The sequence below is a fragment of the Ahaetulla prasina genome, chromosome 4, assembly GCF_028640845.1.
Source record: "Ahaetulla prasina isolate Xishuangbanna chromosome 4, ASM2864084v1, whole genome shotgun sequence".
Lineage (NCBI taxonomy): Eukaryota > Metazoa > Chordata > Lepidosauria > Squamata > Colubridae > Ahaetulla > Ahaetulla prasina.
The window spans coordinates 143,800,021-143,872,109 of NC_080542.1; the positions used below are offsets into that span (position 1 = coordinate 143,800,021).

The 72,089-nt window shown below is 42.7% G+C and overlaps 2 protein-coding genes across 2 annotated transcripts in view; both read right to left on the reverse strand.

Moving 5' to 3' along the window:
* Window positions 1-2,420: 2,420 nt before the first annotated feature.
* MYD88 (MYD88 innate immune signal transduction adaptor) lies at window positions 2,421-18,201 on the reverse strand. The gene is made up of 6 exons (XM_058182315.1): window positions 17,704-18,201; window positions 13,906-14,040; window positions 9,948-10,128; window positions 7,423-7,514; window positions 5,816-5,984; window positions 2,421-5,545 (listed from the first exon to the last, which is right to left on the reverse strand). The coding sequence occupies exons 1-5, from the start codon at window positions 18,038-18,040 to the stop codon at window positions 5,830-5,832; spliced, it is 900 nt and encodes a 299-aa protein (XP_058038298.1). The 5' UTR covers window positions 18,041-18,201; the 3' UTR covers window positions 2,421-5,545; window positions 5,816-5,829.
* A 50,756-nt stretch (window positions 18,202-68,957) lies between these two features.
* LOC131198283 (uncharacterized protein K02A2.6-like) overlaps window positions 68,958-72,089 on the reverse strand; it is a 3,329-nt gene continuing 197 nt past the window's right edge. Inside the window, exons 1-2 of the mRNA XM_058182770.1 lie at window positions 70,171-72,089; window positions 68,958-69,552 (exon numbers count right to left, since the gene is read on the reverse strand). The exon at window positions 70,171-72,089 is cut by the window's right edge and continues 197 nt beyond it. Coding sequence (XP_058038753.1) covers window positions 69,074-69,552; window positions 70,171-72,089 — 2,398 coding nt within the window. The 3' untranslated portion in view covers window positions 68,958-69,073. The remainder of the gene's footprint in view (window positions 69,553-70,170) is intronic.

Sequence of the window (72,089 nt, forward strand, 5' to 3'; positions counted from 1 at the left end):
CCCTCACTCCCAGCCAAGCTGCCATTTCTAAATGGCTGCAAATTGTTGCTGTTTAACTTAATACTTCTGAAGATCTGGCCAAGTGTGTCAGAATGGGTCAAGGAGTTTACAAATGACACTGGATGTTTTTTATTCCCTCTGGATGGTTTTTGTTCTTTATTAAGGTGCTGGGGAGTGCCCCCTGGTGCCATTCAGCTAGGAATTCATATACAAAAAAAAAATTACATATTAAAAAAAAGTTGCTATGAACGGTGCAACTACTATTGTTAAAAATATGAGTATTTTTATATATTGGAGAAAAGTGGGGCAGGAGGACAGTAGATTTGAGACAGAGGGACACTTTACTGAGGAGAAGGCCCGGAAATTGATGATATGTGGGAAATATAGGTAGTTCTCAACTTACGACCACAACTGAGCCTAAAATTTCCACTGCTAAACAACACTGCTAAGCAACGAGTTTTGCCTCATTTCTTGCCAGAGTTGTTAAATGAATCACTGCAGTTATTAAATTAGTAACATGGTTGTTAAATGAATCTGGCTTCTCCCACTAACTTCGCTTGTCAGAAGGGCGCAAAAGCGGAATCACATGAACCCTGGACACTGCAACCGTCTTAAGTATATGCCAGTTTCCAAGTGTCTAAATTCTGGTCACATGACTGTGGGGAATGGAGCAATGGTCAGTAAGTGTGAAAAATGATCATAAGACAGTTTTTCAGTGCCGTTGTAACTGAACGGTCATTAAATGGTCACTAAGTCAAGCACTAGCCGCAATGTGGACAGAAAACCCAAGAGTATTGCCGATAAAAGAGAAAACAGGAGAAATCAGATGCAGAAAAGGAGCAGGATAAGTTGAGAAACATCCTAGAAGAAACGAAAGAAAAACAGTTCCATATTTTTGCAAGAAAATGGGAGCTCCATAAAATTAACAGTTTTAAACTTGGCTGAAAAGAAAAGCAGACCCAGGTCAATCGCATAAAATATATGACTAATCAATGTGTGGAAGAAATTGAGGAAGTAAATGTTTTTATATGATGGGTTGTTAGCTATCAGGGCAGGGCAAGAGACAAGCAGTTCTTTTCGTCGTTCCTGGAAAAAACAGATGGGAATTTTTATATCTGCCTGTGGGTAACAGAGCAAAATTGGCTCAATAATTAGACTCAACAACATGTCAGGGTAGTCAGTGCTTGAATATAATTATTAAAAATATTTTTCTATCCCAAATGTGCTCAGAATCTTGTTCAACAGCCTAAAAACACCATTTTAAAAAGAACCCCAGAAAATCAAAACACTAAACGTGGAAAATACACAGAACAAACAGTTGACAAATGCAATTTTGATCTTGGTCCAGATCTATAAGGAAGTCAAACAAACAGGATCTTCCCATCTGCAAGTAGGGTTGGTTGGTGTTTTTTTTTTGGTTTTTTTTTAGAACAGATAAGCATTATCAAGAAGTAAGTTGGTTGAAGTTCTATGAAGTTAACAGAAAAACAGAGTTGGAAGGGACCTTGGAGGTCTTCTAGTCCAGCCCCCTGCTGAAGCAGGAAACCCCGTACCATTTCAAATGGTTGATCCAATCTCTTCTTAAAAACTTTCAGTGCTGGAACATCTACAACTTCTGGAGGCAAGATATGAAACATCTTTGGAGAAATGCAAGTGGCGAATTTAGATGTCAAATTTCCAACTTATTTCATTACAAATGTTTGTTTGTTTTTTTTTAAAAAAACACCACTCCCTGTTCTTTTGCAAATGGCTTCTTTTTCTCATTTTCAGGCAACCTGTTCTGAATTTTAATATCTTCTACATTTACATAACCAAATGTGCCTTACAGGTAGTCCTCAGCTGACAACCATTTGTTTAGTGTCCATTTAAAGCCACAAAGGCACTGAAAAGAGTGACTTATGACCAGTCCTTGCACTTACAACTCTCGGAGTATCCGCACAATCACTTGATCCAATTGAGATGCTGGCAACCGGTATGTATTTACGATGGTTGCAACATCCAAAGCTCATGTAATCGCCAACTGTGACCTTCCCAGCCAGATTCCAATAATAACAGAATAACAGAGTTGGAAGGGCCCTTGGAGGTCTTCTAGTCTAACCCCCTGCTCAGGCAGGAATCCCTATGCCATTTCAGGCAAACAGTTGTCCAATCTCTTCTTAAAAACTTCCAATGTCGGAGTATCAACTACTGCTGGAGGGAAGCCGTTCCACCAACAAGCAAAATTGATGTGGAAAACTGTATTTGCTTAATGACCAGTAAGTGCTGTGATTTGCTTTATAAACGTGGCAAAAAAAAAGTCCTACAATCAGGTACAACTCACTTAAAAACTGCCTTGGCTAGCAGTGGAAATTCTGATCCCAGTTGTGGTTGTAAGTTAAGGACTACCTGTATAGCAATATTAGTTTCAACAACACACAGAATAGAATAGAATAGAATTTTATTGGCCAAGTGTGATTGGACACACAAGGAATTTGTCTTGGTGCATATGCTCTCAGTGTACATAAAAGAAAAGATACGTTCATCAAGGTACAGTAAAATACAAAAAAATGTTTCCAACACATGCTAATCCAAACATAAATAAATCCAGATTCTCAGTAATTTATTGGGTTAATAATTACCCTGCATTGACACATTGATAATGACCATCCTTGAATTTATCTGTAAAGGGAAGAATACCACCACCCCCAATAATCATTTTCTCATTTACCCAGTTTTATATTCATTTTAAATTCCCATTTGCAGCATCCCTGTTTAAAATCAACATTAAAAATTGTATACACTTTAAGTGACTGTAAGATAAATAATCTTTTGTTAATGTCTTTTTTTTTGTTATTTCCAGCAATATAGACGTTTTTTGCTCAGTTTCTTTCAGAAAGTGCTAATTTCAAAGTACAGTTTTCTCTGTTTTGAATCTTACTGCGATTCAGGAAGTGCGGACAGCATGATTACATCTGCCTTAATTCGAATCAGATTAAATCTCCACTTCCCCTTTCTCTCTGGCAAAAACGAAAAAAAAAACAAAAACCCACCCCAATACAAAACAATTGAGAAGTCGATTTCTTTAAACAACTACAAATCAAACTGAAGTGAGGGCGAATAACCCTTCAATATTTTGTAGACACTATATAAAAAAAGGGGCTTTGATTCTCTAGAACAGGGGTGGGGAATGATGGCCCTTTTATGACTTGTGGACTCCAAGTCCCAGAATTCCTAAACCAACCATGCTGGCTCAGGAATTCTGGGAGCTGAAGCCCACAAGGGGGACCATGGTGCCCCACTTCTACTATAGAATTAAGTGCAGCCCAGAATTAAAAGACATCAGCCAGTGCTATGAAAAAAATAATCTAAAAGGGAGAGGAGGAGGGCAAACAGTTAAAATATCTGAGCCGGAAACCAGCCTACGAAAGCGAACAGGAGAAATGGATCACGCCAGCTCAGAAATGAATAATCTGAATTGACTATAATCATACAAAAGCGCCGTTAATCCATGAAGTAAAACTATTAAATACCGCCCCGAAATACACACAAAATAGTTATTTCTAAATGTCATATATCCTAAGGCTGAAGCTTGGCGTGACACCTAAGGGTCCTGAGATAGATAGAGAGTTGTTTGCAAGAGTTGGTCGAAAAAAAAGTCAAAATGGCTGACATGCTAAGTGCGCGTAAAAAATGGGTGGAGCTTCGACTACATCGTCACACATCTTGACTATTTTGACCATCCTGCACACACACCCCTGGAGAGACAGATAAAAATTGAAAATTTAAATGTACATAATAGGCAAGCCTCTTATTATTGATTAATGTCCCGTTAAATGGCTGCGTCATAAAGACACTTGGGAAATAGCACACGCACACCTCCAGACATATGGCGAGAGTGGCCAAACACACTAAAATTAATGTTTTACGTTCAACTTTCTAATGCAATTGCCACCTCCACCCAAAGATTGCAGGGCTTCTGTATTATTTACAGCCTAGTATGTGTAGATGGGTTCAGGTAGTCCTCGACTTATAACCGTTCGTTTAGCGACCGTTCAAAGTTATAACAGCACTGAAAAAAGTGACCCGATCATTTTTCACATTTATGACTCATTGCAACATCCCCTTGGTTGCATGATCAAAATTCAGATGCTTGGCAACTGGTTCATATTTATGATGGCTGCAGTGTCCTGGGGTCATGTAATCCCCATTGGTGGCCTTCCGACAAGCAAAGTCAATAGGGAAGCCAGATTCACTTAACCGCTGTGTTACTAACTTAACAACTCCAGTGATTCACTTAACAACTGTTGCAAAAAAGGTTGTAAAATGGGGCATAACTCACTTAACAACTCTTTTGCTTAGCAACAGAAATTTTGGGATCAATTGTGGTCATAAGTTGAAGACTACCTGTAGTCCACACGTATCTGTAGCAATCCTAGACAGATTCATGAGTTTTTAATGTGTTTGAGGATGGAGATGAATGGGGAAAAAAATATTTTTTTTTCTCCTGCTCCAAATATGGGCTGGATCCAAATTTGACGAAGCTCAATTACCCTTGAAATTAAAGGGATCCAACAATTAAGCATGATTTCAGCAGGAGCACAACTATTGCCACTGGTGTTTGTAGAAGCCACAGCGACACTATACCTGTCATGTCATCATTATAGGAATAGCACGTAAGACTTATATACCGCTTCACAGTGTTCTCTCTAAGTGGTTTGCAGAGTCAGCATCTTGCCCCCAAACAATGTGGGTCCTCATTTGGAAGAGTGGAAGGTTGAGTCAACCTTGAGCTGCTGAGAATCGAACTGCTGGCAGCTGGCATCCAGCAGAATTAGCCTGCAGTACTGAATTCTAACCACTGTGCCACCACAGCTCTTCATCATTATCCAAACTCATTGTTTGCATCATTTGTGATATGATGTCATATTCGCAACCCTTGTTTTGTGGAAACCCATTGGTTCCAGGCACAGCCGAGAGTCAACGTATATGGGATTCAACACGCCTATTTAAATTATGGCCATTTTGTCCCCCTGTTTTGAAAATGGGACAGGGAGAACTGGCTGCTTGTAACATTTATACAGGCTACGTTTGCACATACAATAACTCTAAGCCATAAACCTTGATTTACCTACACAAGACCAAAGTATACAGAGTTGGAAGCATCAACAGGGCTTCATGGCTTGGTATTATGTGTGAACGATCCCACTTGGTCGAGAAATCAAGGTTAAAGTAAACCATGATTTATGGCATTAGGTGAAATGTGAGGTCACACGTGCAAGGCACCTGGTAGAGGCTGGCAAATATGTACAGAAATTCTGGTAGATGAGGAGCCTTTAAGGCACGTGTGTGTGTGTGTGTGTGTGTGTGTGTGTGTTTTGATTACCCTTTTCGGAAACAAGAAACTAGAACAGGTCCTGTGCCGGTTCTGTAACACAGGACGATGGTTTTTGTGGTCCTTCCTTCACAAGAACCCATAGGCAACGTGCTCGTAGGAGAAAGTATTTGGTGCTTCTCATCCCGCTGGGTTTAAAAGTGTTCGTGCGAAGTTTTTCTTGGTCCTTTGGTTCTGCCAAAAATTAAAAAGAAAGCAGTGAAAAAATAAATATATGGGATATGGATTAATATCCCAGGAACAGTGGCGCCTACTGGTAGGTCCTTTGTAAGAGCCCAACATGGGGCAGGGGGCTATTCCAGAGACGTCTCAGGAATGTGTGGTTAAAACCCTGGATTTTCTGGTTACAGTGTGAAAAGTCAAGGAAAAGCTACTGAGACCCCTACCCTTCCTGCAGCCTCCCCCCTCTCCCAGCCCCGCATTCTGGGATTATGAAGCTTCAACCTTTCACAGTAGCATCATGGGAGCAACAGAGATCTGGCCAGCCGGGTCCAGAACCATTTCTTGGTGGCTGGGTTCGTGTAGTCACAGACGGTAATGAACCTTAAGATGCTCGGGAAATCCTTATTCATGCTTTTGCATTTAACTGGAATCAGGCGCTTGAGACGGGCCCCTGCAGAAGGAAGCCGAGACAAGAGATTGAATTAACCAGACATAAGCTGTGGTCCCAAGCAAGAGGCACCAGGGCCAGCACTCTTCCCTGACTGATGCTCTGAGCCAGGGGTCTCCAACCTTGGCAACTTCCAAGACTTGTGGACTTCAACTCCCAGAATTGAACTCTGGGAGTTGAAATCCATAAGTCTTAAAAGTTGCCAAGGTTGGAGACCCCTGTTCTTCAGCCATACAGCCCATCCCACGGCAGTCCAATACAAGTCGTCCTCGACTTACAGCCATTCGTTTATATCAGGGGTGTCCAAACTTGGCTCCTCGAGAAGAGTGGTGGACTTCAGCTCCCATAATTCCCCAGCCGGCATGAGTATAAATATGAGCAAGTTGCTGGCTGGGGAATTCTGGGAGTTGAAGTCCACCACTCTTCAAGGAGCCAAGTTTGGAAAATCCCTGGTTTACAGTGACTGTTCAAAGTTACCACAGCACTGAAAAAACGGGACATGTCTGTTTTCACAATTACAACCGTTGCGACATCCCCATGGTCACGTGTTCAAAATTCAGAAGCTTGGCAACTGGCAGGTATTTAAGACGGTTGCAGTTTCCCATCGGGGTCACGTGATCCCCTTCTGCGATTTTCTGCCAAGCGAAAGTCAACAGGGCAGTCAGATTCACTGAACAACCGGTTCGGTTCTGCAACCCAACAAGAAAGACACAAACTTCAGAGGATAATTAGAACTACAGAAAAAATAATTGCTACCAACCTGCCTTCCATTGAGGACCTGTATACTGCACGAATCAAGAAGAGGGCCGTGAAAATATTTACAGACCCCTCATATCCAGGACATAAACTGTTTCAACTCCTACCCTCAAAACGACGCTATAGAGCACTACACACCAGAACAACTAGACACAAGAACACTTTTTTCCCGAAAGCCATCACTCTGCTAAACAAATAATTCCCTCAACACTGTCAGACTATTTACTGAATCTGCACTACTATTAATCGTTTCATAGTTCCCATCACCAATCTCTTTCCACTTATGATTGTATGACTATAACTTGTTGCTGGCAATCCTTATGATTTATATTGATATATTGACCATCAATGGTGTTGTAAATGTTGTACCTTGATGAAGGTATCTTTTCTTTTATGTACACTGAGAGCATATGCACCAAGACAAATTCCTTGTGTGTCCAATCACACTTGGCCAATAAAATTCTATTCTATTCTTTACTAATTTAACAACGGCAGCGACTCACGTAACCACTGTGGCAGGAACGGTTGTAAAGTGGGAAAACTCACTTAACAACTGTCTTGCTTGGGAATGGAAATGTTGGGGTGAACTGTAGCCGTAAGTTGAGGACTACTTGAAAGTCTGCAAGGCAGCGTGGCCTGGCTGAAGTTGCCGCGGATGTTGTTCCCACAGTGATCAGTCTCTTACCTGGGGAAAGACTCAGAGCAAACTTGGTCTGGAAGTCACACTCCTCACTGTCAAGATAGTCATCCGAGATGACCACCACCATTTTCCGACACCTGTAGTTGTACACAGAACGGGAAACACATTGTGGATGAGTTTCTTTCCCTGCCTGGCACAGCAACCAAACAGGACAAGTACAGCCTTCAAAGGATAATTAGAACTGCAGAAAAGATAATTACAACCAACCTGCCTTCCATTGAGGACCTGTGTACTGCAAGGGTCAGGAAGAGGGTATATCTACAAACCTCTCACATCCTGGATATAAACCTGGGGTGAAATCCACTTACCTTCGCTACCGGTTCGCAAATGCCAGAGTGCGCACATGCCTCTTCCACGCATGCGCAGAGCTTCTGCGCATGTGCAGAGTGTCAAAAAGGGGACGTGATGACATCTGGGCTGGTGGGCAGAGCCTCCCGCCGCTGGCACTACCGGTTCGCCTGAGCCGGATAGAACCAGCTGAATTTCACCACTGACATAAACTGTTTCAACTTCTTGCCTGCCAAAACAACTAGACGCAAACACAGTTCCCACTCATGCCATCAGTCTGCTAAACAACTAATTCCCACACCGCTATCTTATGTCCAAGGATATCAAACCACGTAGTAGGCTGTATTACTATTATTCTCTCCTTGTTTCCTATTACCTATTCCTTTAGCATCTTATGAATAGAATAGAATAGAATTTTTATTGGCCAAGTGTGATCGGACACACAAGGAATTTGTCTTGGTGCATATGCTCTCAGTGTACATAAAAGAAAAGATACGTTCATCAAGGTACAACATTTACAACACAAATGATAGTCAATATATCAATATAAATCAGGGGCCGGTTTAGCTCAGGCTGGTAAGGCCTGTTATTAAGAACACAAAGCCTGCAATTACTGCAGGTTCGAGCCCGGCCCAAGGTTGACTCAGCCTTCCATCCTTTATAAGGTAGGTAAAATGAGGACCCAGATTGTTGGGGGGGGCAATAAGTTGACTTTGTAAAAATATACAAATAGAATGAGACTATTGCCTTATACACTGTAAGCCGCCCTGAGTCTTCGGAGAAGGGCGGGGTATAAATGTAAACAAAAAAATAATAATAATAAATCATAAAGATTGCCAGCAACAAGTTATAGTCATACAGTCATAAATGGAAAGAGATTGATGATGGGAACTATGAGAAGATTAATAGTAGTGCAGATTCAGTAAATAGTTTGACAGTGTTGATGGAATTATTTGTTTAGCAGAGTGATGGCCTTCGGGAAAAAACTGTTCTTGTGTCTAGTTGTTCTGATGTGCAGTGCTCTATAGCGTCGTTTTGAGGGTAGGAGTTGAAACAGTTTATGTCCAGGATGCGAGGGGTCTGTAAATATTTTCACGGCCCTCTTCTTGATTCGTGCAGTATACAGGTCCTCAATTGAAGGCAGGTTGGTAGCAATTATTTTTTCTGCAGTTCTAATTATCCTCTGAAATCTGTGTTTTTCTTGTTGGGTTGCAGAACCGAACCAGATAGTTATAGAGGTGCAAATGACAGACTCAATAATTCCTTTGTAGAACTGAATCAGCAGCTCCTTGGGCAGTTTGAGCTTACTGAGTTGGCGCAGAAAGAACATTCTTTGCTCTCCTTTTTTAATGATGTTTTTGATGTTAGCTGTCCATTTTAGATCTTGCGATATGATAGAACCTAGAAATTTGAAGGTTTCTACTGTTGATACTGTGTTATCTAGTATTGTGAGAGGTGGAAGTATGGAAGGGTTTCTCCTAAAGTCTACCACCATTTCTACGGTTTTGAGTGTGTTCGGTTCCAGATTGTTTTGGTTGCACCATAAGGCTAGTCGTTCGACCTCTCGTCTATATGCGGATTCATCATTGTCTTGAATGAGACCAATCATTATGACTATCACTTTGCTGTTTGGATCTTATGATTTATGTTGATTGTTTTTGTTTAGTATTTTAGGACTATCACTTGAATGCTGTATCTTATGATTTATGATGATTGTATTTTATGATTATGATCACGATTTATCATTTGTTGCTTGTATGTACACTGAGAGCTTATGTACCGGAGACAAATTCCTTGTGTGTCCAATCACACTTGGCCAATAAAGAATTCTCTTCTGTTGCTTCTGTATTCCTATTGCTACTATTATTCTTAATTTTACTCTACTCTACTCAACTTTATTCTATTTCCACCCTTCCTTGCCCTACTCTACTCTACTCTACCCTACATTCTATTCTGTTCTGTTCTGTTCTGCTCTGTTCTACAAACCTAGAAATTTGAAGGTTTCTACTGTTGATACTGTGTTGTCTAGTATTGTGAGAGGTGGAAGTATGGAAGGGTTTCTCCTAAAGTCTACCACCATTTCTACGGTTTTGAGTGTGTTCAGTCCTTGTTCAAAGTTACAATGGTACTGAAAAAGTGACCCATAATATGATCAGATCTTCAGCTGTGATTTTTCACCTAACTGCAGTGATTCGCTAAACAACCATGCCAAAAAAAGTTACCTCCTCTCTATCAGCTCACTGGTGATGGACCACACGCAAGTGCCTGGCAGGACATCCCGATCAAAGACGCAGAGTTTCAACTTATGTTCCGCCTGCTCCAGTTCCTGGATCATCTCCTGCACGAATGGAAGGTCATTCTGGCAGTAACAGATGAAGGCATCAAAGAGCTCAGGGCTCTGACCTGCAAAAAAAAATTAAAAAAAAATAAATTTTTTTAAAAAAAAGATAGTTGGTGAGTCCCTTGGGAGATAGGGCGGTATAAAAATGTGATTAAATAAATAAAAAATAAATAAGCACCAGCGTTGGTTTAAGCCAGGGGTCTCCAACCTTGGCAACTTTAAACTTGGCGGACTTCATCTCCCAAAATTCCCCAGCCAGCCCGCCAGACTTAAAAGTTGCCAAGATTGGAGATCTCTGGTTAAAGGTCATAAGATGCCAATTTGTGGGCCGTGATGACATCCTGCCAATCACGTGCAGGTGCTCCTCGACTTACGACCACCATTAAGCACAACGTTTCTTTTCTTTTTTTAATTTTTTTTAATTTATTTTTAAACATAAAAATAAAAAAAAAACCTCATCAACTCAATTCCATTATAACGTGCTGTAAGGGTGTTAACATATCTTCCTGTGCATTCACAAAATAATCATCTCTTCCATACATATACTCAGTGGTGGGATTCAAATAATTTAACAACCGGTTCTCTGCCTTAATGATTTCTTCCAACAACCAGTTCACCAAACTGCTCAGAAAATTAATAACCGGTTCTCCCGAAGTGGTGCGAACTGGCTGAATCCCACCACTGCTTATACTCATTTTTCCTAACATATCTTTCCATTTAACCAGTTATAGAATAAATCCCATATTTTATAATATTGTTTATCTTCTTGTTCTCTAATTTCAAATGTTAATTTACTCATCTCTGCACATTCCAACATTTTTCTAATTATTTCATCCTGTGAAGGTAACTTTTCATTTTTCCAATTTTTTGCAAATATAATCCTAGCTGCTGTAATAATCAAATATTTTATATCTCTAGTATATATCTCCGGTATAATTCCCAATAGAAAGATTTCTGGCTTAAAGTCAATATGCTTTTTAATCATTTTTTCCAACCACGTGTGTATTTTAGTCCAATATCTTTTAGCTTCAATGCATGTCCACCACATGTGGTAATATGATCCAGGTATCTGATAACATTTCCAACATTTTTCAGATTTGTCCTTAAACATTCTAGCAATTCTTGTCGGGGGTAGATGCCACCTGTAAAACATCTTATAAAAATAAGCACAAGGTTTCTGTTGCTGAGCAAGACAGCTGCGAAGTTGAGTTTAACTTTACGCCCTTTCTTGCCACCGTTGTTAAGTGACTCACTACAGTTCTTAAGTTAGGAACACGATTAACTGAATCCTGATTTCCTCATTAATGTTGCTTATCAGAAGGTCACAAAAGATAAATCCCACGATGTTGGGACAATATGAAATATGAATCAGATGCCAAGTGTCTGAATTTTGAATACCAGGGTGAGAGTATTACGCACAAAGTTTTGAGCAGGACTAACGAAGACTATAAGACTAACAAAGAAGTAAATGAATGTAGTCTGTTTGTTGGAGACTTAAGAGTGTTGTGCAAATCCAGTTTGTATGAACTCACTATGGTTTATTCATGAAACCAGGATTAGGCTAATCATGTCTTACCTGTGCCTCCCTTCAGTTTTCTAAAAATGATTCAAAGCACATGATCAGCTCTGGTCATTCAAATTCTACAGGGCAAGGGAAAGAGACCTCAAACAGAGCTAATCCAGAATAAATAGATATAATCCTGTTCTGAAATGAACAATAACATCTGAAGTCAGAGATAAACATGCTTGTCTCTTCACTTCTGTCCTACAAGGAAGTGCATAGCAATCTAGTTTCAACTACAGCCCTTCTCTAGGAAATATGAAATATAAATAAGTAAATGAACTAGTCTTCTGTAGAGAAATGCCATAAACTGGCTTGTTTGTCGTGCTATGCCAGAGTTTTGGGTTTCTATAGAAAAGCCATAATTGGTTCCATATCCAAATTATAAACACACCACAGTAGGTTCATGCAAAAATCATTAATAAACCATAAATGGCTCCAAATAGTAAACGGACCGCAGATGGATTCCATCTGTGAACCATAAATAAATCACAACCAACTCTGCAAATAGACCACAATCACTGGCAGCCCCAGTACCTACTAAGCCAACATCAAATGATCCATGTTATTGTTTACTATGATGTACAAATGGGACACGGTGGCTCAGTGGCTAGGACGCTGAGCTTGTCGATCAAAAGGTTGGCAGAACTGCTGAACTGCCCAGCTTCTGAAACTTGTCCCAGCTTCTGCAGTTCGAAAGCACGTTAAAAAAAAAATGCAAGTAGAAAAATAGGGACCACCTTTGGTGGGAAGGTAACAGCGTTCCGTGCGCCTTTGGCATTTAGTCGTGCTGGCCACATGACCATGGAGATGTCTTCGGACAGCTCTGGCTCTTCAGCTTTGGAACGGAGATGAGCACCGCCCCCTAGAGTTGGGAAAGACTAGCAGATATGTGCGAGGGGAACGTTTACCTTTACCTTATGATGTACAAATAGTCGTAAACGTAACAGGCATTCATTTAGTGACTGTTCAAAGTTACAGCAATGAATAATGTGAAGTTACAACCAGTCCTTGCCCTTACAACCAATGAACATTTCCCGCAATCATAGGACCAAAATTCTTGGCATCTGGCTTGTGTTTACAACGAGCATCCTTAGAGACCATTTGTGATCTTCCCACCCAGCTTTTGACAAGCAAAGCCAATGGGGAAAGCAAGATTCCCTTAAAGACCACATGGTTTACTTAACACCTAAATTGATTCGCTTAAAAACTATGGGGAAAAAATTGTAAAATAAGGCACAAGGTCATTTCACAGCTGCCTTAAAAATGGAAATTCTGGTCTGAGTTCTGGTTGTAAGTCAAGGACTACCTATATGAACTAGCCTGTTGAAGCTCTTCCTATTGAATTTCTACCTAGTTTGCAAATGTAGATAGTTCTAAGAAATGCTCTTCATTTCTACAGAAAGTGATGGTAGAATTGTTTTTTTTTCCCTTTTAAGGCCAGCTGGATACGTCCCCAAGCTACCCCTCTCTCCAATCTCCACCAGATACCTGCTATAAAAGATCTCATTTAATTCATTTAATTTGGGAACTACCCTAGTTCAATTTAATTCTGGGCAGTCTACTGTAAAATCAGACAAAAGAGAAAATGTTTCCCCAAAAATAAGATCCTGTCTTATATTTTTTTGAACGCTGAAATAAGCACTTGGCCTTATTTTCGGGGAGGTCTTATTATTTTGGGGTGCGTGGAGCAAGACTGGGCTCCTCTTGCTGTCTTACCTGATTTCCAGCTCTGTCTCCCTAACCCTAACCAGAGGAAATGGCGGGGACCAGCTGCACATGGGTTTAAATATTTTTGGGGAGGGCTTATTTTAGCACATGCGCTCAAAGGCCCGATTGGGCTTATTATCTGGGAAGGTCTTATTTTCGGGGAAACACAGCACTTATTCTAAAAAGAGCAATTATTTAAAAAAAACTTTACAATTCAGGCAGTCTTTGACTCTGAGCCCAACATTCCTGTCGCTAAGTGAGACATTTGTTAAGTGATCTTCATGATTGTTAGGTGAATCTGGCTTTCCCATTGACTTTGCTTGTCAGAAGGTTGCAAAAGGTGATCCACGTGACCGCAGGACACTGCAACCGTCGTAAGTACATGCCAGTTGCCAAGTATCTGAATTTTGATCAGGTGACCCTGGAAATGCTGCAACGGTCCTGTGAAAAACGTCATAAGTCATTTTTTTTCAGTGCCCATTGTAACTTTGAACGGTCACTAAAGGAAACGTTGTAAGTCGAGGACTACCAGTGTTAAAATTATTTAAAGATCTGATGGCCCATTTACCAAGGGGGTCATCCCGAGTGGTGATGCCCTGCATTTCGGATGTCCTTGGAAAGCTACTGTCCACTGCTGGGACTTGAACCGGTCGCTCCGATTCTTCCTGTTGCTTCTTCTGGAGATACTTTTTACAGTTCTCATCTACAAATAGAAGAAAGACACATAGGTGAACAACCTTCGGAAACCAGGACTATGCATAACTTCGGGGAGTTGAGACGGGATGGGGACAGTCAATTGGTACAAGCTCCCATTGTCTCCTCTAAGTCAGGGGTCCCCACCAGCGGTGGGCTTCAAAATTTTAGGCAAGGGGTTCTCTGCCGGGTTGCTGGGTGGGCGTGGCCATGGTGGGCGTGGCCATGGTGGGCGTGGCCTAGTCGGCTTTTTGCCCTCCCCAGGCTCCCGAGGCTTTCCTTGAGCCTCCAGGAGGGTGAAAATGGCGTCCCCAGGCTCCAGAGGCCCTCTGGAGGCCGGAAACAAACTTCCGGCCCTCCCTGAGCCTCCACATGTGCCTTGCACTTACCTGCATCCAAAATGGGCCGCATGGGGACTCCTGGGAGGGACGGGTGGGCAGAGCCAGCCAGGAGTGGGATTTGGGGGTTCTCCGAACTGCACAGAATCTTAGCTAGAGGTTCTCCTGAACCCCTGCGAACCCTCAACAGCCCACCCCTGGTCCCCAACCCCCAGGCTGCAGCCCGCTACCCAGCCGTGGCCTACTCAGAATTGGACCAAGCAAGTATCTGGCTGGAGCGCACACATATGCAACTCAACTTGCGCAAGCAGCGGGCCAGCGGGCATTTGTGCACCACTTCCGCAAAGGCTGCTTGCACGTGAGTGTGCACGCATCCCAGCCCACCGCTTACACAGTCCAGTCCCCTTCTCCCCCGCCCCCAGCCAAGACTTGTGGACTTTAAGTCAGGGATCCCCCATCTTTTCTGCTCAACCCCTTCATGAAATTTCAGATTGTCCTCTGACCGCCCCCACAACATATATTATTTGAAAATAATTTAATAAATACTATTTGAATGAGTAGTACTGTTGGAAGAAATATCCAACTGGTTCAGTTCCAAGCCGGGAAAAAGGAACAAGAGACAAAATAGAGGCTGATTGGAAAGAGGATCCATTTACTGATGAAGCAGAACCACGTGGTGCAGCTGAACACATGGAGTTGAGAATGGGGGGATTTTATGCCTTCTCTTAAGCTTTGGATTTGAGCTTCCTGTTCCTGTGCAAGAACACGTAGTCTATTGGCTGCTGTCAGACTCCCATGGGGACTCTGGGGTTATGTAGGGGTCATAGCTGACTCTATAAGCAAAGTACAAATCCTAGATGTTTGTCTGAGCTAAGTTTGGTTGACATTTGGAGGGTGATGCAATGAAGGGGCATTGGGTAATTCCTATTCTGGCTGATGGCTAATCCTACCTTTGTTCAATCTTGGGTGAGGGTATTTGCTTATGAGTAGAGCTATCTATCTCTATCTCTTAAGTGCTGACATTTGCTGTGGGCTATTAAGGAAGGCGAGGGGCTTGCTTTCCAAGTACATGTTTCTCCATTTCTCATCCAGGGAAATATAATATTCTGCCTTTTTAATATTTCTCAAAATATTTCATTCTTCTAGGAGAGGGGTGGGTGCTAACTTTCTACAGTACTATGAATAATAATTGAATTTTGCACATAGTTGTCTATATAACGACGACAATACAGGTAGTTCTTGACTGACAACAATTCATTTAGTGACCGTTCAAAGTTACAATGGCACAGAAAAGAAGTAATTTGTGACCATTTTTCCAACCTTACGATCATTGTAGCATCCCCATGGTCATGTGATCAAAATTCAGCTATTTTACAACTGATTCATATTTATGATGGTTGCAGGGTCTTGGGAGGAGGTCTTTGGATCCCCTTTTGCAATCTTCTGACAAACAAAGTCAAATGGGGGAAGTTAGATTCACTTAACCATCGTGTTACTAACTTAACAACTAAAGTGATGCACTCAACAACTGAATTTTGAATCATGTGACATTAGGTTTGCTGCAGCGGTTGTAAGTGTGAAAAATGGTCATAAGTCACTTTTTTCAGTGCTGCTGTAACGTCAAACTGTTGTAAGTTGAGGACTACCTGCATTTTAAAGCAGGGGTCTCCAACCTTGGTCCCTTTAAGACTTGTGGACTTCAACTCCCAGAGTCCCTCAGCCAGCAAAGCTGGCTGAGGAACTCTGGGAGTTGAAGTCCACAAGTCTTAAAGGGACCAAGGTTGGAGACCCCTGTTTTAGAGAGATAATGTCTATCTTAAAATGACGGCATTCGCTGACAGTTTTCAGCAATCCAGAACAGGGATGCATAAAACTTGAAACAACCCTAAAAGGAACAATTATATTTTCCCATTGAAGTCAACCATCTGGACTGGAGTGTTCAAAGGTTGTTTTCCTGCACCCTTTTAATAGCATTAAACCAGTCTTTCCATATTTGGGATTTCTTCTGGAGATGTGGCCTTACAGAATGCTCTCGGCAGCCTAGTCATGGCTAAGAATTCTTTATATATATATATATAATTCTTCATATATATATATATATATATATATATATATATATATATATATATATATATATATATATATGTGTGTGTGTGTGTGTGTATGTATGTATATGTATGTATATGTGTGTATATATATATATACATATATATATTTGTTTTGGCGTTTGAGAAGTCTCATTCGTCATCTTCAGGCTAACGTGCTGGGAGCAATGTGTGATCGCAGCAGATCACACATTGCTCCAGAAGCAGCTGAAGCCTGAAGATGACGAATGAGACTTCGTAAACGTCCAAGACACTTCCAATTTTACATGGGAGAAAACCCAATAACTAAAGACATATATATATATATATATATATATATATATATATATATATATATATATATATATATATAGTTTTTATTGATTTTTATTTCCCCCCTCAGATACATATATGATTTATGAACAGAGTATTGGCCATATCATATCTTATACAATTCAATATATTCAAATATATTTTACTTAGTTACAGTTTTTTGCCAATATGTTCTTTTTTCATAACTTTTATTCATTTCCTAATATTTCCTTGCTCATTTCATTAAATCGCATCTCCTCTCACCCTCGAGTTCTAATTTCTAAGAATTCTGACAGTCGATGTTCTCACACATCTGGAAGGCGCCCAGATCAGGGGAACGTGACACTAAAAAATCTGGAGACCGCAAGCCTACCAGATTCTCACGAAAGCTTCAATTTTAATAAATTGCATTCGTTGGGAAAAGTGATTGACTGTAAAACCCACAGCCTTAAAACAGGATGTTTGGGGGGAGGGGTAAGCAGGAAATGACAATGAAATACAAGGAAGGGTGTTGTTGTTTTTTTTTGCTTTTTTGCTTTTTTGGCCTTTTGTAGAAACTGCCTCCAATTAGATGGGAAGGCAGCTCTACACAGCAGTTCAGCTCTCCCCCCCCCCACCTCCACCTGTCCCTGACAGGCAAGGTATTCAACATGGGAGACAGTTTTCCCAACTTCACTTTGCCTCTATTGGTCCTAGATTAGAATATAGCTGGGACGAATGCGCAAGAGTTTTGCAAAGCAGAGCAAACCCAAAACCGTCACCCTTTCGGAGCTGAGACGGGACCCTGCCAAGCCGCAATTTCAGGATGTCTCCCCATCGCTCACGGCAGGCTACAGCGCAGCGTTTCCCCTTACAACAGCGGGCTCCCCAGATCAGGGCGCGCACCGCATCCTCCTTCGGACAGCGACCTTTCGCGATCCGAACCGTCCGGGCGCTCACCAATGCTGGGTCCCAGGTCGGTGAGGATGTCTTGGCGCCCCAGGAGGCGCAGAAGATCCAGGAGGCGCCCCACCGTTGCCCCGCCGGGGCTCTGCGCCTGCCAGTCGTCCAGCAGGACGCCGGTGGGGTCCCGCTGGGCTTCGAAGTGCTTGATCTCCAGGTATTCATAGCCCAGCTCCTCCGCCAGCGTCGCCCAGTCGGCCGCCACCGGGGCGCGCGGGTTAAGGAAGAGAGACAGCCGGCGCCGCACCGAGTAATTCAGCGCCACCAGCGGCACCGAGGCGCTTTCCGACGTCTCCGCTTCTCCCCCGATGCATCTGGTAGCCTCTCCAGCCATGGCCAGCTCGGGTTGGGTTGGGTCTTGCTTGGGCTGGCCAAGCTAGGGTTGCTCGGCTGCACCGCTTTCGCAACGCATCCGACGGCTCGGAAGCAAAGGCGGAGACTTCGCTGCCCAACCGGTTTCGCTTTGGGCGCACGGCTGCCTATTGCGCAGCTGGGGAAAGCAGGAGGCAGCTGCAGGACTGAGATTGACGGGACTTGAAGTCCGGCCACTTCCCCGCGTGTAGAAAGCGAGCGAAGGCTTCCAGATGTAAATGAACTACACCACCCGGCATCCTTCGCTCGGGGCCAGGTGGGAAGGGCTGGCTGGGGGTTGGATAGGTTCTCCGGAGTGGAACGAGTGAAATTGGCGCTGTAGTGCAAGAGACGGAATAGGGCAGGACAGAATAACAAAGAGTTGGAAAGGGACCCTTAGAGGCCTTCTAGTCCAACCCCCTGCTCAGGCAGAAAGTCCTACCAAGGCCATTTCAGAGAAAGGGTTTATTTATTTGTCATAACAATATACACAAGCATAACACAAAAGATTATATAATATATAAACATATATATGAGGAGAAACAAGGTAGTATAAGCATATATATATATAGGGGAAGAAACAATAGGACAGGAACGGTAGGCACATTTGTGCTCTAATGCACGCCCCTTAGAGTCCTCTTAGGAATGTGGTGAGGTCAACAGTGGATAGATTTTTAATAAAGCTTTTGGGGTTATGAGAAGAGACCACAAGAGTCAGATAATGCATTCCAAGCATATATAATTCTGTTACAGAAATCATGTTTTCTGCAATCTAAACTGGTGTGGTTGACATTAAGTTTAAATCTGTTGGTAGCTCTTGTGTTATTGTAGTTGAAACTGAAGTAGTCATTGGCAGGAAGGACATTACAACGGATGATTCTATGAGCTAAACCCAGGTCCTGTCGAAGGCGACGAAGTTCCAAGTTTTCTAGACCCAGGATATCAAGTCTGGTGGAATAAGGTATTTTATTGTTTACGGAGGAGTGGAGAACTCTTCTCGTAAAATACCTTTGGACACGCTCAACTGTATTGATATCAGATATATGGTATGGGTTCCAGACAGGCGAGCAGTAATCAAGAATTGGCCTAGCAAAAGTTTTATATGCTCTGGTGTTTTTGGAAAAGAAGCTACGTAGAATTAAGTTAACAACTTTTAGGGTTGTCCAGTCTCTTCTTTAAAAACTTCCAGTATTGGCACGTTCACAATTTCTGCAGGCAAAAAGCTATACTGATTAAATAGTCTTATTCAGGAAACTCCGACTTGGTTCTAAATTCGATCTCTCCTTGATTAATTTCAACTCTACTCTGTAGAAGAAGAACCTCGGATCTCAAATAATTTTCTTTCCACTGCCGGCTCCAAGGAAATTAAAAGAAAACATAGAATCACCCCTTTTATTTAATACCTTCCCTTAAAAAGAATGATTTTGTGGGAATTAGCACCGAAATATAATTTAGGGTTGGGAAGCACATTACAACACTGTGAATTCCACAGATCTGTCGAAGTTTAAAGCTCTCCAGAACCCCGGGGGCGTATTAAATCAAGCCTAACCAGGTTTAAACAAACTGGAGTTCAGTTGGATTGAATCCAACATTTCGTTTGCTAAGTGAGACAGCTGTTAAGTGAGTTTTGCCCCATTTTATGACCTTTCTTGCCATAATTGCTAAGTGAATAAGCACTTAAGTGAATGGTTGTTAAGTGAATCTGGCTTACCTACTGGCTTTGTCAAAAAGTCACAAAAGGTGAACACACGATCCTAGACGTTGCAGCCGACATAAATACATGCCAGTTTCAAGCATCCAAATTTCGATAATGTGGCCGTGAGGATGCTGCAATGTTTTTAAATGTGGAAAAAATGGTCATAAGTCCCTTTCAGTATCGTAACTTTGGTCATTAAATGAACGGTTGTAAGTCGAGGACTATCTGTAGGGTTTTCTCTCAAAAGGAAATTTCAAAAGCTTTTATGAAAAATTGCAGCACACCGTATTCTTCATGCTCAATTATTTCCCATTGTCTTAAGGAGTATTACCCCACCTCCAATCACAAAAGCAAACCTTGGATAAAGGAAAGTATTTAGAAAAATGAATCTAAATATACTTCATCCGACTGAGTGGGATTTTATTTATTTTTGAGCGGCACTATTAACACAGTAGCGTCAGGGCCTGGGTACTTACGGGACCGCCTGCTGTTACCACATGCCTCCCACCGACCCGTACGCTCTCACAGAGAGGGACTTCTCAGGGTGCCGTCCGCCAAACAATGTCAGCTGGCGGCCCCCAGGGGAAGGGCCTTCTCTGTGGGGGCTCCCACACTCTGGAACGAGCTTCCCCCGGGTTTACGCCAAATACCTGACCTTCGGACATTCCGTCGCGAACTGAAGACACATCTTTTCATTCGCGCGGGGCTGGCTTGAACTGAATTTTATTAATTTTAAATTTTTATTAATTAATTTTAAATGGGGTTTTTAGTCTACTATATTTTAACCTATCAGGCTAAATTTAAAATAAGTTTTTTAATCTGCATTTTAAATTGTATATTGTATTATCTGTTTTATTTTTGCCTGTACACCGCCCTGAGTCCTTCGGGAGAAGGGCGGTATAAAAATCAAATAAATAAATAAAATAAATAAATAAAACAATCAAAAGCCTTTTTTTGCATTTTCTAAGTCCCTGGTTGGCAGGGAATGGCATCGTCACTTCCTTGAACCTAGTTACAACTTTTAACAAAAATAAATTCCCCCTTTTTTTTTTTTAACCGATAAAGGAGAATATTTGTAGCTCAAGGTTGGAAAGAAGGGCACTTGGTGCTCTCTGAGTTTGGCTGCTTTCTTGCAAACGTTTCATTCCCAAAACTAGGTAACATCATCAGTGATGTTTATTCTAGCTAGTTCTCGGTAGATGCCATATGTTAAATAAATAAATAAATAAGTGCAGCACAATTCTGTCAAAATTTAGCTGCTACTGCACAAGGCGTCTCCTGAAAGAGTCAGAGGAATATAGAGCATTGCTATCAAGGGCAGGTCACAGATTTTTTTTTTTTATTTTGTCACAACAATATATACAATCATCAACATAAACAATAACCCATCATGAGAGAAAAAAGTATATATAAGTAAAAGTATAAGTAAAAGTACGCATATAATACTATAAAGAGAACAATAGGACAGGAATGGTAGGCACTTTTGTGCTCTTATGCACGCCCCTTATAGTCCTCTTAGGAATGGGGTGAGGTCAATAGTAGACAGATTTTAATAAAACTTTTGGGGTTATGAGAAGAGACCACAAAGTCAGGTAATGCATTCCAAGCATAGATAATTCTGTTACAGAAATCGTGTTTTCTGCAATCAAGTTTGAACTGGTTGACATTAAGTTTAAATCTGTTGGTAGCTCTTGTGTTATTGTAGTTGAAACTGAAGTAGTCATTGGCAGGAAGGACATTACAACGGATGATTCTATGAGCTAAACCCAGGTCCTGTCGAAGGCGGCGGTTCCAAGTTTTCTAGACCCAGGATATCAAGTCTGGTGGAATAAGGTATTTTATTGTTTACGGAGGGTGGAGAACTCTTCTCGTAAAATACCTTTGGACACGCTCAACTGTATTGATATCAGATATATGGTATGGGTTCCAGACAGGCGAGCAGTAATCAAGAATAGGTCTGGCAAATGTTTTGTATGCTCTGGTTAGTAGTGTAGAGTTTTTGGAAAACAAACTACGTACGTAAAAATAAAATATAAAATTCCTGGACTTCAGTCCCCAAGATCTGATTATTGGAGGCCCACAGATTCTCTTCCAGAAGTTATATGATATTCAATCCTTCTCATCAAGATTCTTCCAAAATCCTTACTGCAGCCGTGTTGAATAAATCGGTCTTGTTCCTTTCATAAATGTGCTAAGCAATCACGGCTTATCTAAGATATCTGCTGAGTTCAGGAGGAAGCCATTTATAGATTTCTGATCCATAACCCAATTCTTAGAGCCATCCAGATGTCAATTCCTAGTTCACAAACATCTCTTTGTTCCTAGCGAGTTGTGCTCTGTAGGCTATGGTGACAATGTGTGTTTCACATCCAATCTTGGTTTATTCTTTGTTTATCCTTGATCAACCATTATCTATCCGTACCTGGCATTCTGGGGTAGAACTTCCTTGTTCTTTGGCCCTTGCTTTCCTTTCTTCCATCTTTCCTTCCTTCCTTCCTCTGTCCCTCCTTATTTATCTCTGCTTCCTTCCCATTCCTAAAACCCCAAGGCTGCATCTAAATAATCATCACTGTTGATGGCAAATGTTTAATGGTTATAAATCAGATGTTCCAATAGCATATTCCATTAGGAAAACAATATATTATCACTCATTCCAAAATGGCAGAAATAGTTCTGGAAAATCCCAACAGAAAATACCTGCTGATATGTTTCCAGTTTACTTATTTGGTCAACTCCATGCCAATAACACTGGAAGCAGTAGATATAAGAGACAGATATATACCAAGGCAGTATTCACCTTTGTCTTTAGACCAAGAATTCAAATTAAATCAGTATTTAATTATTACAATTATTGTTGGGAAAAAAAATGAAGGAGCACCACCATTAACTTGCCACATAGGAAACACCATACTTTTTAAAAAAAACAAAAACCAAATGTATTTGCAGGAGAATATGGAATATAAAATAATCTCTGTGGCTCAGGATTGAACCATGGAGTCCTTTTCGTTCTCTGAACCTGGTTCTTGCTTATGATGTTTCATTATCTGCCTGGGTAGCATCAACGGTGAGATGGCTCTAATAACAACGAGAGCTTTTTCTTTTCTTCCTCGTCCTGCAAAAAGTTAGTAAGGTCTGAGGCCCCGCTCACTCACCACGCAGTACAGCCTCAAATGTACATAGATAGCAAAGAGGAACACTACCAGAAGGATGATGGCTCCAACGGTCTTTTTTCTGAGAAGGACAGAGAAAAGAGAACAGCTTGCTAGGAGAAACTCGCTAACTCACAATGCTCCCTAGCCTTTCACGAGTTGGGCGCTTTCGAAACTGCATCATCTCTACTCAACCGAGGCATGTTGCTTAGGAATCCTTGGAACTGTCACCCACTTTACCTGGAGGGCATCAGGTATAATCTGACCAAGGGATTCTCAAACACCACCCATCCTACAGGGCACCAGAGGGAAAGGGCTCCTATTTGGGGGCCCACTGGGATAGGAAGTGAAGCATAGGGCTGTGAGGAGGCCTCCAGGGGTCTCAAGAGCCAACTTGTGAAAGGACAATCAGCATCAAGCATGGAGTGGCACCACTCATGGGCAAAAGTGAGTTAAGGGGCAGCAACACTCTCCTTCACAATCCAGGCCTTTTAAGGATAGAAATTTCAAATATTTAGAGGAAGGAACAGAAGGAAGGAGACTGTTGGGTGAATTAAATCTATCACGATTACAGGCTATATTGACTAGAATAAGACATACCTGCACCAAGAGCTCTCCTTTCCTAGGTTCTGCCTTACAATCTGGAAGCCATGAAGGGCAACAAACAATCCGTGAATAGATTTCTTGACACATCTCTACATTAATAGGCATATTGATTATGGAGTCATTGCCTAAATTGCACAATGTAGCAAATAATTGAATGCATCAGATTTTGATTAGCAAACACCTTCCAAGTGGCATGGGTGCCTCCCACCTAATCCATCTTTTCCAGATAGGTTTTGTTTCTTTTTTAAAACAAACAATCTGGTACCATTTTTGCAGACTAGCAAATGTTATTTAAAAGGCTAATTTTTAAAAAATCTGTTATTCGGAAAAGCTGCTTTCAGATACTCAACCCAGCTCTTCTTCTGTAGTGTCCAATACTTTTTGGCAACTCCTGCGAACCTTCCCAGCTAAATGCAATATGCAAATTATATACATATAGCATTATTTTCTAAAATATAAGACTTGAAAAAAAACGTGCTAGATTTCATTTATTTGCAAGAGGACCTGTGATAAACTTCAGATCTGTTTTACTTCCAATTCCCCAGATACAGCTTCTGTATTATTGCATCTCTGCATTCAAACGGTTTTTATTTTATGATCAACTGATAATAGCTGAATTTCTCTCCACTTTTCTTCCTCTCTGCAAATCAGCCTTTCTCAGCCTTTTTACCTGGAAGAACCCTTGAGACAATTTCCATAAAAATATTTTATCTACAGTTGGCATTGCGTGGTGCACACAGTTAAAAAAATTATATATATACTGTTATGTATTAACAGTTGTGCCTTTAAATATTTGGGCGGGAAATCAGCACGTTGCTGATTGGACGAAGCCTCCAGCAGAACTGTATAAAAGGAGAGGTTTTTCCCCCAGCCTGTTGCTGGGTTCACCCTATATTAAAGAGCTGTTGTCACTACCCTGGTCTCCAGCCTCGTTACTTCCCGAACCTAACATTGGCGACGAAGGTGGGATTTCGAGGCTAAGGAGAACCAGAACCGAGCTGAAGCACGCTAGTTCCAAACCCAGCAAACTCAGGCAGAAACGCGGAAATGGCAAACACGCCACCCGCACCGCATAACCCGGCAAGGAGAAATGGGGAACATATATGACCCGCTTCAAAGCTTTCTAGAAGCCAACGAACTACAGGATCCTGATAACCGCAAACGGGCTTATTTCCTAAGCCATTGCGGGCCGGAGGTAATCGAGATTGCGGAAGTTCTGGCAGAGCCAACGCCGATACAATCGGTATCGTGGCCGACTCTGCAGACTTTGCTGAAGAACCATTTCGCACCGACGCCCGCCAAATACGCAGCAGCGGTTTGAATTGGAGAACGAGACAGATGGAGGGCGAGTCCATCGGTGACTACATGGCCGCTAAGAAGAGCGCCCAAGGACTGCGGATACGAGACTTAGACGAAGTGCTACTCGAGCAACTCATCCGAGGGGTCAAGGACATCCGCACGGCGACGGCTGAGCCAGGAGCAACCTGACACTAGCCACCGCCTGGACGAGGCCAGAGCACGAAATGTCTACTAAAGCAGCAGAGACTCTGCAAAGCCTCTTCAATCCAAGGCGAAGCAAAGCCAACGCCAGTACACCAGGAGGAGATTCAGTCCGAATCCGAAGGTGAGGGCGAGGATGAGGAAGGGTCTGCCGGACCGAGAAACGCGACACTGAGGACCGTGACGAAAAGCGGAAGCTGCGGAGGGCAGCATCAGCGCCAACGCTGCAGGTTTAAAGACGCAACATGCCGGCGTGTGGGAAGAAAGGACACTTAGCTCAGGTTTGCAGAGCGCCCAACCTTCCCCCGAAAATTCAAATCGAATCAAAACGCTGGAACCGGAAAGGCGGCCCGCGATTGGTTCAAACAAGAAAGGCGCAAGTCTAACCAAACGACTGTCATTATAGGTCATACCAACCAAAGTGGAAAAGAAGATTTTCACAAAGCCCAAGATCGAGGGAGTACGGTGCAGGCTTGAAGTGGACACGGATCAGCGATCACCATCATGTCCTGGGACACCCTGGCGAAGTCGCTGCCGTCCGTCGCGAAGCGCCATCTGCAAGCACAGCGGCTACGAGTGCACGACTACCAGGGGAATCGCATCCCTGTTCGAGGGACCACCTCCGTCCGAGTCGAGTACGGCCCTCACAAAAAGACCCTGCCCATCACGATCGTCGAAGGAACTCTGCCCAGTCTGTTGGGACTAGACTGGTTTCGTGCCCTGGGCATGGGAGTGACTGGCATCTACAGAAGTGACTGCAATTTGAAAGACATTCTCTTTAACGAGTTCGAAGATGTCTTCAAGGACTGCCTGGGCAAGTACAAGGGGACCCCTATTTCCTTCAACTTAGACCCCCAGGTAGCCCCCATTAGGCTTAAGGCGAGGAGAGTCCCTTTTGCCCTAAAACCAAAATTGATAAGGAGCTGGACAAGCTCATAAATCAGGGGGTTTTGGTGCCAGTCGATCACGCAAAGTGGGAGACGCCAATCGTCACCCCCATCAAATCGGACGGGTCAATTAGAATTTGCGCTGACTACAAGGCGACGCTTAACAAAGCCTTACAGAAAAGCGCGTACCCGGTTCCCGTAGTGCAACATTTATTGCACTCCTTGGGGCAAGGGCAAGTCTTTGCAAAGTTAGACTTGGCCCAAGCCTACCAACAACTGCCAGTAGACGCCCGCACAGCCAAGCCCCAAACGACAGACGCACAGGGCCATCCAAGTGCACCCGATTGCAATTTGGGGTTAGTGTGGCACCAGGGCTGTTCCAAAACCTGATGGAACGACTACTGCAAGGGCTCCCAGGGGTAGTTCCCTACTTCGATGATGTCCTAATTTCAGGGGAAAACATGGAGGAATTGGGGGAGCGGTTAAGAAAGGTCTTGAGCATTTTCCGGACAGCCGGATTAAAAGTCAAGACAAATAAATGTCAGATAGGGGTCGAATCGGTCGATTTCTTGGGCTACCGGATAGACAAGAAAGGAATTCACCCTACTGAGAGCAAGTTAAGGCAATTAGGAAGGGCCCAAAAACAAAGCAGAGCTGCAGGCATTCCTGGATTGGTTAATTTTACGGTCTTTTAAAGAACAAAGCAACTGCTATGGAACCGCTGCATAGGCTCTTAGGGAAAAATACTGTTTGGTCTTGGGGAAAGTCAGAAAATAGGGCTTTTGAAGCAGTAAAGAACCTGCTCTCAAGTGATAGCCTGCTCATCCAATATCACGACTCACTACCCCTAGTGCTGGTTTCATGGCGCGTCCCCTTATGGGGTGGGGCTGTACTCAGCCATAGACTTCAAACGGCACAGAAGCCCCTATAGCGTCTACTCTAGAACGATGTCCTCCCCAGAGAGGAACTACAGCCAATTAGACAAAGAAGCATTAGCCATTGTATCAGGGGTCAAAAATTCCATGAGTATGTCTTTGGGCGGAATTTTGAAATCGTGACTGACCACAGACCGTTACTGGGATTACTGGCTGGCGATCGCCAACGCCTGTGGCACTTTCGCCACGCTTGACTCTAAACCCAGGATTTCAAGCCTGGTGGTATAAGGTATTTTGTTGTTTTCGGAGGAGCGAAGAACTCTTCTAGTAAAATATTTCTGGATGCGTTCGATAGTATTAATGTCAGAGATGTGGTATGGGTTCCAGACCGATGAGCTGTATTCAAGAATAGGTCTGGCAAATGTTTTGTATGCTCTGGTTAGTAGTGTAGAGTTTTTGGAAAACAAACTACGTACGTAAAAATAAAATATAAAATTCCTGGACTTCAGTCCCCAAGATCTGATTATTGGAGGCCCACAGATTCTCTTCCAGAAGTTATATGATATTCAATCCTTCTCATCAAGATTCTTCCAAAATCCTTACTGCAGCCGTGTTGAATAAATCGGTCTTGTTCCTTTCATAAATGTGCTAAGCAATCACGGCTTATCTAAGATATCTGCTGAGTTCAGGAGGAAGCCATTTATAGATTTCTGATCCATAACCCAATTCTTAGAGCCATCCAGATGCCAATTCCTAGTTCACAAACATCTCTTTCTTCCTAGCGAGTTGTGCTCTGTAGGCTATGGTGACAATGTGTGTTTCACATCCAATCTTGGTTTATTCTTTATTTATCCTTGATCAACCATTATCTATCCGTACCTGGCATTCTGGGGTAGAACTTCCTTGTTCTTTGGCTCTTGCTTTCCTTTCTTCCATCTTTCCTTCCTTCCACCCTCTGTCCCTCCCTATTTATCTCTGCTTCCTTCCCATTTCTAAAACCCCAAGGCTGCATCTAAATAATCATCACTGTTGATGGCAAATGTTCAATGGTTATAAATCAGATGTTCCAATAGCATATTCCATTAGGAAAACAATATATTATCACTCATTCCAAAATGGCAGAAATAGTTCTGGAAAATCCCAACAGAAAATACCTGCTGATATGTTTCCAGTTTACTTATTTGGTCAACTCCATGCCAATAACACTGGAAGCAGTAGATATAAGAGACAGATATATACCAAGGCAGTATTCACCTTTGTCTTTAGACCAAGAATTCAAATTAAATCAGTATTTAATTATTACAATTATTGTTGGGAAAAAAAATGAAGCAGCACCACCATTAACTTGCCACATAGGAAACACCATACTTTTTAAAAAAAACAAAAACCAAATGTATTTGCAGGAGAATATGGAATATAAAATAATCTCTGTGGCTCAGGATTGAACCATGGAGTCCTTTCGTGTTCTCTGAACCTGGTTCTTGCTTGCGGATGTTTCATTATCTGCCTGGGTAGCATCAACGGTGAGATGGCTCTAATAACAACGAGAGCTTTTTCTTTTCTTCCTCGTCCTGCAAAAAGTTAGTAAGGTCTGAGGCCCCGCTCACTCACCACGCAGTACAGCCTCAAATGAACATAGATAGCAAAGAGGAACACCACCAGAAGGATGATGGCTCCAACGGTCTTTTTTCTGAGAAGGACAGAGAAAAGAGAACAGCTTGCTAGGAGAAACTCGCTAACCCACGATGCTCCCTAGCCTTTCACGAGCTGGGCGCTTTCGAAACTGCATCATCTCTACTCAACCGAGGCATGTTGCTTAGGAATCCTTGGAACTGTCACCCACTTTACCTGGAGGGCATCAGGTATAATCTGACCAAGGGATTCTCAAACACCACCCATCCTACAGGGCACCAGAGGGAAAGGGCTCCTATTTGGGGGCCCACTGGGATAGGAAGTGAAGCATAGGGCTGTGAGGAGGCCTCCAGGGGTCTCAAGAGCCAACTTGTGAAAGCACAATCAGCATCAAGCATGGAGTGGCACCACTCATGGGCAAAAGTGACTTAAGGGGCAGCAACACTCTCCTTCACAATCCAGGCCTTTTAAGGGATAGGGCCATTTCCAAATATTTAGAGGGAAGGGAACAGAAGGGAAGGAGACTCAAGTTGGGTGAATTAAATCTATCTACGATTACAGGCTATATTGAGTAGAATAAGACATACCTGCACCAAGAGCTCTCCTTTCCTAGGTTCTGCCTTACAATCTGGAAGCCATGAAGGGCAAATAAAACAATACGTGAATAGATTTCTTGACACATCTCTTACATTAATAGGCATATTGATTATGGAGTCATTGCCTAAATTGCACAATTGTAGCAAATAATTGGAATGCATCAGATTTTGATTAGCAAACACCTTCCAAGTGGCATGGGTGCCTCCCACCTAATTCATCTTTTCCAGATAGGTTTTGTTTCTTTTTTAAAACAAACAATCTGGTACCATTTTTGCAGACTAGCAAATGTTATTTAAAAGGCTAATTTTTAAAAAATCTGTTATTCGGAAAAGCTGCTTTCAGATACTCAACCCAGCTCTTCTTCTGTAATGTCCAATACTTTTTGGCAACTCCTGCGAACCTTCCCAGCTAAATGCAATATGCAAATTATATACATATAGCATTATTTTCTAAAATATAAGACTTGAAAAAAAACATGTGCTAGATTTCATTTATTTGCAAGAGGACCTGTGATAAACTTCAGATCTGTTTTACTTCCAATTCCCCAGATACAGCTTCTGTATTATTGCATCTCTGCATTCAAACGGTTTTTATTTTATGATCAACTGATAATAGCTGAATTTCTCTCCACTTTTCTTCCTCTCTGCAAATCAGCCTTTCTCAGCCTTTTTACCTGGAAGAACCCTTGAGACAATTTCCATAAAAATATTTTATCTACAGTTGGCATTGCGTGGTGCACACAGTTAAAAAAATTATATATATACACCCCCAGCCAATCAGAGCACAAAATAACCCCCATCCAATCAGAGCACAGCCAAGCTCCCACCCAATCAGTTCAAACCCCCACCAGCAGTTAAAAGGAAGAAACAACTGCGATCACACATTGTTCCCAGAAGCACGAAGCTGAAGCCTGAAGATGACGAATTAGACTTTGTCGAAACGTCACCAAGACATTTCCAATTTTACACGGGAGAAAACCCGAATAACCAAAGATCTACATACAAACACCCGTGAAAACCTCAGAAAACATATATATATATATATATATATATATATATTTATATATATATATATACTCTCGTGAAACCCTTAGCGACCTCTTGGAGAATCCCATTTGAGAAAGGCTGATCTAAAAATGATCCGCTGTGGGGCTACACCCATGTCTCTCCTGCCTAGAGAGGGATTAAGGATATCCTTCACAGATCCATGGTAGCCAAATGGAGCCACCTGAAGGTGGTGTTTCCATCACTCCTGCAACTCCTAGAAAAAAAGAGTCACTTCTCTTCTTAAACGAAAAGTTTCCCACTCCCAAGCTGAGTTCAGGATTCAAAAGACAAAGATGCAGCATTTATCCCTGAGGTGAGGAATATATCAGGGATTCTTGCTCCCTGTTTTGAGTATTAATTAGTCCATTCTTAATATATAAATATTTATGTTACATTAAACGACTATTATCTATTAATCATTCATGCTACCTTCGTATACCTGTGTTCCTTGAGAAGGAATTTCTTTGGAGTGGGGTATTTTTCTCCTTCGCACTTCAGGATCTTTCTTTCCTGTCATCTCTTTAAATACTTCATCCTGCAGACCTTGGATAGATGCTTCCAGCCATTCCTCCACACTCAGATGGGGTGTTTCAGGCCCTCCCTCTTGGAGGTGATTTAGGGCTATCCCAAGCCACTCCTTCACATATTGCCTATATTCCTCCGGACATCCTTCCTGAACATTTTGAATGGCTTCTTGGAGCCATTCCTCCAGGTTGTTTCTGTCTCTGTCTGGGGATTCTTGTCTGAGTTTTCCCAGAGTTGCTCGTAGCCATCCTTGCAATCCTGTTCTGGATGCAGTAGACCCATACTCTCTGGAACTTGCTAAAGAGGCTTGGAGCCATCCACTCCTTAAGCTTTTTTCGGAGGGAGCAGGTTCTAGCCGAATTATTATCTCCCTGCTCTCTTCCACACTTGCTCTTCTTCCTTGAGAGTATTGTTCATTCAAATCTCGGATGCCCTTAATAGATGCTTCCAGCCATTCCTGAGTACCAAGATGGGGTGCTTCAGGTCCTCCCTGTTCAAGGTTATTTATTGTTGTTTGGAGCCATTCTTTGACATCTTGATTGTCTATTTCAGAACTTTCCTCTTCCAGGTTTTTCAAGGAATCTTGAAGCCATTTTTCTAGAACTGGTCTAGGTTCAGTAGAAGAAGAGAGTCTTTCAAAGGATCTTTGAAGCCAGGACAATATATTGTCCACGGCTCCTTCGGAATATTGCTTCTTGAGGTTCGCTATTGATTTTTCAAGCCATTCTTTCTTTAGGCTTTCTCGAAAAGTTACCCTAGGCTTTTGTAGATGCTTAATGCCTTTAATAGATGCTTCCAGCCATTCCTGGGTACCGACAGGGGGTGCTTCAGGTCCCTCCTCTTCAAGGTTGTTTACAGCTGTTTGAAGCCATTCTTTGACATCTTGATTGTCTGCTTCAGGACCTTCCTCTTCCAGGTTTTTCAAGGAATCTTGAAGCCATTTTTCGAGAGCAGGTTTAGGTTCAGTAGAAGATGAGAGTCCTTCGAAGGATTCTTGAAGCCATTTCAATGTATTCTCCACAGATCCTTCAGAGTATCGCTTCTTGAGGTTCTCTATTGATTTTTCAAGCCATTCTTTTCTTAGGCTGCTTCGAGGCTCCATCTCGGACTTTTGAAGATCTTGAATGCCTTGGATAGAGGCCTCAAGCCATTGCTGCACATTCAGATGGGATGTTTCTGGACCTTCTTCTTGGAGTTGGTTTAAGGACATATCCAGCCAATTGTTCACATCTTCCCTGAGTGTTTCAGGAGATTCCTTCTGAAGATTTATCAGAGATTCTTTAAGCCATTCTGCAAGGCTGGGTCTTGATGCTTTATTAGAAACTTCTTTTAGGGTTTTCAGAGATTCCTGAAGCCACCCCAATATGTTTTGCCTGGATTCTTTGGACTTTTTGGTTTTCAGGTTGTCTATAGAAACTTTAACCCAGTCCTTCTTAAGTGCCTTTTCCAGGTATTGAGGTTTCATCTCTTCCAGATCTTCTTTCTTATCTTCTGGCTTTGTTTGCCACACACTCACAACACATCTTTTGTGCTCTCTACACAAAATTGATATTAACTGGTCTCTATCCATCAGCAACCTAGAGCAGTCTTTTCTCAGTTTTCTTTCTCTAGAAAAATCAGAAGATAGATATGCAGCTGCATCAACAACAAAATATTCTTAGTAACTCTAATGAGAAGTGCCTGTTAATCAGTCAACTCTTACTCCAAAATCAGATATATTTTTTTGACAGTGGAGGAGTGGAGAGTTTTAAAAAACCTACCTTGTACATATCTTTTGAAAAGTTCCATTCAGATCCATGGGACTTACTTCTGGTTATGCATATGGAATATTACTAAGCTATTTTTCAATATCTTTTAGGTAACATGGGAAGTGTATGATTCTTTAATGAATGCGGGTGGGTGGGTGGGAGGGAAGGCAAATTCGCCATGCGGGAGACATTCTTGTTTCCCCCATGTTAATTCTATGAATTAAATTGTCTTTAGGAGTTATAGCTTACATTTCCCATTGCATGAGGAATTATAGTTTACGTTATATGAGCCACGTGGTTAGAGTGCAATACTGCAGGCTGTTTCTGCTGACTGCTGGCTGCCTGTAATTTGGTAGAAAATCTCACCAGGCTCAAGATCAATTCAGTCTTCCATCCTTCTGAGGTCAGTAAAATAAGGACCCAGATTGTTGGGGACAATAGGCTGACTCTGTAGACCACTTAGAGAAGGCTGGAAAGTACTGTAAAGCGGTATATAAATCTAAGTACTATTGCCATTACATTTTCCATCATACTGAATTCAGCTGAATTAAACTGCAAATAGGGCTTAGGCATCTGACCCAAAGCCAAGGAAAGAAAGTAACTCTCTCTCTTCAGTGCACAATCCTAACAGAAGCAAAGAGAGTAGAGAATTTTAAGAGGAAAAAAAGGGAAAAAAAGAGGAAGAGAAAAAGGAGAAAAATAAAAAAGGATTGAAAAATATATTGGTTGAGCACTATTGAAATTGAAAACATATATTAGCAATATATTAAATGATCTAAACATTGATAATGGAATTTAAAATTATAAAAAGTGTTTAAAGGTTATAATGGATTTTACTAAAAGTATTAGAAAAGACATTATGAAGAAAAACTGAGTTTTTTCTTTTCTTTTTTTTTTGATTATGGTTAATATTATATGGATTGTCATTGAATTGCAAATATATGATTGATTCTGATGTTTGATAAGTAGAAGATATAAAAGAGTATAAATATTAAATGGGAATAAAAAGCTTTAATATAATGGGAGTAAAAAGGTGGGGGGAAGAGAAAAAGTTTGATAAAAGATTAAAATTCAGGGTGAAGATTAAGACCAGATGAGAGGTGGGTTTCAGCAGGTTCTGACCAGTTCTGGAGAACCAATAGTGGAAATTTTGAACAGTTCGGAGAACCGGTAGTAAATATTCTGACTGGCCCTGCTCCCATCTATTCTCTGCCTCCCAAGTCCCAGCTGATCGGGAGGAAATGGGGATTTTGCAATATCCTTCCCCTGCCACGCCCACCAAGCCACACCCACAGAACCGGTAGTAAAAAAATTTGGAACCCACCACTGGACCAGATATATAAAGATAAATAAAAGAAGAAAAATAAAAATGAGAGAAAATATATCAATGAAAGCATGTAAGATGTATTGGAAAAGAACTAAACTTTGTATGAATATAAAACCTGGCCAATATTCTGTTCAGAAAAAATGCCTTGTATGTTGTTGTTTGTGTGTTAAAAAGTAAAAAACTTTACTAAAAAAAAGGAGAATTTATTCTCTACCTAGGAGATATCAATGTGCACCCCCTAAATTACACATTATTTTGCCAGGAAGATGCCCCGTGAAGAGATTCATGATTTCCATCCATGACCCAGTGCTCCTTTCTCTTCCTTTGCTACTTCTTTAATCAAACACATAGTTTCTGGAAATGAAAATCCTTCGGGGAACAAAACTTTATGAAGGCAGCTTAACATGCCTGGACAGAATTTGAAGGTGGAAAAAAAAATCCACCTAATATTTCCCTCCAACGGTTGTTTCAGGCAATGGAATTCAACCTGAAGATTGTATAATGTATGTCCAGGAGAGGGAGCTATTGAGAATTTAATATTAGATCAAGGAGGAGAAAGTCAGGGCTGCTATCTAAAAGTTCCTCACCTGCTCAGTTGCTCATCAAAATATTCACAGAGTTGCTGTTTCTGTCCTTGCAGTTGGAGATTGATTCCTACAAGCTCCTTGTTCTCACGTTGGAGCTTATCTCTGTCTGACAACAGGTCACAAATTACCCTCTGCTGTCTGCAAAATATCAACATCAGGCTGAAATTAGCACCCTTAGTTTTTCTTGAATAACCAAAACTTGTTTAATTTTTTTTAAAATTAAAAACACCTCTAATTTCCCCCAATGTTGTTCCAGGAAATGGAATTCAACACAAAACATTGTATATAAAGTATGAGTAAGAGAGGGAGCTAAAGACAATTTAATTTAATTTTGAGGAATTAATTTCTCTGGAGAAAGTCAGGGTTGCTATCTAAAAATTTCTCACCTGCTCAGTTCTTCCGCAAAATGTTCACAGAGTCGCTGTTTTTCTCCATATATTTTCACAAGTGCTTTGTTCTCATGGTCAAGTTTTTCTCTGTCCAACAAGAGATTTGAAATTATCGTCTTTCTGTAAATTATGAAGATCACAGTGAAATTAGTTTCCTTGGGTTGTTGTTTTTTAACTTGGATCAGCTTTTTTTTCAAATTAAAAAGTTATTATAAATACATTCATGTAGGGATGTGTTTATGTATTTATATATTGATGCATTTATTTAGGCAATTTAATCCAGTATTGCTATTTCTATTACACCAGCCAGCTGTCTTTGCTTACAGAAAACATTGCTTTAATCAATTGTTGTGTATGTTAGAAATGCTCAGTAAAAGTGACAAATCAGTAAACTTTCCCTGATTTTTAGCTATACCTACATTATATTGTTAAGGGATTTGATCAAACATAATGGTGTCACTATAGTTGGATTAATTCCAATATTATTATTATATATATATTATTATATATATTATTATTATATATTATATTATTCCAATATAATTCCAATTCCAAAGAAAGGCAATGCCAAAGAATGTTCAAATTATCGCACCACTGCACTTATTTCACATGCTAGTAAGGTTATGCTTAAAATCCTACAAGCTAGGCTCCAGCAATATGTGGATCGAGAACTACCAGAAGTACAGGCAGGATTTCGTAGAGGCAGAGGAACTAGAGATCAAAGTGCCAACATACGCTGGATCATGGAGAAAGCTAGGAAGTTCCAGAAAAACATTTACTTCTGCTTCATTGACTATGCTAAAGCCTTTGCATTGTGTGGATCACAACAAATTGTGGCAAGTTTTTAAAGAGATGGGAGTACCAGACCATCTTATTTGTCTCTTGAGAAACCTGTATGCGGGTCAAGAAGCCACAGTGAGAACTGGACACGGAACCACTGATTGGTTCAAAATTGGGAAAGGAGTCCGGCAAGGCTGTATACTATCACCCTGCCTATTTAACTTATATGCAGAACACATCATGAGAAAGGCGGGGCTAGATGAATCAAAAATTGGAATTAAGATTGCCGGAAGAAATATCAACAACCTCAGATATGCAGATGATACCACTCTAATGGCAGAAAGCAAAGAGGAACTAAAGAGTCTCTTGATGCGGGTGAAGGAGGAGAGTGCAAAAGTTGGCTTGAAACTCAACATTAAGAAAACTAAAATCATGGCATCCGGCCCTCTCAATTCCTGGCAGATAGATGGTGAAGAAATGGAGGTAGTGACAGATTTTATTTTCCTGGGCTCCAAGATCACCGCAGATGGGGACTGCAGCCAAGAAATTAAAAGACGCTTGCTCCTGGGGAGGAAAGCTATGGCAAATCTAGACAGCGTACTAAAAAGCAGAGACATCACCCTGCCAACAAAAGTGCGTATAGTCAAGGCTGTGGTTTTCCCAGTTGCAATGGATGGCTGTGAAAGTTGGACCATAAGAAAGGCTGAGCGCCAAAGAATTGAGGCCTTTGAACTCTGGTGCTGGAGAAGACTCCTGCGAGTCCCTTGGACTGCAAAGCGAACAAACAAGTCAGTTCTAGAGGAGATCAACCCTGACTGCTCTTTAGAAGGCCAGATCCTAAAGATGAAACTGAAATACTTTGGCCACCTAATGAGAAAGAAGGACTCACTAGAGAAGAGCCTGATGCTGGGCAAGATTGAGGGCAAAAGAAGAAGGGGACGACAGAGAACGAGGTGGCTCGATGGAGTCACTGAAGCAGTAGGCATGAGTTTAAATGGACTCCAGAGGATGGTAGAGGACAGGAAGACCTGGAGGAACGTTGTCCATGGGGTCGCGATGGGTCGGACACGACTTCGCAACTAACAACAACATAGTTGGATTATTTAATTACAAGTTAATGATTTTTATTTTAGTATTTAGCATTGTAGGAAGTTAGCACCCAGCCCTCTCTTAGGAAAATGAGATATTTTATGAACTATTAAAAGGCCAGAATATTTTCCCTAAAAGGGAGGCAGAAGCTCAGCCCCACCACCTTTGTTAATGGGCCATTAAGGCCTGGGCCTCTATTCTACAAACAAAGTTAAGTTTTTTAACTGTATTTTAATTGTATTTATATATTGTCTATTTTACTTGGCTGTGAACCGCCCTGAGTCCTTTGGGAGAAGGGCGGTATACAAATTTAATAAATAAATAAATAAAATAAATAAATAAAAAATCTATCTCCTTCAGGCAGAGCCATAATAGGAATCCCAAAGCCCTTTCATTACATCATCATCCAGCAGGAGTCAAACAAGCTTGGGACTCAAAAACACAACCCATGAAGTCACTCCTATATGGCCACATGGGAGTCTGACAACCAATCAGAATACAAGCTTAAATTCAAAAGCCCAGAGAGGGTATAAAACTCAGGCACTCTCAGCATCTCTTTCCTTTTTTCTTTACCCAAGATCTTCAATGCATGTGGTCCTGTCTACCATTAAAATCATCTTTCCAAGCAGCCAACATGTTGCCAGTGTCTTTCTCCCCACTTGGAATTGAACATTTCTTTTAACAGCATTTCTTAATCTATTTGTGCTACGAAGGGGTCGTTTAGATGCAAACAACTTTTTTTCTTGTACATTCCACAAAAAGTATGAACCACTTCAAAATAATTTCCAGAAGCAAAGTAAAGTTATGGATGCAGGATACGGTTCCCGCATCTCACAAATACCATATCTAAAATTCTCACTTATCACAAATGCCAATTTGTGTCACCATATTCCAATAAGTTGCTTTCTTAGAAATAAGTCAAGTAGCTTGTTTATGAGGGAGGATGAGAGAGCAACAGTCTTAATAAAATGTCATTGTAAGAAATAAAATGTCATTTGAAGCAACAACAGTTGCTATTCCTGGGTTGTTTTCCAACTTTTACTAGAACAGTATATCTTTCATAGCTTCTCTTCCAATATGAGCAGAAAAATGTCGTCAAATTTAACAATATGGTCTTCAAAATACTGCCCTTCCCATTTCATTATTGGCTTAATTCACTGGTTACACCATCTGCAGGTGGCACAGATGTTCCTCCAATTGTTTTCAATTGTGAAAACGTAGCAATTGCCTCCATATTCTAACTTTCAGTGTTTTGTTCCTCCTTCTCTTTGGTGGAGGATTTCAACACTTCAGCACTAAATTCTCTAGTGGTACAATCCCACTGAATGCCAAGGTGTTCTTCATAATCAACTATCAGACTGCATTGTAAAAAATGCCAAACTCTGGGAAACTGTATTATCGATGTTTGTTTGCTTGTTTTAATACTGTTACATACGGATGTATGTGAGTTATTTGCATGACTGCTGCTGATTGGTTAAAATCATGGCGGGAAAATTAAAGCGCAGTCAGTGGCCGGCTTGGATGCCCTCTATAAAAAGTGAGTCCCAGCAGATTGCGGGGGTTTGTATTGCTAGGCGTTAACTAAATAAAAAAGTGCTGAATAGTTCCACAGCCTGTCTCTTCTTTCCCACACTTCCAATCTATCACTGTCGACAAAGTTGAAGGACAAAGACGAAGGAACTGGCCATCTACCTCTTGGCAGCCGCAGCCATCTTACTGCTCGGGCAAACCGCATTGGCCAACCTAATGATGGCTGCCCACACATCACCTGCACCAGCAATTTACGATCCACAGACGGAAGAATGGCACACCTTCAGGAGCCACTTCAGAATGTTCCTAAAGGCCAACAACTACCAGGACCTGCCGGACAACAGCAAAAGAGCTCTCTTTCTTACCTACTGCGAGGCAAAGGTATACAAGATGGCACAGACCCTCGTCGCTCCAGCCGACATCGAGTCTATTTCGTGGACAATGCACAGTGAAGGACCATTATGCCCCGGCCGCAACCTCTATGGTGAGCCGAAATGAGTTTTACCATCAGTGCCAACAAGAGGGGGAAATGATAAATGAGTTTGTTGCCAATCTGAGGGAGATCACGTCAAAATGCAAATTCATCAATCCCGAGGAAATGATGAAAGACTGAATCATCCTAGGCATGAGAGACCTGACTCTCCAAAAGAAACTACTGGTGAGACGAGGGGTGTCATTCAAGGATGCCGTTGAAGAAGCGAGAACCGCTGAATCTTCATACATGTTGTGCCTCGCCCGCCCTCCTCTCCTCAGCCGGTCCCCTCCCATCTCCTGCTATCTGAGCCAGAGACTGATAGTGAAGAAGAATGGCCTGGCATGCCTCCAGCCCCCAGCCCTGGCACCATGCCCGGACAGACTGAGCAAACAAACCTCCCTACAGCATGTGAGCACGAAGCCAGCCACGAGCTAGAATTGCCGGCAGCTGAGCAGGAGGACGAAAATATACAGTGGACAGATCCCTGCTTCCGGAGAATGGAGAGGCAACGTCAGCAAAAGGAAGGGAGGGGCAGGCCTGGATAAGTGCTGAGTCATAGAGCCACACCCCATGGCCTATATAAAGGATCTGCTTTTTGGCATTCCTTGAGTCAGGTAAAGTCTCATCTGGTTGCTGAAGTCACACCTTGGATTCCTGCCTGCCCTGAGAACTCTGACAGGAATTTGGCAAAGCTGCAGAGGCTTTGTGGCCATGCTTGATACAGACTTCCCAGACCTGGCCATCAGAGGAGGAGTGGGACACGACAAGACAACTCTGCCGCGGACATCCAGAAGACCAGTGGAGTCCATTGAAACTACAGAGAGTCCAAGGGGGCGACCAGGGTTTCAGAGTATGAGGACGATGGAGATGAAGAATATAACAAATACAATGACTAGTCCCTTTGTAGATATTATGAATATTGTCTTCAAAGGGTAGTTACTTAGTAAGGCTATATAAAGATTTGAAGGAATGCTTTCCTTTGAGGAAGCCTTTATTATCTCTTAATATAAATTAAACTACATGATCACTGAGTCAACATTGACTTGATGGCAGATAATCCATCAAGATAATAAACAGCAAATTATCACAAAATACTTTTCAGAAGTCATTCTGGAAAGGGTATGTTTGTGGTGTATATGTGATTACATTTACAATGTTTATGTTTTACATTTTAATAGACAATTATTTACTATAATTATACATTATAATATAATTTGTTGACTCAATTGTAATAATTATATAATATAAATAATAGTTGGAAGAGACCTTGGAGGTCTTCTAGTCCAACCTCCTGTTTCAGCAGGAGACCCTATACCATTTCAGACAAATGGTGTCCAGTCTCTTCTTAAAAACCTCCAGTGAATTTCATACTTAAGAGCCCTGGTGGTTCAGTGATTGGAATGCAGTACAACAGAACAGTAGAATAACAGAGTTGGAAAGGAGCATTCACAACTTCTGGAGGCAAGTTGTTCCACTGATTAATTGTTCTGTCAGTATTGCAGTATTCAGTATTGTAGGCTAATTCTGCCGACTGCCAGCAGTTTGATCCTAATTGGGCTCAAGATTGACTCAGCTTTTCATTCATTCGAAGTTGATAAAATGAAAACACTGATTGTTGGGGGGGGGGCTCTGTCAACCACTTAGAGAGGGTAATGAAGCACTGGAAGTGGTATATAAGTCTAAGTGCTATTGCCATTGCTATTCAGATATAGAAATACTGGTGAATATGTATAGTATTAACAGGAAGGAAATTTATTTTTAACCTTTTAAAGAATTGTTTAAGAAATTAAAGTCTTCCCTTAACATTCAAAGGATATTTAATAATTCAGTTTGGCTTGGATTTAATCTACTTATCAGGCTAAAAAATGGCTTCCATAACGTAAACTTTGGCATTTGATGGTTTAAGGAATGCAACACAAAAAGGGTGAAAATTCTGGGCAATTGAAAGAGACTTGAATTACCAAATTGCAGGCAGTCAGCAGAAATAGCCTGCAGTGCTGCACTCTAACCACTGCACCACCGGGACTCTACATTACATAAAGTCATTTTCAACTATGCTGTGACTTACATAAAATCCTGGTCATTTGCCTCCTCTTGCAGGCATTTTATTTTCCTCTGAAGAGTCTGGAATAGTCAAAATACATTACAAGTGATGTATAGGTGAATGTGTATAGAGGTAGTCCTCAACTTCTTTAAGTTTGTTTAGTGACTTTTCAAAGTTACAACAGCACTAAAATAAGTGATTTGTAACTTTTTTACACTTACAACGATTGCGGCATCCCCATGGTCACATGATCAAAATCCAGATATTTGTCAACTGGCTTATATTATGTTTATGATGGTTGCAGTGTCCACGAGTCACGTGATCCCCTTTTGCGACCTTCTGACAAGTAAAATCAATGGGGAAGCCAGATTCACTTAACAACCTACGTTACTAACTTAACAACTGCAGTGATTCACTTAACAACTGATTAACAGAATAACAGAGTTGGAAGGGACCTTGGAGGCCTTCTAGTCCAACCTCCTGCCCCGGCAGGAAACCCTACACCATTTCAGACAAATGGCTATCCAACATCTTTTTAAAAATTCCCAGTGTTGGAGCATTCACAATTTCTGCAGGCAAGTTGTTCCACTTATTAATTGTTCTAAGTGTCAGGAAATTTCTCCCTAGTTCTAAGTCGCTTCTCTCCTTGATTAGTTTCCACCCATTGCTTCTTGTTCCGCCTTCAGGTGCTTTGGAGAACAGCCCGACTCCCTCTTCTTTGTGGCAACCCCTGAGATATTGGAACACTGCTATCATGTCTCCCCTAGTCCTTCTTTTCATTAAATTAGACATACCGAGTTCCTGCAACTGTTCTTCATATGTTTTAGCTTCCAGTCCCCTAATCATCTTTGTTGCTCTTCTCTGCACTCTTTCTATAGTCTCCTGTGGCAGGAAAGGTCGTAACATGGGGAAAATCTCACTTAACAAATGTCTGACTTAGCAACAGAAAGTTTGGGCTCAATTATTGTTGTTGTAAGTCAACTTCTTGTTGCAACATGAAATATTTTTCAGGCTATAATCTCAGGAGTAAAACAAAAACCAACTTTTCGAAAGGAATTTTGTTATGTGGGAAAACTGATCCTCCAGGTGATTTGTTAACATGTGAAAACGATGACGTCAGATAAGGGACAGCAGAGCCTGCAGTGACCTAATGGGTGGAGAGAAGATATTTTTCTCTAAGTTCTCAGACCATAAAGGAGATGGTGGGAGAACTGGACTTCCAGACTTACAGGGTTCTTTCAATGTAGTCTGAGGGCAAAGTAGAATTATCTCATATGGTTTCCTGTCTGTGGTGATCAGACTCCGATTAAGCCCTCCCTAAGAAGCCAATATGTTTTGCCAAAACTCTCGACCCAAAAAAAGAATACAGACTGAGTAACATCTACAGATAGTAATTTGTAGATACTGTATACTATAGATAGTTAGACATTCTCTGGTGCGCTGCTTAGGGAGTCCAAGCAGTGGGTTTAATCTTGTCTCATTGGCCAGAAGCTGAGTTAAAATTTGCATAGATACCACTCCTTCATTCTTGGTGTTGTGTTCAGCGTGCTGCTCTAATAAACGGAGGTCATCTGTGATTGGCCAAAGTGCGCAGCAACTGCAAGTGCGGGAGTTCTGTTAATGTTTATTGGCTGTTCAGTCTAACCGCTCCATATGTAAGAACTGTCAGACACTAATTGTGTTGCCGGTTCTGGAGTTGCCTTGTTAAGATAGTTACCCTATTAAACCTTGTTGGATTAGCCTGTTGTTGCCTCAGTTATTCACCCCAGTTCCAAATAAAACACTGGCAACGAAGGTGGGATGCTGAGGCATTGGTGAAGCAGGTCATGGTTTTTTTTTTCTTTTTCCGGAGCTGTTACGAGTCACGATGACAAAACATCTCTTTAATTGGCAATTCCGCTGCCCTCCGAACTGGTCAGTCCGATGGCACCTCCAACTTTTGCCCCCTTCATTGCTTCTGCCAAGATTTGGGAGGCATATGAGGAATGTTTTGAATGTCTTCTGGAGGTGCATGATTTTACAGATCTGTCCAGCAGTTGGAAACAAGCGCATTTTCTCAACGCTTGTGGTCCTGAGGTGTTCGCAACTGCCAGAGCTTTAGTCGCCCCCCCAGTCTTTGCATACTGTTCCTTGGGAGGTGTTGAAGGAACGGCTGAAGGGCCATCCCGTAGCATCCGTCGTTTCAAGTTCTGGCAGAGACTGCAGGAGGAGGGAGACACGGTGAATCAATACATGGCTTCCCTCAGATCTGCCGCCCTTGAATATGAGTTCAGGGATCTGGACGGCTCCCTGTTGGAGCAGTTAGTTTGCGGGATGCAGGATATGCGCCTGCAGCGGCGTTTACTGGCTAAGAAGGAGCTGACCCTTCAGACAGCCCTGGATTAAGCCCGGGCATCAGAAATGTCAGAGAAATCCACTACTGACATCAGGAAGTTCCACACTCTTCCCTACCAGTCCGCTGGTGTGCACTATGAGGATGCCACCTCTGAAGACACCACGGATGAGGATGCAGCCGCCTTAAGACATCGTTCCTGAAAAAGAAAGGGCTGTCCGGGAAGAAAGCTCTCCCTGCCTTAGTTGCGGTGATCCCCATCCTGGATCTTCTTGTCAGTTCCATTCTGCTGTATGTCACCGTTGTGGCAAGTCTGGTCACATTGCTAGGGTCTGCCTTTCTATGGGTCGCCCTCAGGTGGACCTGAATTGCCATCACTCACTTTTCAAGCCACACGGGGCTGAGAACTCCTGCCTAGCAATTGTACCTTGGGCGAGGCTTCACTCCCGCCCCCTTCAGTGGCTTTTCACCCAGCCAAAAGACTGGCCTCAGCAGCACCTCTTCACGAATCCAAGTACCTCCAAAGGTACGCAAATCACTGAACTGGTGGACGTCTCCAGCCATGGAGAAGGGGAGATCCTTCTAGGAACATTTCCATCTCATTCTAACCATGGACGCCACCTATACAGGTGGGGCACCCATTTTCAATCCCAGGTCACCCAGGGTCATTGGTCCCAAAGGACCTGCTCAATGACATCAATTGATTGGAGCTGAGAGCGGTCCATCTGGCGCTACGCCACTTCAAACACCAGCTGTTGGCCCACCATGTGTTGGTGCTAACGGACAATGTCACTTCCAAGGTGCGCCAGAGAGGGACAGGCTCCAGTGTACTGATGAAGGAGGCTGAAACCCTGGGCCTGTGGGCAGAGAAGCAACTCTTATCGCTGCAAGCAAGTCACATATCTGGGGTTGCAAATACCCAAGCGGATTGGTTGAGCAGAACAACCATTGACCACGCAGAATGGCAGCTTCACCCACACCTCTTTAGTCAGATCGTGGACAGATTCGGTCTTCCAGTAATGGATCTCTTTGCAAGTCCATCCAATGCATATCTTCCACGGTTCTACACCCGGTTCTAGACACCAGGGGCTGAAGGCACCAACGCCCTCAGATGTCCATGGCCTCAGGGTCTATTATATGCCTTCCCCCTGACCCCACTCATACCGAGGGTCATCAGGAAGGTGATACTTCTCGTGGCTCCTTACTGGCCCTGTCCATCCTGGTTGGTGAACCTCATGAATCTATCCATCTCTCCACCATGGGGGATTCTCCCAGACCAGGATCTCCCTGTGCCAGGGGGGCATTGTATGAGCCGCAATAGCTCCAGTTGGCCATCTGGCATTTGAACAGAAGATCCTACAGAAGGACCATTTCTCTGGAAGTGTAATCACCACCATTTTAGCATCTCATCACCCATTGACGTCCCGCATCTATGACGCCACATGGGCTGCATTCTGCCGCTGGTGCCCCCAACAGAACATCGCTCCAACATCAGTGACCATTCTACACATCCTGCAATTCCTTCAGGATGGCTTAGACACTGGATTAGCAGTCAACACACTTCGCAGATCAATTGCAGCACTGGCAACTGTTCTTCCTGGGATTGGAGGCGAATCCCTCAGACGTCACCAAAGGGTGCAGAGTTTCCTGAAGGGCGCATCCAATCTGCGTCCTCCGCCAGTACACAGATATCTGTCTTGGGATTTTTCCCTCGTACTTCAGGCTCTTACCTAGCCTCCGTTTGAGCCCATGGACGCTGCCAGCCTTAAGCTGTAAGCTATAACATCCATAGGAGAGTTTCAGAATTAGCGGCCCTATCTGTCCGTAAGGATCTGTGTATCTTTTATCCCAACAGAGTGGCGTTCTGCCTCGACCCCACATTCATTCCAAAAATCAACTCCTGGTTCCACAGGGCCCAGGAGGTTATTCTCCTTGATTTTTGTCCACGACCCAAACACCATAGGGAACAACAGTGGCATTCCTTAGACGTCCACAGGGCTTTGCGCAAATACATCAATTGGACAGCTTCTTTATGATGATCAGAGTCATTATTCGTCTCCTTCCTAGTTCCTTGGGTGCTAGAGTGTCCCCTTCCACCATCATCCGCTGGCTCAAAGCCTGCATATCAATGGCCTACAATCAGAAGGCCACACCTCGGCTGTCTCACATCATGGCCCGCTCGACAAGGAGCGTGGCCACGTTGGCAGCATGGACCACTCAGGCCTTGATCCTTGATATTTGTCAGGCAGCTACCTGAATTTCGCCCTCACCATTCATCCGCAACTACCAAGTTGACAAATTTGCCTCTGCTGAGGCTGCCTTTGGGCAGAGCGTGCTACAGCAGGTTCTTCCCACTGAAAGGACCCTGGACACCTCCATCTCTCACCCTAGGAATACTTAGGTTGGGTATATCCCACTGCTTGGACTCTCTAAGCAGCACACCAGAGAAAGAACGTTGTACTTACATGAACGTTCATTCTGGGTGCACTGCGTGTAAATCTAAACCCTCCCTTTCTTGATTCCATGGGGGGAGGGTCCAGGATCTGGAGGTGAATTTCTTCTTTCTTGTTACAGGTTTCATTCTCTCCAGATCCAGACCTTGTTAATAAACTGGAGCTCCAAGAGGGAAGGAGGCGTTTCTATGCAAATTTTAACTCAGTCTCTGGCCAAACAGACAAGATTAAACCCACTGTTTGGACTCTCATGCAGCACACCCAGAATGAACGTTCATGTAAATACAACATTCTTTCTCTTCATAATCTTTACAGTTGGAGAGAAGCCGGTGGCTCATGTTTGTCTTACTCTACTGGGGTTGGCCCATCCCACCCATGCCAGAAGAGGCGGCATGCTGCGGGTCCCATCAGCCCAATTATTTCCACTGGCGGGCTTCCAGGAGGAGGGCATTCTCTATTGTGGCTCATTCCCTGTGGTATCTCTCCCCCACTCCAATGTGAGGTTGGCCCCGCCCCAACCCTTCTATCTTTTCATAAGGGCCTAAAGATAAGGCCTTTTTCTCAGTTGGCCTGGGGCCCCAGTGGGAAAACAGCACGATGAAGGTGGTTGATTGAGTAACAACAGATCCCACCTCCCCACCACACTGCCCCGGCTCTCCCCGTGTCCTTGGTTTTAGTGTCTGATTTTAATCTTTTATGTTTTAACTATAAATGTTACTTTAAGCCACACTCAGCTACCATATGGTAAGATGGGCAATGAATGAATGAACTAACGAATGAATGAATGAATGAATGAATGAATGAATGGTGTGTACTCCCTGCTTCCTCTAGTTAGGCTTTTTTATTTGAAACTGGGTTGGAATGAATGAATGTAAATGAATGAATGAATGAATGAGTGAGTGAGTGAAAATGAATGAATGAATGAATAGAATGCCTGCACTCCCTGCTTTCTCTAGTAAGGCTCTTTGCCTTGAAACGGGGATGGGATTTGGCAGCCCTTCAAACTGAGAAGGATACTTGGTGCTTACAACCCTTCCTTCCTTCCCATATTTAACCCCTGTGGCTTACAGGGGGTGAGAAAAGGGAAGGTCCCAAGAGTTCCAGCTTAGGCAATGAACCCTCCAGCCAGGGCTGAAGATAAGAGTGTGGTTGTGTTACAAGGCTCAAAGTTTAAAACCAGCCCTCTAAATTTTAGGTGTGATGAGTAAATGCTTAGGAAGTAAATCATGTTGTTGTAATTGCTGTTTAACTAAGAGCCTCACTCACTTTGCCCAGAAGGCCACATTGTTTTGCACCACAAAAAGGCTGCCCAGCTCTGATAGAGAGACCAATTTCCTCAGTCCCACCCACAATAAAAATAATGGGGAAGGGGATCACGCCTCTTTTGAAGAATATACTTTCTGAATTAGCAACTTAAATATGGAGTTTGATTTCATTCACAAGGACATCAAAATAACATAATCATAAGTAGCCATAAAAATGTAGAATTATATAATTATGTTCTTGGTTTATATCTTGTATATGGCATACCTCAATCAGTCTACTTTGTTCCCACAAACGTCTCTGCATTATTGCAAGTTGTTCTTCCTGCAACATTGACAAAATACACTATTTTAAAATGACAAAATGTTTGGCAGCATTGTAATTTTTAGCTTTATCTGGGGGGGGGGGAAGGGGTCAATGTTAACCATTATTTCTTCATCCTCAGATCTTAGGTGCTAACTGATACCTCTGGTGTCTAAATTCTGCACACATGCCTGGAAGTACACAGCACAGAATAAAACAAGTTTTATTTTGATATTGCTCTGTCTGTACTGACGCCAGCCCTTAATTCATGCTTGGTAAGTTTTTTTCCTCTTTCATTTCCTGCTTTTTACATCCATGGAAAACAGAACAAACTTAAGAGAGGCTGGTTTGTCCCCAGTGATGTTTAGTGTTGGGACTTATAGATGGGCACCCTGTCTGCCTTTAGACTCTCTAGCTCCTTCCTAGCCTCCCAAAATGCTTGCTTGGAAAGAAGAACTAAGACTCCCTAGCGCCTGTATGTGAGGCAGCATCCATCTGCCCTTTGCAGAGGCCACAACTGCCGGCTTCTTGCAGGAAACTTTCCTAAGAACAGAGATGGAAACAAGAGTGCCTGAGGGGTTAAACAACGAGTAGGATAAATATACTGAAACACCCTATTATGTATTGAGGGTCAGTGGGCAGAGACAGAGGCAGGCAGGTTTAATCCAACCAACTTTTATTAACAGCACAACAGGTGGAACAAGGAACGCCAAAACCTAACTAAGGAAAACCCCTCTGACAGCTCTTAAATACCAGAGCTGTCAGATAGCTTCTCCAATAGAAACGCCTCGGGCTTCCTGCTTTTCTTCGGCTCGCGTCTTAGCCAATCAGCAGCTTTCTGCTGTTGGCAAGGCAGGAGCCTCGATCGTAACTCCGAGAACTTAACACCCCTTCCCTCCCCGATGGCACATGCGTAGTCTGATACATACGCCGGCCAATGTCGACTCCGCCCAGATCTTCTTAGTTCAGGGGCGGTGGCTGACGGAGGAGGAGGGACAGGCGGAGCCGGAACGCCCCTGAAGGCCTGCTAAGGCCTTTGGGAATGATGGTGCGGACCGCCCACCCGATGATCCGGATCCCAGGTCACCAGGTAAGTCTGCCGTCGAAATCTCTTCAGGTGTGGAGGGGAGGTGCCTCCCTGCAACGGCTTCTGGAACGGCCACAGCCGCCTTGTTGTTTGTGGTCGGCTTGTCAGTTGTAGTTGGAGTAACTTGTCTGGGCGACTTGTCGAGTGCATCAGCCTGTGCTTGGGGCCAGACTGCTTCGGTGTTGGTGTCCGTAGGGTCGCGGCCTGGCTGGAGGCTGGGAGGGAGTGGCACTCGGCGTCTGAGCTGGTTTATATGTCGCCACCACTCTCGTCCGTCTTCCAGAAGCACCCTGTAAGAGCACGGCCCGGTTAGACTCAGTATGTGGCCGGCCACCCATTTGGGGTTTGACCCAAAATTTTGCGCGAATACAGGATCCCCTTTGGCGAACCCCCGTGGGCAATTCCTGCAGCCGATGGGTTGATCCGGACTGTATGCAGAGTGCAGTCTATCCAGGGCTGTCTGGATTCGGCGTCCCATCAACAGCTCAGCAGGGCTCATGTTGGTAGTTGGGCAGGGAGTTGCGTGCTGTGCCAGTAGGTACTGGCAAATTTTAGTGTGCCAATTTGCAGGCCCCAACCGGGCCAGTGCTTCTTTGCTGACCTCACAGCTCGTTCTGCCCGGCCATTGGCAGCTGGGTGGAACGGAGCCGTCAGGGCATGGCGAATGCCATGCTTAGCCAGAAAGGACTGGAAGAGTGCCAATGTGAACTGTGGACCGTTGTCCGACACCACTATGTCGGGCAGGTCATGGGTGGCAAATAGTTGTTCCAGAACCCTGATGGTGGCTTCTGCCGTGGTGGAGGGCATACGTGCCAACTCCACCCATTTGGAGTAGGCATCAACCACCACCAGGAAATTCTGGCCCAAGTGTGGCCCGGCAAAATCCAGATGGATCTGGGCCCAAGGCATCCGGGGTGCTTCCCAATCTCTGACTGGCACCGCTGGTGGTGTTGGCTTGGACTGTTGGCAGCGCAGGCATCTCGACACCCACAGCTCTATGTCCTGGTCCAGCTTGGGCCACCACACATAGCTGCGGGCGAGTGCCTTCATGCGCACTATGCCTGGGTGGGCACTGTGAAGGCCGTTCAAAATTGGCACCCTTAGGTCCTGCGGCGCCACTACCCTGTTTCCCCACAAGAGGCACCCTTTCAACGCTGACAGCTCATGCTGTCTGCGCTGAAAAGGCAGAAACTCTGTGGGCACTGACTGCGGCCATCCCCTTCGCACCCAGTCAAGCACCTGGGCTAGCGAGCTGTCGGTGGCAGAGGACTTGGCGATGTCAGAGGCCAAGACCGGCCCTTGCCATTCATCAATCATCAAGATTGATGCTGCGGGGGCCGGGTCAACTGCAGCTGAAGGGAGCGGGCAGCGGCTGAGGGCGTCTGCATGCCCCAACGACTTTCCCGGCCAGTAGTGGAGCCGGTAATTATAGGCGGCCAAAAATTCCGTCCAACGGGACATGCGAGGGGACAGAATGGGAGGTGTTTGGCGGTCACCGGCCAGCAAACCCAAGAGGGGCTTGTGGTCAGTGACCAACTGAAAAAAACGGCCATAGATATAATTGTGGAATCTCTTGATTCCCGCTACCGCTGCCAATGCCACCTTGTCCAATTAATTCCATTCAGGGGCGGAAAGCGTCCTGGAATAATAGGCAATTGGAGCCTCGGAGCCATTGGGCAGGATGTGGCTTAAAACTGCCCCAATTCCGTAAGGGGAGGCGTCACACGCCAATGACAGGGGCTGGCCAGTGTCATATTGGACCAGCACTTGGTTGGATGTAAGCATGTCCTTCACTGCTTCGAAAGCTCGGGCGGCCTCCCAACCCCAATGCCAAGGCACCTTGGCATCTAGAGGGCGATGTAGAGGCTCTGCTAAGGAAAACTTATGGGGTAAAAACACAGAGTAAAAATTAAGAAGCCCCAGGAAGGCTTGCAGTTCGGTTCTATTGATGGGGGCAGGTGCACCTTTAATGGCCTCAACTTTTGCCGGGGTAGGATGGATGCCCCGGGAATCAATCAGGAATCCTAGGTACGCCGAATTTGCATTTTTCCTTTTTTAATTTCAGGCCCGCCTCCCTGAACCTGGTCAGGACAGCCCTAAACTTAATGACCAGGTCAGAGTAATCGGAGGCTGAGATCAATACGTCGTCAAAGTAGGGGACGACACCTTCGAGCCCTTGGAGCAATCGCTCCATAAGGCTCTGAAAAAGCCCAGGGACAAGGCAAACCCTGAACTGCAGGCAGGTGCATTTAAATGCCCCCCTGTGTGTGACAATGGTCTGTGCCAGCGCGGTGGCCTCGTCTACCGGTAACTGCTGGTACGCCTGCGCCAGTTCCAGCTTAGCAAAAACCGACCCCTGTCCCAATGAGTGCAGCAAATAATGCACTATGGGAACCGGGTACGGGTTGGCTTGTAGAGCCTTATTGATGGTCCCCTCCCAAAGGGAGTGGTCCACCGGGACCAATATCCCTTGGGAGATTAGCTTGTCCAGTTCCTGGTCCACTTTCTGTTTGATGGCGAAGGGCACCCTCCTAGCCTTAAGCCAAATTGGAGTAATTTGGGGATCCAAATTAAACAAAATGGGTTTACCGGTATATCTCCCCAAACAGTCATCGAAAACGTCTGCGAACTCCCGTGTGACATCATCGGAAACATCTGGGGAAGTTGAGTGGATGCCCAGAACGTTGAGGCTGAATGCCTCAAACCAGTCGAGTCCTAGTAAGGACGGCAGGCTTCCCTTGACCACAATCAAGGGCAGGCGTCTGAGGACTTGGCTGTGGGCAACTGAGAATATGCCGCATCCCACGACTATCCTTGGTAGTCCTGCAATCTCACCATGCAAGCGTCAAGGCGTCGCTTGGCAATGCCAGGCAGCAGCTGTTTCAAGGTGGCCCATGAGATTAGTGATTTGGAGGACCCTGATCCATTTTACAGGGAGCCCCTTCTAGCATCACAGTCAGGTAAATTTTATTTTGCTTGGCTGATGCCATGGTGGCATGGCTAATAGAATAGCATTCCTCGCGATGGTTTTTTATAGCCCTTCTGGTTTTGGCGGGCTCCTGACAGGACTCGAGGGGAGGCAGAACAGCCCTGCACACCTTTGCCAGGTGGCCCCTCTTGTTACAATGCCTGCAGATTGCCGTTTTGAAACGGCAATCTGCTCTGTTTTGGGTTCCCCCACAACCCGCACAGGGTGGCAGAACGGGCTTGGCCGCCCCCGACCACCTCTTAGGAGGCGAGGACCTAAGGCGGCTCACACTCGCACCGTCTTCCTCCGAGGAATAGGACGAATCGGAGTCCCCATGGTGGACTTCAGCCTCCTTAAAACGGGGTGTAGTGGCGGTGGCTTGGAATCTTTACATCTCCATTGCTGAACGGTCAGAGAGTTCTGTCGCCTGAGCCTCATCAAGGCCGCCCGCCAGGGTCACTTCCTTTCTTGACAATAACCGTCGCTTCAGCCTCAAATCTTTCACCCCGCAGACGAGTTGCTCCAACAGGACATCATCTAGATCGGGGAAGTCGCAAAACAACGCGGCTGACCTCAGGGCAGCAACATAGTCATTCACAGACTCTCCTTCTGTTTGCATCCTCTGGCGAAATGCGTGTCGCCGTGCGATGCGGGAGGGTGGTGGGGTATAATGGTTCTTCAGTTTTGCCACAAGTTCCTCCCAAGGCACCTCACGCAAAGGTTGGGGGGCCGTTAATGCCTTCGCTTTCCCAAACATCTCTCGACCGCACAGGCTAAGAAAATAGCCTCGCTTCCTCGCATTCGACATGTCCACCAGCTCATTTGCCTGCAGGTAGCATTCAAAACGCTCCAGGAAGGTATCCCATGTCTCAGCCGTGGGCTCGAAAGGAGGGAAGGAAGGTTGCGTTGCCATTCCAGAGTGCTGTTGTGGTGCTTGTGTAGCAAATGCACTCCCTCAGGTCCTCAGAATCCAACCTTCGTCGCCAATATTATGTATTGAGGGTCGGTGGGCAGAGACAGAGGCAGGCAGGTTTAATCCAACCAACTTTTATTAACAGCACAACAGGTGGAACAAGGAACGCCAAAACCTAACTGAGGAAAACCCCTCTGACAGCTCTTAAATACCAGAGCTGTCAGATGGCTTCTCCAATAGAAACGCCTCGGGTTTCCCGCTTTTCTTCGGCTCGCATCTTAGCCAATCAGCAGCTTTCTGCTGTTGGCAAGGCAGGAACCTTGGTTGTAACTCCGAGGACTTAACACACCCCTTATGCTTTTTTGTAAAAAACTGGACTATGTGTTCCCTTTCAAAAGGCCAGAGGCACATGAGGCACAATTAAAAGGGGAAGGAGCTTCAATCATGACTTCCAGTTTGTCTCCCCTGCTGATACTTCTAATCTTTCTTTTAAGATGTGTCTAAAGAATATGCTATCATTCTTTAATCGCCACATTTCTGATTATCGGAGTAATGGTAAGCAACATTTTGGCTTAGGGTTAAAAAATGGGTATCAGAGTTGAGTCCTCAATGGTATATGTAATAACCCTCTTGCCCTCCTGCACGTTATGGCCATTCAGATGTTAATCCCATTGAGATATTTTTTATTTATTTTTATTTATTTTGTCACACAGTAAATATAAGCATAAGCATGAAATAACTATACAATATATAAGCATATATATAAGTATGTCATATCTATATTAATTGGATATAATGAAAGGAAACAATAGGACAGGAACGGTAGGCACGCTTGTGCTCTTATGCACGCTTCTTACAGACCTCTCAGGAATGGGGTGAGGTCAATAGTAGACAGTTTTTGGTTGAAGCTTTGGGGATTTGGGGAAGAGACCACAGCGTCAGGTAGTGTATTCCAAGTATTAACAACTCTGTTACTGAAGTCATATTTTCTGCAATCAAGATTGGAGCAGTCAACATTAAGCTTAAATCTATTGTGTGCTCTTGTGTTGTTGCAATTAAAGCTGAAGTAGTCTTCAACAGGAAGGACATTGTAATAGATGATTCTATGAGTTAAACTTAGGTCATGTCGAAGACGGCGGGGTTCTAAGTTTTCTAAACCCAGGATTTCAAGTCTGGTGGCATAAGGTATTCAGAGGAGTGGAGAACTCTTCTTGTAAAATATTTCTGGACACGTTCAATTGTATTGATGTCAGAAATGTGGTATGGGTTCCAGACAGTCAAGCTATATTCAAGAATTGGTCTAGCAAATGTTTTATATGCTCTGGTTAGTAATGTAGTGTTTCTGGAGAAGAAGCTATGCAAGATTAGGTTTACAACTCTTAAAAGCCTTTTTTGCGATGTAGTTGCAATGGGCTTTGGCACTCAGATCATTTGATATGAAAATTCCAAGGTCTTTAACAGGGTGGGGGGTCATCTGTAAGGTAATGTCCATCGAACTTGTATGTAGTGTTTAGATTCTTTTTTCCAATGTATAAGACTGAGCATTTGCTGGTTGAGATTTGGAGTTGCCAAGTTTTAGACCATTCTGACACAAAGTCAAGGTCTTTTTGAGCTATATTGTTGGTGGTGTTAAATTTGCTGACATTGTCAGCAAAGAGAACACAATTACTTATAATATGGTCACAGAGATCATTAATGTATAATATGAAGAGTGTTGGTCCAAGAACGCTGCCTTGGGGAACGCCGCTTTTGACAGGAACAGGATTTGATAGAATATTGCCAATTTTGACCAATTTTGTTGTCTGTTTGACAGGAAAGCTGTTATCCAATTGTGGAGGGGTCCTGAGATGCCGTAGGATTTTAGTTTTAGGATAAGTTTATCATGTACCACTGAGTCAAAAGCTTTACAGAAGTCTATGTAAATTGCATCTATTGCTTTGCCTTGATCAAGATTTGTAGTTCATATGTTTTTGCAGTGAAGAAGTTGTAAATTACATGATAATTTTTTTCTGAAACCAAATTGTTTATTAGAGAGTAGCTTGTTTGTTCCTAGGTGGAGGGTAATAGATTGGTTGATGATAGATTCCATTACTTTGCAGGAGACGCAGCATAGAGAGATTGGTCTGTAATTTTCAACTAGGCTGGGGTCTCCTTTTTTTTTATCTCTAATACTGCGGAATTAGTAAATATATCCTTATTATTTTATCATCACATTGATCTCCCTAAGAGATCATGGCCACTAGAAGCGGGAGACATTTCCTTTCTAAAACCCAAACAGCCACGTACAAAACTCCTTTGCATTTCTTGAAAACATATACTCAACAGATTCCCCAGATGACAGATTGCTTGCCTGGTGGCAACGTTTGGTGAAATGTGAATCAAGACCTGCCTCTTCCTCACGGAGCCCAGGTGTGGGGGTATCTTCTAGGTGCTTGGAAAACTGGCAGTGATGTGATGTATAGAGCTGGAAAGCAATTAAAGTCTTAAGATTAATAAAATATGCTGATAAGTAAGTGTAATGAAATGTTCAGGTTTTGTAAATTGACTCTACTGCTATTGAATGCCACTTCATTATTGTTTTTGTTGTCCTACAGTCTTAGAAACTGACATATCAGAGTTATCAGATCAGATTTATTTCCTCTGTCACTTTCCCAACAGGTTGTAAGGGGCACCAGCCAGAACTGAGATTAGATTAACTCAGTGTACTCTGTAAGTTAAACATCTTTGATAAATGAGGATATAGAAGGATGCTCAAACTAGTACATGCCTTAGCTAGTAACAACAGTAAAAAAACACTGGCGAAGGGGACCACACATTTTTTAAAAAATGTAATTTCCATTCTGGCACCTTAAGTATAGACTCTGATTTAATTTGTAAGGAATTATAGGTAATCCTTGATTTACAACCATTCATTTAGTGACCGTTTGAAGTTATAACGGCACTGGAAAAAAGTGACTTTTATAACTTTTTCACACTTATGACCATTGCTGTATTCCCCTGGTCATATAATCAAAATCTGAATGCTTGGCAACTGGCTCGTATATATGAGTTACAGAGTCCCGGGTCATGTGATCTCCTTTTGCGACCTTCTGACAAGCAAAATCAATGGGGAAGACAAATTCACTTAAGAACCTGCACTGATTCACTTAACAACTGCACTGATTCACTTATCAATTGTGGCAAGAGAGGTTGTAAAATGGGGCTAATTTCACTTATCAAATTCTTACTTGAGCCCAACAATCATGCTCATAAATTGAAAACTACCTATAAAGATAACCCAATCAAGAGGAGTCATATTTATTTTAATTGTTAATGTTTAGTATACAAACAGCAGTTACCATATTTTTTGGAGTATAAGGCACACTGGAGTATAAGTTTTTGTGGAGGAAAATACGAAAAAAAAATCTGCCTACCAGGTATTCATCTGATTAGCATCCTTAGCCAGGTCAGCTTCAGCACATTAGTTTGCTGGTTTTGATGATTGGGGCTTAAAAATAGTTAAAAATAGGACAGCTGATCATTGGAGGGAACAGCAATGCGAAAAGCAGGTGAAGCTCGGAAGATTGCTGGCACCTCGTTAGGGCTGAAAAACAACTTCTAAAACTCAGCTGATTGTCGGAGGGAGCTCCAGTGAAACTCGGAAGTGGTAAGAGAAGGTAGCAGCTGTTCCAGGTAGCCATTTTGGGCACCGCACATCGCGTTTTAAGCCTCCAAACGCATCACGTTTTTGGGCAGCAATCGGCGGCAATGTGCTTTGGCGATCTCCACAGTGTTGAAGGCCTATCAAATGGAGCATTTGGAGGCTGAAAATGCAAAGCACGAAGCCCAAAAACACAAGCCATCGTCAGTGGCAATCTCTGCAGGCAGGAAGAGGTTGCAGAGAGGCCAAAGGGTAGGGGCCGGCAGGTGGGTGGGGTTACATTTGGAATATAAGACATACCCAAATTTTCAGTCTCTTTTAGGGGAGGAAAAGTGCGTCTTATACTCTAAAAAATATGGTATATATTATATACCTCAGCACATCTTCTTTCTGCCACTGATGGTGTTACTTTGGGAAGTCTCGATAGTTCTTCCTGCAACATTAACAAAATACACTCTTTTAAAAAGATAAACTTGCTGTTAGCAATTAGAAACTAATTTTTCTAATAACTATTTGTTTGGGAGGGAGGGGGTTGATATTAACCATTGTTTCTCTGTCCTTAAAACTTAATTGCCAACTGATATCTCTGGCACCTGAACTTTGGACTGGACACTTGCCTGAAAGTATACACCACTAAATAAAATAAAATGTTTTGATATTCCTGTCTGTTACGTTGATGTTGTTATTAGTCACAAAGTCGTGTCCGACCCATCACAACCCCATGGACAACTTTCCTCCAGACCTTCCTGTCTATCATTCTTTGGAGTCCATTTAAGCTCATGCCTTCTGCTTCAGTGACTCCATCCAGCCACCTCATTCTCTGCTGTTCCTTTCTTCTTTTGTCCTCCATCGTTCCCAGCATTAGGCTCTTCTCCAGTGAGTCCTTCCTTCTCATTACGTGATCAAAGTATTTCAGTTTCATCTTCAGGATCTGGCCTTCTAAAGTTCTAGAGGTTGATCTCCTCTAGAACTGACCGGCTTGATTGTCTTGTAGTCCAAGCGACTTGTAGGAGTCTTCTCCAGCACCAGAGTTCAAAGGCCTCAATTCTTTGGGGCTCAGCCTTTCTTATGGTCCACTTTTCAAGTCATACATTGATTTACGTTGGTTTACATTGAATACCAGCATTTAATTTGGAGTCTGTAGCTGCAATCTCTCTGCTGGCATAATTTTTCTTTTCCCTTTTTATCTCTATTGTTTATAGCCTGATGGGCTGGAGTATTAAACAGCCTGAAGTTTTGTGGCATTTTAGTCATGTCAATAAAGTGACTTACTCTCTTTAAATTATTGTTTTCCATTAAAGACTTTTTATCACACAACGAAGTAGATCAGCATGCAATAGAGACTCCAGGTCTCTCCTGTTATTTTACCTTCCATTCATTTGTGTTTGATTCTGCCTGAACAAATCCCTGTTGTTGTTTTTTCCTTTTCAGAAGTGGTTTGGCATTGTGTCCTTCCCGGGGTTGAAAGAAAATGACTGGCCCAAGGTTATCCAGCCAGCTTTATGCCTAATTCAATCAACACCAATTCAAGGTGTTGATTACCATCTTCAAAGCGCTCCATGGCTTAGGACCGGGCTATTTATGGGACCGCCTACTGCCACAAACAGCCTCCCATCGACCTGTGCGCTCCCACAGGGAGGGCCTCCTTGGGGTACCGTCGGTGAAACAATGTTGTCTGGCAACCCCCAGGGGGAGGGCCTTCTCTGTGGGGCTCCTGCCCTCTGGAACGAGCTGCCTCCAGGGCTTCGCCAACTCCCCGACCTTCGTACTTTCCGCCGTGAACTGAAGACTCTTTTATTCCGTCAAGCTGGACTAGCCTGATTAAGTAATTTTAAATGGGGTTTTAGTTCTTATATTACTTAGTTTTTAATTTTGGCCACTATTTATATAAATTTTAGTTTTTGTTTTTATTGTATATTTATTGTATCTTTTAAATTGGCTGTTAACCGCCCTGAGTCCTTCGGGAGAAGGGCGGTATATAAATGCAATTAATAATAAATAAATAAATAAATAAATAAATAAATAAATAAATAATAAATAAAGCTAGACGAGAATTCCCAGTATCCCCATTTCTAGTCTCATGGCTTAATCATGACACCAAAATGGATTTCCTGGGGAGCTAACATACGCTACAAAGGTATTTCAAAAATAAAGCACAGAACCAAAACCTATAATGGCAACTGAGGACAAACACAAACCACAATGTCCGTCCATTCTCTGTCTCTCTCTCTCTCGCCCTCCATCCCTGCCCCGCCCCCTCATTTCTATACTGCCCATCATATTTGGGTAGCATTTAATTTGACGCATTAACAAGGCATTTTCCCTACCTCTTCTTGGAGACGCTTCATAGCGTTTCTCATTCTTCGCTTGAAACTGCCTTCCATCACTCTTTAATGGTGATTGGTGGCTAGAAGATAAAATAGTAGGTGAGAAAGCAGAATAGCGTTAACATTTGGAAAATCAAAATATAGATTTTTGAGGGATAGTATCCAGAATATTTTAAATGTATTTGTCCTCCTGTTCTGAATGATCCTTCAGAACACGCGTTCAATACCAGGCCAATTTATACTTTCAAGTAGCATAAAAAGATAAGCAAATAAATAATGTTCCTTCCCTAAAGGAACTAGGGGAAAAGTCACAATAATAAAAAATGTGATTGGTGAATTAAAATCCAAGCAATAAAAGCATTGGCATTAAAAATAAGTGGTTTTTTAAATGTATCGTATAAAGACGGAGAGAGCGGTATCCAAAGGCAACGGTTTCAAGAGAACCATCCAAACTCTGGGAATGATGCAGGAAAAGGCCACCTTCTATTTGCCTAATACCACCTGTCTCCAAAAGCAACATGGCTTCTGGCAGTGGTGGGATTCAGCCAGTTCGCACCACTTCGGGAGAACCGGTTGTTAACTTCCTGAGCAGTTTGGTGAACTGGTTGTTGGATGAAATCATTAGGGAAGAGAACCGGTTGTTAAATTAATTGAATCCCATCACTGGCTTCTGGGTTTCTCCTGTTGAAACACCTTATCTTGGGCAGCCAGGCTCTTTTAAAACCCTTTGCCTCCCCTAATAAGCAAGGGAGACCCTGCCCGAGCTTTCTGGACAGCATCAGACTGCCCATCCCTATCCAGGAGTTTTCCCTTTCTTCTTTTGCTTTAGCTGAATATTTAATATTTGTTTTCCAATTGATAGGGTCCTCCTGGGAGTCGCGAGCTACTTTTTAATATCCTGTAAGGGACAGGGGAAATTCTTTTCATGAAACCAGGTGAGTGAGCCAAATTCACCACCTGGGAGACATTCTTGTTTCTCTCAAGTGATTTTCACCAGTTGAATGGGTGAAAAGAAATTGTAACCTACATTTCCAGTTGCAACAAAAGCATGTTTCTAAACTCTACCGAATTAAACCTCACTGTTTGTTGGTTTGTTTTTAAACTTACATCCCGCCCATCTCCTCAAGAGCCAGTTCTAGGTGGCTGACAAGATAAAGTGTTAACACATTAAAATAATAGCTATTAACACTAAAATTGTTTTAATAATGCAATCGTACCGTGGAGGGCAGGCGATACTAACATGGATCTCCTTAACTATTTTTAATGATTTATATAATTGGCCGTGAATATTCCCTGTGAAGAGTCTGTAGGTCCAAAAGAACTTTTTTTCTCTTTCAGACCACAAACAATTCCAAACACTTTCTAGAGGTAAATCTTTGGCTGTGTGGGAAACGATCTCACTTTCTTCCCAAATGCCAATCTGTAAAGGTAGCTCAACAGGCTGATTTCTCACAGTTTAGGCAGTACCTTGTCTGTGAAGTCATATGAGATCACAACTGTACCAATAAAATTTGCAAATATCATGGGAGGCTTCATGTAAAAAAGAAACTCAACCGTTGCTGTTCCTAGTTTTTTCTTCCCCAAAAGTTTCATCAAAACAGGGGTCTCCTTAGTGTTCCACATTCTTCCTACAATTTATCTGCCTTGAAGATGGGGATCAGCAACCAGAGTTTTCCAGACACCCACCTAGGTGTCTGCCACTCAATCTTGGAATGTAAAAATCAAATACTGAAAGGAAAAATGTAATAAAGACTTGGGAAGCTGCAAAGCAGAATTCCAGTCTCTTTCCTTTATTTTCATGGATGCTCCTATGGCCTGCAGGACCATTATTAGGAAATACAGGGTGGGGATTGTGGTTATATCACTGCTTTATTCAAAAGTGAGATTCCTGCTGCTTTTCCTCCTCCCCGTCAAGAACACAGAGGATCCATGGCTTAAGAGAAGACCTTCTGCGCATGGAAGGATGGACTTGGATCTCTGCTATTGTTTTAAGTATGATGGAGAAGCCAACTGAAAAACAATTCAGGGTGCTATTCGTTCGCTTGATGGGGGCTGTGAGAATTGTACTTGTCAGGCACTGGAAAGAAAAAGGGACCCCGAATGTTGAAAAATGGATTTTAAAATTGAATGAATTAGAGAGATGGAGACATGAACTGCTTTGATTAGAGATAATGGAATAGACAGCTTTATAAGAGCCTGGAAACCGTTTGTGGATTTTCTACGTGCCAAATAAAATAACAGGTGGTTAATAGGAGGATTTGAAGATTAGCGTAAAGTTTAGCTTAAGCTGTTGACTACTCTTTTCTATATATTTTTTCAGCATCCAGCTGGGGTGGATTCTATGTTAAATTTATTTGGTATTTGGATCACTTTTCTCTCTCTTTTTTTGTACACCAATTTTTTCCCTTTGTTGTTGTTATTGCTGCGTGTTGTTTTGTTCGTTTTTCTTTTTTGTGCTTTACCTTTTATATAAAACAAAATAAATATACTTAAACAGAATCTCTGCTCCCATTAAATTCCATTTTAAATGTCTATTAGAGAACTTGTGACCCACTGAATCTTCCCTTCAGAGCCGTTTCCTTACCGGGATCCTCAGGGCCTTTGCAAGGACAGACGCCTTCACTCCAGAAGCTGGCCTCCACTCAGAGATGGCCCTTCTTGAGTGACAGTATATATAGCACAGTCCAATGACAGCACACAGAATGTTTCATGACATCTTGTATTGTGACATGATATTTGCTCTAGCTGAGGACAGATGCTGGGTGTGCACCTCCAGAGCCCACGCAGTAGCTTTGTGTAGCTTTGTATATGAAAGATTGCAAGTTAAAAACAGAGATCCTGAGAATCTCAGGTGGCATCTAAACACTTTGTTTTCCCGATATTTGGTAGCAGGTTTCAGGATCTGACATTTGTCAATAGCACTCAATGGACCTTTTGTGCTGGATATTCTTGCCCATCTCAGGCTCCATGCCTCCAGTATTTCTGAAAACTGGGCTGTCAATACAATCTCTGCTGGTCCATTTGCTATGCTAGTCCAGTTCATGGTTTGGAATGATTTGTGTACCCTGACAACCATTTGCCAGCCTCCAAGCCATCCGAAAAATACAAACAAGGAGTGATGATCCTAGCTGGCAAGGTTTCTAGATTATTTCTTTAAAAGGAGCTGCTGATCTTGATCGTTTTGAACACGTCAAGGCTTCTACTGCTGTTGTTTTTTCTAGACTACTTTTTAGACCATTTTGAGTAGTGTTTTTGCTGTCATTTTTTTTCCAGCCCCCCCCCCCAAAACCTCTTTGGTTATAGTTTTTCTGACATTCAGACTAGGAATGCCAGAAAGAATAATAAGAAATAATAATAAACACTAAATAAATCTTACTAGAGAAGATTTCTGTATCTGGCAGATTAATGTAATCATTGCTACTCATCACTGCAAAAGAGGCAGGAAGGTTTTGCTCCTATTGAAAAAATGTGTACAAAATCCTTTTAAGGGAAAATATTGTGTTGGGATATATCAGTCATGTGAAACATTGAAAAAAGGAAGGTTCTACATTTAGGCAAAAAAATAATAATACACAGATACCAGGTACCCTATATGTGGTACCTTGCTTAATAGTAGCAACTGTGAGAGGGATCTTGGAGTCCTAGTGGACAACCATTTAGATATGAGCCAGCAGTGTGCAGCAGCTGCCAAAAAAGCCAACACAGTTCTGGGCTGCATAAACAGAGGGATAGAATCAAGATCACGTGAAGTGTTAATACCACTTTATAAGGCCTTGGTAAGGCCACATGTGGAATACTGATTCAGTTTTGGTTGCCACAATGTGAAAAAGATTTTGAGATGCTAGAAAGAGTGCCGAGAAGAGCAACAAAGATGATTAGGGGATTGGAGGCTAAAACATATGAAGAACGGTTGCAGGAACTGAGTATGTCTAATTTAATGAAAAGAAGGACTAGGGGAGACATGATAGCAGTCTTCCAATATCTCAGGGGTTGCCACAAAGAAGAGGGAGTCAAACTATTCTCCAAAGCACCTGAGGGCAGGACAAGAAGCAATGGGTGGAAACTAATCAAGGAGAGAAGCAACCTAGAACTAAGGAGAAATTTCCTGACAGTTAGAACAATTAAGCAGTGAAACAACTAGCCTGCAGAAGTTGTGCATGCTCCAACACTGGAAATTTTTAAGAAAATGTTGGATAACCATTTGTCTGAAATGGTGTAGTGTTTCCTGCCTGGGCAGGGGGTTGGACTAGAAGGCCTCCAAAGTCCCTTCCAACTCTGCATTAATTATTAGTTTTGCATTTCTCAGCTGCAGGTCAACAAACAATTTGCTATGTTCCCTTACATAACTGAATATTCCGATGATGCCCATTCTTGTTAGCTTGAGTTCCCGTTCAAGGAAAAGAAGTAAAAAAGAATCTCTCAGAGACAGACCACATGACATGGAATAAAGGAATAAATAAATTATTCATTAGATCATATCACAGTTACAATACTTGAATGTTATGAGAAAGTCATTGCATTAGTGTGCAATCTACTTGCATGATAGACAGATTTGTTGCTGTAAGGAAGAAGCCAAATAGAATGTATTAAATGTGGGGAGGAGATCTATTGAGCTTTCAAAAAATAATCAAATTGTAAATCTGAGCCCTTCCTTTCCCAATTAAGACTCAATTGTATTATCAATTATATCAAAAGGAGCCAAGCAGGTCAGAGGTTTTCTGTCCCTGTTACTACTGCAAAATCTTCTCTCCAACATTCCTTATGCAAAAATTCCTGAGGCCATTGCAAGCAGCATTTCCAGGAATCATGAGGCTTCAGTGCAGATGCTCTCTCTAGTAATATAAATTTAAACAATAAATAAATATCCAGCTGTATCTGGGCAGTTTATACGCTTGGGGTAGTCTCAGAATCTCTAGCTCCTTTAGTCAATTCAGCAAAAAGAACCCAGGCAACAAGTTACTGTTTAACAAATAAGAGTTTCAACAATACAACCAATTTCAGAATTATGGTAAACAAATGTACTATAATGATGTAAGCCGTATACATAGCAGAGGATCTGATATAAGAATAATTATATTGTTGTTATTCTGTCTGCCTGTATAATTTTCATAATAAAAATACCAAAGAACATTTTTATTTGTAAGAAAAAGTCACCTGTCCAGTTACATTATAAGAATTAAAACACTCAATAATATGTGAGCATTTAGGATTGAAAACTGCACTGCATTCTGAATGAAAGTAAAAGAAGCATTTGCAACAGAAAAAAATGTCAGAATGGCCATGGGTAAGATACATTTTCAGCGTTTTCCACCTTGAGTTTGTATACTGAGGAAACTTTTATCTGCAGCAGCTTTCCTGCCACTCCTTGTTTTTCTAAAAGGGAGGCTTTTCTTGAACGTTGAGGCTTAGGGTGAATTATGAGCAACACATTTTTAAAACATCAAATTTAAAATACAAGAAAACCCATGTTAGTTAGCCGGTGCAACACTACTACAAAAACCATGCTGCAAGTATTACAGACTCCATGCTGTGTGGCCCTGAATAGGCTGCTGGAAATAGGAACCATTTTGAGTTTTTATGCCTTAATATTTTCAAGGCCCTTTTTGTGAGGTGGGAGGAGGTGGAGCCTGGACTTCCATGAGTGACAGGCCTGACGCTCAGTCAGAGGGAAGAGTGTAATCAGGCCACTCTTAGCCAGCCAATCACAGGAGAGGGTGGAGAGATCTTGGGGTGGAGAGATTTTTTTTCCCCCTCAGGATTTGCCTCACTTGTTTCAGTCTTTCGTCGGGGGAGGTTGTGGGAGAATAAGGGGAATTCCCGAAGCGTTTTATTTCTGTTTTGAATTCTTTACACACACACAGCCCGGATTTATATATTTAGAGGTTCCTTTCCTTATCTTTTTATTTAATGCTTAGAATCGATCTTCATTCCTGTCAGGTTTTCAGATTCGCCTTCTCCTTCCTGGGCCCGAGTCAGAGGGACTGGGTTTCTCCACCAACTCTAAAGCCCTTAACCCTCACACCACCAAAATGGTGACTGCCAGTCCCATTTCTTTCTGGACCTCCATAAGACAATGGCAGATTTAAAAGCTTGCCTAGCAAAACACACTGGCCCTTTCAGGGTCTATTTTGGGATAGCTAAGGAAGAAAAGCTTGATAATCCTCTGAGGTAATTAATGAAGAAAGTTAGTGAAGAAAGAAGGAATTACTTTAGGAAATAATAAAAAGGCAGAATATTTTTTCTATAAAGGAGAAAAGTGTTTCTAAAGTCAAAAATTCGGAGCCCCAAGTAGAAACTAAGGGGGCCAATTTTTAGACATGCAGATTTGGTAATCCATTCAAGATAGGATTAAAAGGAAGACAGCATCTAGGATTAATTATAATTATAATTAAACAAGATTTAAAACCCTAACTCATTGCAGGCCTTCAGAGACGAACTATTTAAAATCAAATAACAAAATAGACAAAACAAGCCTCTAAATTACAAAATTTGTAGGACAAACTATAAAACTCCATGTGCTCATCAAACCAGGTGGTCAGCTACCCAGAATCTCTCATGCTTGGTGGTTCTGCTTCACCATTAAACCTTTTAAGCTGCCTCTGTCTTTCCAGTGTCTTTCTCCTCACTTGGAACTGAGCCCAGATGGACATCTCTTCCAACAGTAGTTAGTGGAATTAGCTTAAAAACCTAGATTTATGCCAGCAGGAAAGATCTTAAACGTTGACTTAAAACTAAATTCTACAATATACAGTATGACCTCAAGGCATCACCATTCATCCTGGGATCTCCCTCTCTCTCTCTCTCTTTCAAAATGCCAGTTGGGCAACTCTGCCCTTTTTAAGCTCTTTCTCATCCTTCCCTTTTAGCAAAATCTACAAAATATTTAGGCAGTATTAGAAGCTGATCACACTAATCAAGTTTGCTAATTAAACATAGCTAATCAATAGGGAAAGAGCTCCACACCCTTTTTTCTGAACATTATTTGGTGGCTGCTTGTTGGCTTGATTATTTTTAAACACACTGGAAATATTGGCCGTTAAGAAATTAAAAGGGGGGGATTTTTGTCCTGTGGGATGATGTGTATCACAGGACTAGCAAAACTACTTTAGATGATAATGTGCCATGTCCCATCTCCAAAACAGAAAAGGGATATTATGAAACTTAATGAAAAAATTAAGAAATGAGCCTTCTTGTGTCCTTTTAAGTTTTTGCATAAGATGGCAGCACTAGAGTCACAATGAGCTTCTTAAGCATGCATACAATTGTTTCCCAGTTGAATAATAGATACTAGCCACAGCCCTACAGAAAACAAAAGAATTAAAATTCTTCACAAGAAATAGAGTAATCTCTAATGCTATTGTCTGAGAAACATGTCAGTATTACTGACATGGGAGGCTTTATTTAGGGGTTCATTGTGTTTATTCATCAATCCTTGGAATATCAGTTTAAAACATGTAGAAAGATTTATATTTCCTGGGAAAGACAGGCTGACTAGCCTATCTAGTCTGTATCCCAGAGTCACTTTGAAGAGTGAGTCAGGCAGCATAACAATAAATATTTTCTCAAATCTCCCTTTAAAAAAAGATGTTTTGTGATCTACCTTCCAGTGACATTTCTAGTGTTACGGGCTCCAGTACTTGCTTCTTAGTCCAAGGAATACACCTGAGCCTTCTCCAGTACTACAGCTCAAACCAGCTGTTTTTCTTCCTGTCTTACTTTTTCAAAATCCAGTTTTAACATAGGGGGAACACCTTAGAGCGCAGTAACCTACATTTGGTTTGCACCCTCTGCTATCAGTGTGTACCAATATCTGTAAATTGCAATAAATAACTGGAAAAATGAATGCAGTTTAGAATTATTTAGGATTATTTTTTAAAAAAATCATTTTTACGGATTAAGATTATCAAATCAACATTTTCATTTTAAGTTTCCTCTTTTTTAAAAAAAATCTGGGTCTTTGCAGCTAAATAGGACACTGGATATGTAGCGAGGAACCGTTTTCAGTTTTCTGCTTTTGACATTTTCAGAGCCATTTTGGGAGGAGGAGGGGCCTGGAATTCCATGAGTGACAGGTCTAACACTCAGAGGGAAGAGCGTAATCAGGCATTTTTTCTAGCAATCACAGGCAAGGGTGGAGAGAATTTGGGATAAAGATATTTTCCCCCCTCTTATTTTAGTCTTTTGACTGGGCAGCTTGTGGGAGAATGGAGAAATTCCTCAACCACTTTATTTCCTTCTCTGACTTTTCAGAGGTTCCTTTCTAGTTTAAAATATTCCTTATGTTTTTGTTTAACGCATGGAGTCAGTCTTCAGTCCAGGCAGATTTTCAGAAGACTCTTCCTGTCCTTTGTGGGGCTGAGAGAGGGACTGGCTCATGGTTCCTCATCTGGATTGTGATTTTTTTTAAACAATTGTTTCAAATAGGTAGCTGTGTTGGGAATGAAGCAATAAAGCAAGGAAGGGAATCTGGTACCAAAAAGCAGCAAAAGTTTATTGACGCATTTGCACACGAAATGGACCTAGATTAAAGCATACAACAGGTTTTTATACCCTTTTTACCCAATGCTCAACATTGTCCTGGTTTCCCTGAGTACTAGCACGCTCACAGCCTACCTAGTCACCTACTAAAAATATTCCCTTATTTGGTGTATTTTTCCCCCAAAACAAGGCATGGTGTGATTTATGCATCCTTGCATAAACCCTAACTCTGTTGCTCTTTTCCATAAATTGGTTATATTTTGAAATATTTTAGTTAAGTCTGTATAGTGGAACTTCTAAAGACCGAGTGCCCAAACTGCAACCCAAACCCCTCTTATTTATCGCAAAGAGCCAACATGGCAATTTAACCTGAATACTGAGGCTTTAGTTTAGAAGAAACAACTCCTACATTAACAAATTTTGTCTTAAAAGAAAAACACAATAACGACTTTCAATAACAACTTTTTATTGAAAGGTAAAAGTTTGCATTTGGATTGCTTTTGAACAATTAACCCTTAATCCTTAACTATTTAACGATTAACTTAACTATTTCAGTTACGGTATTACAGACATGAGGTCATAATGACCTCGGTAGCAAAAAGACATTTGATGTTTTCATAGTTGGATCTAAAATTGATGTATAAAGCTGTAAAGCAAAAAAAAATATTGATCTCATATCAAATCCCCATCATGCAAATCACTTTTTGTTTCTTCATCCTTGAACTTTAATCTTCTCTAATTTTTACTTTGGTCCACTGAATGATAGCGCTAATAATTTCTTTAGAAAAGAATAATTTTCAAATCTCTGGGGGAGTAGGTGAATTTCTGAGATTTCTAGCTGCTGGCCATAGTCCAGGTAATTGCACAACAATATTGTGACTGGCGGTTCTGGATCTATTGCTTCCAAAAGGTGCAGAAGATCATTTGAATTTATTCTTGCCATATAAATTATTGCACAACACAGATTATACCTGGTCATCAGTTTCATTGGGAGCTTCACCATCGCTGATGTCAGAATCTGCGGCAGGTTCTTCATCGTCCATTACAAAATTTTCATCACAATCTGATTCAACTTCACTCAGATTACTCTGCTTCTCCATACCATTTTAGAACAGTTTCCTTGAAGTTTGGATCACAAAGACACATTCTATAGGTGGAAAACGTGGTCCTGACATTATAAAAAAAATACCTTAACAGAGATCTGCAGTCAAAATGACTGAAACTCAAATTCAAATGTGCTACAGAAAACACAAAATAACTGACGCAAGCGTGATGCTGCATACACTCTTATTGATGGGAAAACAAAAGCTATTTGCAACCAAAATGGTCCATTTCTAAAAATAGGGGTGTTTGAAACATTTTGGAAAACTAGTGCAGTCACTGATCGCAGGTCTGTAGTTTTGGGTTAATGTGATTTTTGCTGTTGTATGCGTTCTGATAATTTGTCTAATCTTGGCTCATACTTTGTAAGTTTGAGAGCAACACATGCAGCACACTGGTGTCAGATTTGATATAATTCAAAGCTGAAAACAGCTGCTCACAAACATAAGGTGATCCAAACAAAGTAAGGAAAGCAACTCCAAGTGCTTTCATTGACTTAAAGTTATTTGGCAGAGAATTCCACACTTTAAGGATTTCATTTTCAGAACTAACTGCTGTCCTTTGTCATCCCTTCTATCTCCTCAAGTATTTCACGCAGGTCATAGAATTTATTTTTCCAGATAGAGCTTTCTTGAAATTCCAATAGCTCCATTTCCAGATTTCCTAAATCTAATCAGTGTAAGCAGGAAAGATAAAGTTCTTCCAATTTGGCTTCATCTGGAGAAGTAAGAAAACCCAGGGTTGTCTCCATCTTATGGAACTGTAAAAATCTGTTACTTAAATTCACCTTTGCAACTGCTACAATGCTAGAAAATTCCTTGTAAATTTCCTGATGGCTTGTAGGATTGTCTGTAAATGATGTAGAATTTTCTAAATGCATTTTTAGGTTTGGAAAATATTCCAGCTGCCCACTTTCAAAGTCTCTTTCAAAAACTTGCAGTTTTCTTACAAATGTTTTGATACCACAGAACATACTTTCTGCTGTTTTCCGTACACCTTGTAGTTGTTTGTTCAGTACATTGAAATAATAGTGTAAAATCTGTAAAAAACATCAGGTTGGTAAACCAGGCCATATCAGTGAGCTGTGGCTATTCCTGCCCTTTTTCATTCATAAATAGCCTAATTTCATCCAAGCAGGTTACAAATCTCTCCAGGACTCATTCTCTAGTTAGCCACCAGACATTATTGTATATTAGTAAACAATTATACCAGTGGTTCCCAATCTTTTTTTGGCTATGCCCCACCTAAGCATCTCTAAAATCCTGATCCCCACCCTCCATGACATATAATTCTTACTATTCAAAAAGTTAACTACTAATACGGAGGAAGTCTGAAAGGCCATTAACTTGGTTTAAACAAGGTTCCAAAGAACATGGCATCCGTGAAAGATAAAAATAAAAGAACGAAAGACAGAAGTACTGAGAAACTTAAAAAATAATAGTGTTATGTTTGGGTAATGACGAGGCAGGAGACCAGGTTAGTGACAACAGCTCTTTAATAATGGGTGACCCAGCAAAACTCTGGAGAAAAACCTCTCCTTATATACACTTCAGCCTGAGGCTGCATCCAATCAGAAACGAGATATTTCCCGCCTAAAACTCCCGCCAAAACTTACAGTAATACATTACACTCCTTCCCTCCCAGAAGGCACTTTGCCAATATTTGCATACTACTTCTCTACGTAGTCCTGCAGGTACGTGGGGCGTCTCCTGACTCTCCCGGACCTGCGCAGTTCACTTTCTGGAGTTGAGTCGAGCGTGCCGGAGGGACTTTTCGTTCCTCTGAGCTCCTCCTCCCGGCCATCCGGCCCTGGATTATTCGCCGGCTCGGGCCTGCTGTCCTCTAGAGGGACCGGAGGGTGTCGCTGGACCTCGCCTGACTCAGATAAGTCTCTGTTTGGTTCTTTGCTTACGATTTCTGTTTGTTCTCGGCTCCAGTCAGCTGTGGGGTTAATTAAATCATAGTCAGGGCTGGTCTCGCCTGATTCTGCCTTATCGCTCAATCTGTTTCTTAATTGGTCTATGTGGCGCCTCCAGACTCTGCCATCGTCTAGTTCCACTAGATAAGATTTGGGGCCCGTTTTGTCTATTACTATCCCCCTCTTCCAGTTTGGGCCGTCGCTGTAATTATGTGCCCATACTGAGTCTCCTATGCTTAACTCTCGGATTCTATCTGATTTTGTTTTGAACCCGTCCTGTACGTAGTTCGGGTGTAGCCGGTCTAGCGGGCACCGTAGCTTCCGCCCCATTAATAGCTCGGCTGGGCTGCGGCCGGTGGCCACACAGGGGGTTCTGTGTTGGACGGTGAGGAATGCGTCGATTTGTGCCTGCCAATCGCCGGGGCCGCTTCGTGATAGCGCTTCTTTCGCACTCCGAACAAAACGTTCAGCAAGGCCGTTCGACGCAGGGTGGAACGGCGCTGAGAGGGCATGTCGTATGCCCTCTTCAGCCAGGTACCCCTCAAATAATGCTGCGGTGAACTGTGGGCCGTTATCGGACACGAGGGTGTCCGGTAGCCCGTGCGTGGCGAACAGGTGTTTTAGTGCTGAGATGACAGCTCCCGCGGTTGTGGATTTCATTAGGATGATCTCCAGCCATTTGGAGAATGCATCCACCACAATTAGAAATGTTTGGCCGTGGAAGGGGCCGGCAAAATCAATGTGTATGCGGGACCAAGGGCCTTGGGGTTTCTCCCACTCCAAAACTGGGGCCGTAGGTGGTAGTGGTCTGGATTCCTGACATACTTGGCATCGGCCAACCCTGTCACTGATTTCCCTGTCCATTAGGGGCCACCAGACATAGCTCCTAGCCAAACCCTTCATCCTCACAATTCCTGGGTGACCCTCATGCAGGAGTTCCAGAACTTTTTTCCTCAGTTTCTCGGGGACTACCACCCTATCCCCCCAGAGCAGGCACCCCCCTTGTACGGACAATTCCCCTTTTTTCTTTACAAATTCCTTGGAACGGTCGCCCCGCGCCGCGGGCCATCCCCTTTGAACCCAACCGATTACAGTCCTTAAAACAACGTCCCGGTAGGAGGCCCGAGCCACTTCCTGCGATGTGACTGGCCCCGAACCCAAAGAGTCAATTAGTAGGACGGGTGTGCCCGGGGTGGGGTCCTCGATTTCCCCTGGCAATGGGCATCTGCTCAATGCGTCCGCATGCCCCAGCTCCTTTCCAGGCCGATGCTGCAGCTTGTAGGAGTATGCGGCCAAAAAGATAGTCCATCTGGTCAGCCTAGGTGAGAGTGCTACTGGCGTTGGGCGGTCGCCAGCCAGTAACCCCAATAACGGTCTGTGATCAGTGACAATTTCGAAATCTCGCCCAAAAACGTATTCGTGAAATTTTTTCACCCCTGACACTATTGCGAGAGCCTCCCTATCTAGCTGGCTGTAATTCCTCTCAGCCGGGGACATTGTTCGTGAATAGAACGCTATAGGGGCTTCAGTGCCGTTTGGGAGTCTGTGGCTAAGTACAGCTCCTACTCCATAGGGAGATGCATCACATACCAATACTAACGGCAGTCTGCTATTATACTGGATTAACAGGCTTTCGCCTGATAGCAAGTCTTTGACTGCCTCAAATGCCCTGCTCTCTGGCTTTCCCCAAGACCAAACAGAGTTTTTTCCTAGCAATTTGTGTAACGGTTCAGCAACGGTTGCCTTGTTCCTTAGAAATACTGCATAAAAGTTTACCAGACCCAGGAAAGCCTGAAGCTCTGTCTTGTTTTTGGGTGCTGGGGCTCTCTTTATTGCTTTCACTTTGCTCTCAGTGGGGTGAATTCCCTTCTTGTCTATCCTATAGCCCAAAAACTCAACAGACTCGACCCCAATCTGGCATTTTTTTGCTTTAACTTTCAGGCCAGCTGACCGAAAAACGGCCAAAACTTTCCTCAGCCGCTCTCCCAGTTCTTTCAAGTTTTCCCCCGATATCAACACGTCATCGAAATAGGGCACGACTCCTGGTAGCCCTTGTAGGAGTCGCTCCATCAAATTTTGGAATAGCCCAGGGGCTACACTCACCCCGAACTGTAACCGAGTGCATTTAAAGGCACCTCGGTGCGTTACAATGGTTTGGGCTTCAGCTGTGCTGGCGTCTACTGGTAGTTGTTGGTAGGCTTGTGCCAAATCTAATTTGGCGAAAACTTGTCCGTGCCCTAGTGAGTGCAACAAGTGTTGCACCACGGGAACTGGATAGGCGCTTTTTTGTAAGGCTTTGTTCAGGGTAGCTTTGTAGTCTGCACAAATTCTGATTGACCCGTCTGGCTTTATGGGAGTAACGATTGGCGTTTCCCACTTAGCATGGTCGACTGGCACCAGTATCCCCTGATTGACCAATTTATCTATCTCTCTATCAATTTTTGGCTTGAGGGCAAAGGGAACCCTCCTTGCCTTTAACCGAATGGGGGCTACTTGGGGGTCTAAATTGAAAGAGATAGGGGTCCCCTTGTACTTGCCTAGGCGGTCCTCGAATACCTCTGCGAATTCCTCCATTAGGGCATCTTGCAGGTCGCATCCGATTCGGTGGATGCCAGTCACCCCCATGCCCAATGCCCGGAACCAGTCCAGTCCCAGCAAGCTAGGCAAGGTTCCCTCGACTAACGTGATGGGCAGGGTCTTCTTGTGCTGCCCGTACTCTACCCAGACGGTCGTTGTCCCTCGAACAGGGATGCGATTGCCTTGGTAA

What these genes read in the sequence shown, in the direction of transcription:
- MYD88 (XM_058182315.1), bottom strand. Translation starts at nt 18,040, where the DNA reads ATGGCTGGAGAGGCTACCAGATGCATCGGGGGAGAAGCGGAGACGTCG. An exon ending in AGTGAGCTGATAGAGAGGAG is followed by an intron (nt 7,515 to 9,947) that starts GTAACTTTTTTT and finishes GTACAACTACAG; the next exon opens with GTGTCGGAAAATGGTGGTGG. An exon ending in TGCTCTGAGTCTTTCCCCAG is followed by an intron (nt 5,985 to 7,422) that starts GTAAGAGACTGA and finishes TTCCTTCTGCAG; the next exon opens with GGGCCCGTCTCAAGCGCCTG.